Raw genomic sequence first — 72089 nt, 5'->3', positions numbered from 1 at the left:
ACTACCAACTGGCTCCTTAGTATATACCATACAGCTTTTCGTTTACATCAAAACACCATATATGCTAGCCATCTTGACTGGAGTTCAGAAGAAGTACTGCTCCACTAGAAAAGCTGTGATAAAGATTCTTTTAACTGTACATTGCATGTTTGGTCTGGTTCCCTATTGTAAGCTTCTCTGGGAGACACTGTTGTAGATCCTTCTTTTTTTTTTTTGTAAAATATAAAATATACCTTCAATTAACCAAGTAAATGCCTATGGTTAATAAAAGCATGCTTCAATTGCGAAAAATGCATTAACAGATATAAATAAAAGATCTATCTTTATTTGACCCAAGGGGTAAATTTTGCCTTTTACAGATGTTCAATAAATAAATACTAAAACAAACATCAAACAAACACAAGAATTACTAAAAGAAGAAAAATTTCAAACTTGGCTAAAGTTAAAAAAAAAAAAAAGAGAAACCACAGCTGCAGTTAGATGTTATACAGGCATATTGCTGCAGGTATAAAGGAGCCTCAGTAGCTCTAAATAATTTTAAGGTTTCAACAACCTTCAGAAAACTAAAACTGTCACAATGAGCTAATAAAATAAGTGTATGCTTGCATTTTTCTCAGCAATTGTATTAGCATTAAAATGGCAAAAATTGTGTATTTCTTAGAAAATCATGTAAAATCTATGAAGCAAGGGCAATCTGTATCATTTAAGAGTATGTCCCTCACAGGAGAAATGTAATGAAAACTGCAATACAACAAATACAATTCCACTAAATGGGCAAATCCTGTTAAAAAATTCCTGCCAGTAACACAGATGTCTACATAGAAACTTTATTAAAAAAAAAAAAAAAAAAAAGATTTTTAGGGATGCTTTTCACTAAAAATGATTCAAATCGGTGACTGATAAATTGGCTGATCACAAAACCTGAAACCTTTCAGCCCCTATTTTCCCAAGCTTTATGGTAATTTAGTTGCAGTGTTCTTTTACGAAAGGTTTCCTGCAGTGTAAACAAACAGCAGTAGTGAAGGCTTGTTTCATCAGAGAGCTTAGCCTTACATTAAAGAAAGTTGAGTAATAAACCGAGAAAAAGGAACCGGAGAAGCCATCCTGTGCAATTTGACAAATGGCAAGAAAACGTAATTGAATTCAGACCTTTTTGTCCTTTAATTAAAAAGGATGATGTTTCATTTTAGATAGCGAGCTTGTTTTAAGTTCAGCAGCTTGCATTTTTAACTGGGAAAAAAAAAAAAAAAGATAAAAATGAATTTGAAATTGATGCTTAGTAAACAATAGGCTTGTTTGCTTAACAGCAAAATTGTATATTTTACTTATAAACCTGATAAGCATGTTAGTCTTGTGTCTTGATAAACAACTTATGAACATTTGATACATTTGTACTTTATTATTTGTTACTGTGTGTCATACAGCTCAAGTGTTGGTAAGAAACAAATACTACATAATTAAAATGGTAATCCATATTTTTAATCATACCTCAAGAATAATGAATGATATACTGAAGAAGGAAAATATACACCTTTATAAATATAGTAAAAGTATATTTTAACAGCAACAAATCTGAAGTGTAATTAATGATTAAAAATGATTAAAACCTGTAAGCACATATTTATATTTAAGCAGTGCTTAATTGCCAATATTAATTAATTGATTGAGTAAATATAATTGGTTTTCTTTTTTGTTAAAATAAACGGCACGGTGGCGCAGTGGTAGCGCTGCTGCCTTGCAGTTAGGAGACCCGGGTTCGCTTCCCGGGTTCACCCTGCGTGGAGTTTGCATGTTCTCCCCGTGTCTGTGTGGGTTTCCTCCGGGCGCTCCGGTTTCCTCCCACAGTCCAAAGACATGCAGGTTAGGTGGATTGGTGATTCTAAATTGGCCCTAGTGTGTGCTTGGTGTGTGGGTGTGTTTGTGTGTGTCCTGTGGTGGGTTGGCACCCTGCCCGGGATTGGTTCCCTGCCTTGTGCCCTGTGTTGGCTGGGATTGGCTCCAGCAGACCCCCGTGACCCTGTGTTCGGATTCAGCGGGTTGGAAGATGGATGGATGGATGGATAAATGGTGAAAACTATTTTTTTTTTTAATTACCATTGGTCTTGTTTCAAATAGGTACATTTTAGAAATATGACAGCTTGTGATTATATTTTTTTTCCTTTTATGCTATATGTATTATACTGTGTTTATGTGCATATTTTACTAGTTAAAATATATTAAGGAAATTTTATTTAAGTATTTTTATGGTCACTGAACAATAAGCCTACAGAATTTCATTCTGCTAATAAAAAATAAGCAGTTAACACCTGTGTTCTATAGTTTAATTATAAAAATACCAAAAGGTTACATATTAATATAGAACACACAGCTTCTATGCTTAATGAAAATCCTCCATGAAGCACAAAATGGCAATCCAAGACAAACATAATCCAAAACAGTAATCTAAGGCAAGGTCAAAAAACAGAGCAGAAGGTCACAAATTTAGAAAACACAACAAACACAAGCTGAGACACAAAAAACACTCACTGACTCCCTAGTGCATCAGAATAAACTGCCAGGAACTGTTAAACTCTCACCTTTATAGGGCTGAGGGCAGTCCATGGTAGTGGGTATGATCCATTGAACACAAGGCATATGACAAAGTCTATATAGATACACATGAACTAAGTAAATTACAATATTAATATAAACAAATGAATCATAATTGAACAAAACAGCAATGATGATTCTAAATCAGTCTATTAGTTTGTGTTTATGCAGCAATGTTTTAGTTTCTCATCCAGGCTTGAATCCTGTATTTGCCCCCACTTTGCTGGACTAGGATATGTGTAGAATCCTTCAGTGGTTCATTTGTGTTTAAATATTTTAAGTTGTAGCTGTGATGTTATCACATATAAGATTTTATTTTAGGATGACTTATTGCAGAGTTTAGCTTTGAAGACTAAAATACTATGTGTCAATGACAACCATTACCAAAATTATCATAGTCAAGTACTAAGGGGCTCTGCCCCCGATTGCCCTACAGGCTAGTCATTTCCCGGATCTGCTGGCTGCAATGAATTGTGCTGTGCTTTTGGATAAACATGAATATCAACTCTGTCTTTGATATCAATGTCTTTCGAAACTCTTATCGCTAACAATTCATCACATGTTGGTTTATTACAGTATATATGCAAGCTTGATCTTTCAGATTCATATAGAAATCCAAGAAAACTTTTTTACGTGTTTTGCAGATAAATTTCATGTAAAGTGCAATACTTTTGGATGTATGGATTTGTATCCATTATTGGCTGTAGAATTTCTAATACTTCCAATCGTTTAACTCTTTCGATTCTATGTTGCATCGCTTCTTTGTGATCATAAATATAAACCTGACCAAATTGTGGTTTCTTTGAAATTAAACTTGTAGTACCTTTAATTGATGTGGGACCACAGATTCTAATAGGGTATGGTCCTAAATCCTGTAAATTTATGTTCTGAGCATTGAATGATGTGAACGCGAACAGATTATTGTTGATTCGGATATTTTGCCTGTAGCGTTTGTGGATTTCACTTTCACCAAATAACAAATCTTTTATTTCTCGCGGATATGCCTCTTCATTGGAAAGAAACACTACTTTTCCCTGATGGCAACACGATTAGACGATCTACAAGTCTCAGGCTTAAACTTTTAGGGCCGAACAATATCTACATACTTTAGTCGTATTACCTACTGTATGTCCATATACTCTATCTCTTTTCGCAGTTCCGTTATTTCATGGAGTAATAATTTCCGTTTGTTAGCGCTAATGCGATCTTTACTATTAGTTTTTTGTGACTTTTGAATTTTAGTACATTCATAATCTCTAACCTGCTCTGCACATGTATCACACCAACATTTTTGAACCTCTTTACGATGTTCTACTTTGTCTTCTACTCTTTGTCTTTTCTTCATCTACTGTTTATCTTTTATTTCCACACCCACTTGGACCGGTTAGGTTTCAATTAACCTCTTAACACAAAGCCTCGTCTCGCGGGACTTGAAATTATCTCTCTGAAAATGTCTTCTCCCAAGATTTTTTTTATATAATACAGAGATATAAACATAAGCTTGAAAAAGATCTTATATAAACTGACTGTCACATTTGCATTCATTCATTCCTTCATTCATTCATTCATTCATGAACTTGCTCACAAATTTCTTAAATTTAAAAACTCCTCATGTTTCACAAATGAGAAGTGACCATTCTGGTCATCAAGTTCAGTCAATGGCTAGCTTGTCATCACATATTATCCAGATACTTCTGAAAAGCTGTCAAGATTACACTTAAACAAAATTGCATGACTTTGTACCAATTTGTTCCATACCCCCAGGACCTTTTTGAGAAGAAATGTGTTCTACAATCAACATAATTGAATACATTTTCCCTTAACTTTGGCCAGCATCCACAATCACACAATTATCTATTTAACTTGAAGAATTCAAATAAATCAACCTTATCAATAAATATTTTTGAGAATTTAGAGGCCTAAATTAGCTCCCCAAGTAATCACTTTTGTTCAGTACTAAGAAAGTTCAATTTCCTTACAAGACAGTACAGGGTCTTTAGCTTTTAGACTAGAAAAGCACAAAAAAAATCTTCATATGCAGTTTCACTAATGCATAGTATATGTCTGAGAATAACCCATTTCATATACAACAGTCAGACAGTCATATCCAACCCACTATATCCTAACGCAGGGTCACAGGGGTCTGCTGGAGCCAATTCCAGCCAACACAGGGCACAAGGCAGGAACAAATCCCTGGGCAGGGCACAAGCTCACCGCAGGGAACATACACCCTCACACACCAAGCACACACTAGGGACAATTTAGGATCGCCAATACACCTAACCTGCATGTCTTTGGACTGTAGGAGGAAACTGGAGCACCCAGAAGAAACCCACGCAGACACGGGGAGAACATGCAAACTCCACACAGGGAGGACTCGGGAAGCGAACCCAGGTCTCCTTACCCTTACCCAGGCCACCCTCATATACAACAGTTTAAGAATAATATCTAACCTTTTCTAAACCTTACAATTGCTTCTGCTCATTTCATGAATCATAAGACTATTGCTTCAAAAAAAAAACTCATACATACACTTCCCATATCTTTCACTTATACCAAAAGTTAACTCTGCCTTCCTGTAACTCTGTTAAGTTGTCTACAATAAATTGCATAAATGGTGGAAAATATACCATGACTGATGAAATGCGACCTATTCTTTCAGACTCTTGTTTGTGTAATTAGTTTCTGGATCAACTAAGCTTTACTATTTAGAATGTGCAGTAATTCAATAATCTGAAAATATACAAGCTAGGCTGAAAACAAAGTAGCGCATATCCACTACAGTTTAGACTGCTCTAACCCAGCGCTAATCCAAATGCAATTGGCCAAGGAACAGTTCAAAAATAAATGATATAAAGAGTGCAATGAACAGAGTCCCACCACATCAAGTCAGTGGCTTTGATGCATTATCCTGCAATCCATGGAGGACACAAAATCTCTACATATGGTAAAAGTAATTGTCATAGGAGCTATGACAACCTGCTGTTACATGATCCACCATCCCTTCCTTGGTGTTGTTCCTCTGGCTTCCCCAAATCTTTCCTCCTGGTTGGAACAACATTCCTGCAACCAGCACATGATCTGTCTGTCATTCCGAACACAGTCTGAAAGTCATATCCAAGCAGCCAATATATTCTGTGCCAAACTGGGCTGAGCACCTGGCAATGATTCCTGTGCTTATAAAATATACTTAAATTACACTATTTCCACAGCTGAAAGAAAACATGTAATTGAGGAATTTTTACTATTCTACAGCAGCAGAATAAGCAGCCAGAGGTCACAATGACTTGACTCTTAATTTGTCTGGGCATCATTACCTTTTATTTTTAGCCTGATATTCTCAAGACTGCCACTAGAATGCTTCTATGAAATAAATACATAAAATAAAATTATTATAAACCTGACAATGCTGGCCTTCCATATTAGTTTTAGGCAAATCAGATTAATACATTGAAGATGGACCTTTTTGGCATGGACTACATATGCCTGAGACAACTACTTATTATTAAATGTTTGGGAATGCACTCACCTTGATATTATTCCCACCTAAATTAAGCCACTCCAAATGAACTAGATCCTTCAAACCTTCAATAAAGCCAATACTATTGTTAGGTAAATTCAGGACCCTGAGATTGGTTAATCTACATAATCCCATCAGTCGTACAATCCGATTGTTTGCCACAGACAACTATACAAAAAGGAGATGGAAAAGAAAAAGAACATCAACATGAAAAATGACTAAAATTATATTCACTTCAAATTATTATCAATGAAATACACATCAAAATTTTTTGATAATTTTTTTACTTGAGATTTGTAGAGGATATCACAATGTGTTTAATGCTGACAGATAAATTGTAATGCATTTAATTTTTAGTTACTGCATGTGTCAGAATATTCAACAGAAAATGCACAAAAACCACAAAAGGACAGAAAAACTTGGTAATAACAGAAAGAATGTAAATATAGTAAATATTTTCTTGCATAATACCTGCATTAAATCTTTGCATTTTTCCAGATGTTCTAGTTTTATTATCTGGTTTTTGTCGAGGATTAATGTGTGACAGCCAGAAGGACATGGAAATGACTCATCCAGTTTCTGGATTCCCTGACCCGACAGATCCACCACAGCATCTTAAAATAACAGACAATTGTTATACTGTACATCACCATAACATATCATCAGCTATAACATAAGTTTGTTTTGCTTACCTTTATTTCGTTTTCTTCACTTATTATGTTAAAGTTTACTGTACAGCTTAAAGCTGGTAAAATACATTATTACAATTTTGAGCTAACAGAAATATTAAAGTGATGTCCCTTAAACTATATGAGAATGAACAACAGCTCCCATGGACGACTGTATTTTCAATTAACTGTTTTTCTAACTATCACTTCAGTGATACAGTGAATTTAAAAGTGAAAATTTTGAAACGCTCAAAGTATTATGATTAGCTGTGTGAAACATAGTGCTTTATTGTTTATATTTTAATAACTCTTTAAAAGTTTACAAAACAAGTTTACTTGTACTCATGTCCATTTTTTCTCTGTTCTGATCTATGGTAAATTGTAAAACATTACTACCTTACAGATGATTATTTCAACCTATGCATCATCTTTGTTGGCTTAAGAGAATTAATCTGTTCTTGAGGTGTACCTCTCTAGAAGTTTTTGAAGTCTCCAGTTTCTACAAGACTTGTTAACAAGGCTAATGTCTATTTAATTGAGTAGAATTCTCAAAAGAAAAAAACAAGTAACACCAAGCACCTAAAATCAAGCTATTTGTTCCTTTTACAAATTTCCCAGTTTGCTCTTCTGCTTATTCAAAGTTGGTGATGTGATCATTTGAAATATGTATAATATTTCTATAGTATCTGTCTGCTGACTGTTTTCATTATATAGCTATGTAGCTTCAGGAAATTGAGAATTGTGTTGTTCCTTGTTATTTGTTTAACAGTAACAACCTATAACAAACTCCTTTCATTTGGCGTTATGACAACACCACCTTGTAGTAATGTTGTCAAAAGTGACGCAAATTATGAAAAAACTAAAGAATATCTAAAGATATACAATAATTCAATAAAACTCAATCCACTTTATGGCATTGTCGGTTATATTACAACGAAAGATATTTGTTCATATTCCCGTCGGTGCGAAATAAAATGAGGTGCCGACTTTAAAGCAGGGATACAGATATCAATTTGGTATAAAAAAAAAAAACTGGTGATATTTAGCTATTCTGCAACTTCAAAAATATATCCGAAAAGATTAAATTAAAATACCTACCGTTTTTGTCTTGTGGCAAGCTGGAGATTACCATTGTGGACGGTATTGAAAAAAAAAAACACCGAATGTACTCGCTAATTTTAAATAAGTTGTATCAAACTTTTAAAACTAAATGCATAGACAACTTTAATCAACGTCTACTTTATAACTTAGCCAGCATTCTTCGAACTTAAATGTTTGTCTATTTGCCTTTAGCAGGACTGTATTTTAGGGACAACTGCGGTGGACCGAAAAATACAGTAAAATCGCGTAAGAAACTAAGAAATAATACATATTTAATCTGAAATCTAAAATACAGCTGATCCAGCCTCAATCCTTAACGTGGACATGAAGAGTACTCCGTCGTGTACAAAAGCATCTTTGCTACTGTCATGTTCCAATCTGCCCGATGGCAAAAGATACGGAAAGTGGCGCAGAGAACAATGGGATTTGTAGTTCTCATCTGTTCAAAAGCAAATCTGTCCAAATATACACTCGTCCCGAAGAAATCTACATTGACCGTGATGCATTGCCTAGTCACCCTGTTTGCACTCAAAACAGAATTGGGTCACGCTTTCTTTTATATTTTGGCCCTAGAAATTTGTAATAGAACAAAACTTAAACTCATAACAACGCACAGTTATACTCCGTAGTATGGTGATACATGCGAGTCATATATTGCAACGATAACACTACGCACCTTTCCGGAATGCCATTTTCGGCTCTGTTGTGTCTTCAATAGCCGCCATACTTCCCGCTTGTCTAACGCCAGGCAACGGCTTTAGCTGCCGATTGGTCGTAATAATTCTACTTCAAAATAATATTATTAATAGTTTTCTGAAGATATAATGATGATAAATAACATATAATACAAGTTATTTAGATTTCTAATGGTTATTTGAGTAATTAATTCTTTACCGGAAGGTAGATCCGGAGATCCCATGATGCTCTCTTCCTCTTCGCCATCTTAGCCGTAGCCATGAAGTGAGTGATTCTTGTTATTATCAGCAACCATCCTCTTGAAAATCGAGTATACATTCATTCATGAGATATATATATCATATCTAATTCATTTTTTTTGTTTTCCTTCTTTATTCTTTTTTAAATGCAGGGTCGAACTCTGCAGCTTTAGCGGTTATAAAATCTACCCTGGCCATGGCAGGCGATACGCCAGGATTGACGGGAAGGTAAAACCAAAGTCGCTGCATATTTGATTTCAGCTAATTTAATAAATAGATATTTCATAAATGTATTGTTTTCTTTTTTGAGTTTTACTTAATGTGTTATGATTAAAGTTTGGTACAGTATGTTACTGTGTCTTTAAAGTTTTATTCTTCTGGCTCTGGTGTTCGGGGTATGCACGAGCAAGTATGATGCTCTGTTGCTTATATTTTGTGTTAAAGCGGTAGCTGATGGATGGTTTTGGCGAGTCCGTGTTACGAACGTCAAATGACAATCAATAAGTAGCCTGTCGTCAAAAGTGTAGAACAGGCCAGTGTTTGTAGTTGCTAGATATCTTCTCCCTTAACCCCCACCGCGGGGTTAAACCGCCCGGGTTCGATTAGTGAGCCACGTCTGTTTGACGTTTTGGGTTGTCGTCATATTTGCTCTAAATCTTGTTACAAATAAAGGATTCATCCTCTCCAAGTGGCATTTGAAAGTAAACAACTATTGTTTGCGAATATACTTAATAGTAAATAAGGTGAACCGGAAGTAGGTTAAAATTTGTATCAGGAATATATTGGAGAAGCAATATAGTTGCCTGCTTGATGACGTCTCTTTCTAAACGTGCCTGAAGGGAAATAAAGACTGTCAGCACATTACAATTTCTTGATTTTGCTATGTTCTGCTTAATTAACCTTTGTTCTTTTAAAGGTTTTCCAATTTTTGAATGCAAAATGCGAGTCGGCATTCCTTGCAAAGAGGAATCCTCGACAAATCAACTGGACTGTCTTGTATAGACGTAAACACAAGAAAGGCCAGTCTGTAAGTATATTTCTTGAGTCAACCAAGCTTGGAAAATATGGTTGTACTTTCACAAACATTTTTGGTGTGTGGAAATAATTTTTTACTCATTTTTTTCATCATCTAAAAGTATTTACATAAGATGGCGTACAAGACGCTATAATGTGGTTTGGGAGATTTGATGTATATATTATATACATGTGTAATATATAATATGTATATATTATATACCTTATATTATAATACATTATAAGCAATAACACACAGCTTTAAATATACAAGTAAAGAATTGTCACATATTGACATGGTGGTGATTCATAGTAAAACATGTGCAGATATGAATCTGTTTTCAAGTCTCATGTCACATGAAAATGTTTATAAACCCTCCTCACTCACACCAACCTACATTTGATTTGTCATGTTTGGTAGGAAGAGGTGCAGAAGAAACGTGCTCGTCGTGTTGTGAAGTTACAAAGGGCTATTACTGGTGCCTCACTGGCAGAAATTCTAGCCAAGAGAAATCAGAAGCCTGAAGTGCGCAAAGCCCAAAGGGAACAGGCAATCCGGTGAGTCTTGTTTGTGTCTACAGAAGATTAATTGTTTGAGCACCTTGAAATTATTTAAGTAGTTATGCCTAACTAATAGCAAAGTAGTCTTATTTGATTTCTGAACAGGTTGAATCTGTCAAGTCATAGACTCAGAAATTGGCACATTGATCTACATAGACAGTAGCTGTTGGCGAGTCTGTTCTCAAATCAGTTTACTGAGAAAGCCACAACATTATGTGAATTTCCCCTTGGGATTAATAAAGTATCTATCTATCTACATTAAGGTGAATTTTCTGGCCATTCCAAAAATGTATCTTCAAATTAGCGAATATTATCCTGCTAAAAAAGTATGTTTGCAGTTCAGTACATGGATGATGTGAAGGGATATGCCTGATCAGTAACTTTTTATTCAGATGTGTTATTGTGTTTAAATGTTACTTATATCAAGACTTTCGTTGTGTCATGTAAATATAGACTATAGCAGGTATGTGTAGCTTTATTAGCGTTACATTTTTTTCTCGAAGAAACGTGTAAAAATGTTGCATTTTTTTGCATGAAAAAGTTACATGTACTGTAAAATGTGCAATATACTAAAAAGTATAAAGTCAGAAGTGTAGAAAGTGTAACAATACAAATCTCTCTATTATAATAAAAAAAAAAATCCTGCAATGAGAAGGCTTTCTGGAAGATTTTTTTCAAGTCACGGGAGTTGAGACCTTGGCCATGAGATTTATTCAAGTCACGCCCTCCTGTCAACCATTTTCAGCCACGCACGCTGTAATCTCACCTCTCATTCATGTGAATGCTTTTGACAGACGTTTTCTGCTTTCTCAGCTCTTATAAATTTTAACGTTTTCCTCACTTTAAGTTCCCAATTAAAGATGACGTATTATCCAAATGTTGTTGAAGAATTTCATCAAGAAGGGTTATCAACAGAAGAATATGCAGAAAGATATTATGAGGGTAGGACAAGATGTGTCTGCACCTTTGCCTGGGTAACACACTCAGGCCTGTTGCTTACACCTACATAGTTTCCCAAGCAATGCTCAGCACTAACGCTGTTGACACATTTACAGTCCAGGTAACTTTCAGGTGTAACGTTTACACAAGCTGCGTCTGTACAGTTAGCCCATTGACGCTTAAGACTAACGGTTTTAGCACTATGTTTACAGCCTGAGTAATGCTCAACTCTTAATGCTTTAAGGAGATTAAACGGTTTACTGTGAGGACCCAAATTTGAAAATCAGCAGTGAAGATGATTAACTTTACGACAGCAGAATGATAAAGAGACAAATAACAATGGCCACACAATAAAAAAGTAAATGTTTTCTTTAAGTCATAATTTTTGAAGTGAATATTAAGAGAGCAATTTTCTGTTTATTCATATTCCAAATGTGTTTATTCAGAGCAGGGTGATGGGGCAGCTTACCCCTATCCCAGAAACCATGGTGTGCAAAGCAGGAACAACTCCTGAACAGCATGTCATTCCCATCACTGCAGGAACACACACAATATAGGGCCAGTTAAGCATTGCCAGTTCACCTACGCTGCATGTGTTTAGACTGTTGGTGGAAATCCACGTGCACACTGGAAAAATATGCAGACTCCATGCAGGGAGCACATGTAGCTTGAGCCTAAAACAACTATAATTCAAAATGAGAACAGATTTTAAATGTGTCCCTGCTTATGGAAGTGCTTAGCTTTTAGCTTGGTAAGGATATGAGGATTTTAGAAGGCATAGAATGAAAGGTCACTGTGTCATCTGACACCTGTTAAATTGTATAATTAAAAATTTTTAATTCAGCTACATTGATTTATTAACAGCATTAAAAAATAAAAATTTTCAAATGAATAGTTTCAAATAATACAGTTTCTGTTTAACAGTTTACTTAACCCAAAAAGATAAGTTATTCCTAAACAATTTGCGTATACTCAATTTGCGTACTACTTATGGGTGAAGGGATAAATCTTGCTGAATAATTTAGTGAACACTCCAATTTAAAATGTTTTCTACTGACTGATGTGCTGAATATTTATTGCATGTCTCACTATTTGATATTTTGAAGTGTTCTTGCAGTTCTCAGTTGGTCTTACATTTCACATTACCAGTAGATTAATATCTGTAGAACTACTTTAAAATAGTGTAAGAAGGAATTTTTCCTTATCAAGGCATGTTTGACATAAAACAAAGTACCTCATTTGCTGATTTAAATTCAGTGCCTGTTGTAAAAGCAAACACATAATGAGAAACCAACCAGTTGTCCATGACCACTGGAACATCATTTAGTATAAAAACACTGCCACGACACATTAAATATTCTCACTCTGTTGACTCACCTCTCACAAAACACTGAAAGTCAGCACATTCTTGAGTCACACCTGCTTTTTTCATTTCAACATTTCAGACTACTGTGGTGGTCTCTTCCTCTTATAAGCTCATCCGTCATTTCCTCCTCTCTCTCCCATTTTTATTCAAGTGTTTGCAGCCAGTCCTGTCTCACTGGTGAAATGCAAGGTGGGAATTTTTTTTTTTTTTTTTTTGGCCTCAGAAGCAAAAGCTGTCTGTGATGCATCAGCATCATTGTTTCACATACTACACTGACAATAATAGTATGATAATTAAGCGGGTTTATCACTTGTTACAGAATTTGCACTTGGACAACTTGCTTAATTTTACCACACAATTAGATGGAGACCCATAGTTTAAGAAACACTGGCCTACACCATTATACAGTTACTTGTGCCTGTATTGTTTAAACCTGGCAGAATAGATCCATACTTAAGATTTTTTTTCTTGTACTTTTTCTTTGAGTCAGCATGAATTGGCAAGAACTAGTTGAAATTCTCTAGCCTTTTGCCTCTGTGCTTTGGTTTTTGCCTTTTTACAGTGCAGAGTTTAGTTGTGTTGTCACCTGCAAAGTGAGTTTTACATTCAGATGTCTCTTTTAGAACTGCTGTTGTGTAGTGCTGATAGTTTACTGATTTTTGCCCATCTGTTGGCCCTTTTTAATTTTTTTTTTCCCCTGACAAAAGAAGTACTGTTGGATGGAAGATGTTGGTCTGTACATACTATAGTGTCACAAGTTTACTATCTGAAAGTTCTACCTAAGTTGTTCTAAGCTATACCCATAGTGGTATAACTGGCAGCCAATGCTATGCCATACAAAAAGTAGATTATATCTTAATATTTTTTTGTGCTCATGAATGTTGATTGTAACAGTCCACTGTTTACATTTTTGATGAAATTTTATTTACATAAATTTATATAAACTATTAGAAATGTATAAAGGATTGATCTATTTAACCAATAGCATTTCTGTGCAGGTTTTCAACTGTTTACATTCAAAACAGATTTTTAGTCACCAGTAAAGAAAATGTGGTTCCCCCCCCCCTTCTTCGTCAGGGAACATACTGTTTGTAGAGAAGTTAAATGAATAACTACTGTAACAAAATTAAGCATTATATAGGTTAAGTAGATTTAAAAATGTTTAATTACAATCTACAGTATTGCCAAGTGCAATGGTATGTTTTAGTCCAGTATCAAAACAGTGTATCTTGCATTTAAATTGTAAATTTTCACCTTCATGACTGGTTGCATAGTTCTTTGTCAAAATGTTTTAAATTGGCATGCATCATTTCAAACGCAGACACACTAAATTTTACGCATATGTAGTGCTCATAGAGGAAATAATTTAGGAAAGCAGCCAACTTTTGTTATTAGCATTTCCAGGGCTTTGAATGCTGACTAGTTTTCTAGAAGTTGCTATTTAAATAGACTGAAACAAATGTGTTTTGTAGTTATGTACGTTTTGTGAGTCCTAGAAAATTTTGGCTTTTGTAAAAACAATAACTTGTGCATTCCTCCAGGCATATATGGTGCTTGATACTTGGTGAATCAGTAAGTTGTGGTTTTATTGTTCATTTAAATGAAACCATTTAAAACAAACTTTCAGCAGATGCCTGACTTCTGGTTTAGATTAACTATTTTGTCAAGTAAGTGTTGATTGTGCCTGGTTGTTCATTGTGGAAATCTTTGTACATACCATTTTGGTATTCTCAGATGTATATAATTATAGTCACGTGGCACTGATGCCTATCCTTGCAGCATTGATTAAAAGTCAGATACCAACTCTAGATGCGGAGCTAGCTCATAATGCCTTCTGTCACACACACATCTTATCAGTGTGCCTAGTTAGAATTAATACCCTGATACACACATCTTCATGGTGTGAAAGGAAAGCCAGAGAAATTGCATGCAAACTAAGGAAAGTTGTGAAGACTTCACATAGGCAGTGGCTATTGATGGGATTCAAACCCATAGTCAATCTTTTCTTTCCCAACCTCAGAGTGGCATTTTTAATTTAAAGGCGCTAAAAAAATAAAATGTTGTTATTCTCACTACTAATGTTGAGTTTAATCAGCTGCTTAACTTGCTGAAACCAAGCCAGTCCTAAGTCCCCTTCCCCTGCACCCTAAGCAGTGTGGCTCATCTCCAAAAGAAATATGTATATCAAGAATGCTCAAGCAATGGTTCAATAAAATAGCATGCATATTTTATCCTTAGTCTGACTGATTTATTAAAATCTATGTGTAAAAGTAGTCAAAATGCCTCTTGAGTTTTATATTCTCGTTTAATAATGCTGCAGAAGAGAGAGTTGAATTTTTGAAATTGTTTTTCATAAGGTTTTCATCTATTTATGGTGGTTTAAGGGGTGGAACATTGTAGGAGCTAGTGTTTGATAATACATGTCCTGCAAAGATCTCTGTTGGAATGACACCTTTTGTAAAGCAGTGCTTCAGCTCATTGCCACAGGCTAGAAGACCACTTCCAGCTACGTGTCGGACATCACATGCAAAACGAATGGAAAAATGCTTATCTCTAGCGATTCAGTTCAGAAAACTTGTGATGTTCTCTGGGCAGCAGGGGTTCTTTTCTCACATGGCACATTAACACTTTTCAATAGTAAGTTATTTTAATGTATTTGATTTTAATCGAGTAATCTGTTTTTATAGGGCTGCTAAAGAGGCTAAGAAGGCTAAGCAAGTAACCAAGAAGGCTACGACCCAGAGTACTAAGGTAAATAATTGGGCATTATATTGAAATATACTCAAAACACTTCAAAAATAACTTTTTAAAAAATCCTACTATAAATACAGTTCTACTTTCATAAGGTATAATTGCGATTTTTGCTTTTCTATCATTCTAAATGTCAACATAATGTTTACATTCTGAAGAGATTTAGACGTGCAGTCTTGACAGTCAATCACCATTTTGCATTGCTTGTCTACATATAGCATCGAGTGCTTCAAAATGTTGGTCAGTAGAGTTTTGTTGTAGAGTCCTATGCCATTTCTACATTTAATCAATGTAGGTTAAAGATGTAAAAAACCATGTCTTCAAAGGCTTCAGTACATTTCCATTCTTTGCTGTCTGTTTTAACAGGATTGTGGCAGTGCAAACTGATAGTAGAGTTGGGTGATACAGCCAAAAATAATCACAATTTTCACTGTTAAATTTCTATCATGATAAATTCATATTACTGTAAGAGTGCATCTTAATACTGCAGACTGAGTAAAATGTTTTTTATAGTTTGAAATATTTATTGTCAACAAACGCATGCAAAAACTATATATACAAAATTTTCTAAACAAAAACAAATGCTTTAATTGAAATAATACCAGTTACTTAGCTCAACCTAACCAGCTATGGAACAAATCAAGTGTAACAGTTCAAATACATTTAAATGCAAACATCACAGTAATATAAGCTTAATACATCAACTGTATTATAAAACACAAGTCTGTGTGTCCAGTACCTCGGCAGTCTGATTGGTCATTGTGGCTTTGGCAGCACAAAGATAAAGTAAGTGCACGTGGGAGATGCATGAGGAGGAATAAAGGTGCACATTGAGAGAGTCACCTTCAAAGATGGACAGTATAAAACTGGACAGGAGGTGAGAAAAGTGCCTCAAAAATAATGAATCTTGGTGAATGTCAGCAACTACATTCATAATGTCCTGTTGCCTTTTTGGTCCTTTATATGCGGCGATTTGCAAACATTGCCACAACAGATGCTGTCTATGTATTGCTCGCCACATTAGTTGAGTGTTTCTTCTGACAAGCATCATATTCAGTTGGTATCTTTTGAGATGGAGGAGTAGATTTTTTTGAGTATCTGTTGGTGGCATATCTTGCATATTTGGTTTAGTTGTGTTTGGTCTGATTTATGTTAAACAAAACATTATCAAACTTTTGATGTTTGCCTTTTCTTTAGTGTTATCTGTCAGCTGCTAACACATTTTCCTTGTTAGCTTCACTTGCCAGGTAGTTGACTTTGCATAACATCTCTCCTCACATTATTTAGGACCATGCTGTTAACGGTCACGTTTCTAGTTTAATGGAACATGCAGTACTGCAAAGTGCAGAACTGGTTGCTGTTCTGGTGTTTCACTAAGACTATGTTTTGTGATAGGCCCCAAGCTTTGTCTATTTCTTTTTAAATAAGACAGGTGAAAAATGTTCAAATTTTATACATTAAGCTTGTCGTCACCGTTTTTCATGAGAAAAAATATTGATCAATTTATAGCCCATCGCTAATTGATAACATTAAGAATCTAATTCTGTTTTTGCTTCTTTAACAAGTAGCTGTGATTAGAATAATTAAGATCTCTGACATGTGGAGATTTTGGTATTATAGAGGTATTTAACTGATAAAAACAGTAGATTTAGGTAGCCTCAGTCAATGGTCTGACTCCACTCTATCATCTCTTACTTTATTTTTCTATTTATGCAGTTAGTATTTACACATTAATATTATCATACTTAATATTTTACCTTTCCTGCTTCTCTTTTCCTTTTTAGGCTACTTCTAAGGCTGCCCCTAAACAGAAGATTGCCAAGCCCATGAAAGCACAGGCTCCTCGTGTTGGTGGAAAACGCTAATGTGGAACCTCTGTTTAAAATAAATTTGATTTGTGTAAGAGTATTTGGTGGTGGTATTTTTAGAAAAGCAACCAGCCGATGCTTCAATTTAAATACAAGTGTACTAAGGCAGGAGACTCTTATTGGGTAAAGCAAGCTTCAGAATCATCAGCTAGTCAATTATACATCTCCACTTAACTGAAGTTGTTGTCAATATTCAGTAATTTGACATCAGTGTAAGAAAGGATAGTGTAAACAAAACCCTAATCTCACTTTTTTCCTCCCAAAAACGTATTTCATAAAAGACAAATAATATATATAGTCTTTAAATCAAAGCTTCTTTAAACCACAAAATGAATGTCTTTACAGTTGATAACCTGCTTGGAGATTTAATTTTGGATTAAGTAGATCATTGAACATGGCTGCCATGTGCTTGCCTGTTGGCTGTTTTTGTGCATTAGAAGTGCTATTTGCTATTCCATAACTATGGATTAGTATTGATGTAGGGTATTCCAAGAGAAATTAAATTTTAATTTTTACCATCCCCAAGAAGATGTCCTGAAGAGATCAGTTTAAGGAGAAGGCTTTGTCACCCATAGTTTATTAATCTGCACCCAGGTATGAAGGGAAAAAAGTTCTCTGGCATTTTTAGAAATTGCTGGGTGTTGGGTAGCGCTGTAGTCAAGTCTAGCTTTGTCAAGTCCAAGGCTGCATCTAGTCGAGATTGAGTCCAGACCAAGTCCCAGTAGAAGTGAGACAGTCAAAAACCAAGCATTAACTATAATTTTAACTAGTTCCAGCCCAAATTTACTAACTATGATGGTGCAATTAAGACTTGACTCTACAGAACCCCTGCAGATTTATTTTAGATAATGGATTAAAGCAAGGAAATGGATATAGATAGTCACTGAGTGGGCGTGTACACAGCAGGACACAGAAATGTGGTAGGGAACATGTAGCTCCAATCCCAAACTAAAAAATGATCATTCTTCAAATTATATAAATTAAACATATTCTTGAGAGTTGATGCGTTTTGAATATTTTTATAGCTTGGTGTATGAGAGTGAAATATATATATTTTAGGTGTTCATTTTACACTTTTATCAAAAGTGAAATAACAGGGTCAATTTAGGCCATTTTATTTCAAGTATGCTTTGTCACTTGGCATTACTCTTGACATTCTCTATGCATAATGTGTAATCTCCCAGTCTCATGAAAGATGTTCTGCATTGAAGTAAAAGTCACATGAAGTAAAATTCTCTCTGTTGGTAAATAACAAGTTAACAGGCTACAAAGGTAAGTGCAAAATACAGAAAGCAATGTATTAAGCAACTTAAGATACTGGAACTGCATAAACTCAACTTTAGCAAAAAACTGCTTTTCAAAGAGTTTGGTACCTGCTCTAAAGAATTAATTTAATAAGTAACTTTCTAATGTGTTATGAATTTCCCCTTGTGCACAAACACATTACTTACATCCGTTCTGAAATGCCAGTGCTCGTTAGTGTCGTATACAATTACTACAGAAGTCTGTGGTTGCATTTGAAATACAGTATATGGTTATTTTTATATTGTCATGCTTGGGTCACAGATTTGCGCAGAAACACAGGAGGTTGTAGAGAGACAGGAACGTTATTCAAACACTGCAAACAAACATTTGTCTCTTTTTCAAAAGTTTAAACTGTGCTCCATGACAAGACAGAGATGACAGTTCTGTCTCACAATTAAAAGAATGCAAACATATCTTCCTCTTCAAAGGAGTGCGTGTCAGGAGCACAGAATGTCACATAGATAGAGAAAACAATCTCTAGCAAACAAATCAATAGGGCTGTTTGGCTTTTAAGTATGCAAAGCACCGCGGCACAAAGCTGTTGAAGGCGGCAGCTCACACCCCCTCCATCAGGAGCAGGGGGAGAGAGAGACAGAGTTTGTTTTTCAGTCAAAAATCAATACGTGCCCTTCGAGCTTTTAAGTATGCGAAGCACTGTGCAGCATGTCGTTTCAGGAAGCAGCTGCACAAAAGATAGCAACGTGAAGATAATCTTTCAGCATTTTTAGACGAGCGTCCGTATCATCTAGGTCTGCGAACAGCCCCCCTGCTCAATCCCCATATGTCAGGATCAGAGAAAGTCAGCGCAAGAGAGAGAGAAGAGTAAGCAATCTAGTTTCTCAGCCATCTGCCAATAGCGTCCCTTGTATGAAATCAACTGGGCAAACCAACTGAGGAAGCATGTACCAGAAATTAAAAGACCCATTGTCCGCAGAAATCCGCGAACCAGCAAAAAATCCGCGATATATATTTAAATATGCTTACATATAAAATCCGCGATGGAGTGAAGCCGCGAAAGGCGAAGCGCGATATAGCGAGGGATCACTGTATAGGAATACAGGACTTCTTTAATTTTATATTTTGAATATTGAAAAACTGATATTTTTAGTCTGGACAAAAAAACAGATTTTGGACAAACAGCTTGACTTTTTTCTTTTAATCTGCAAAATTGTAAACAAGACGTTGACTTTACATAAACACATTTTTCAGCAGTTTCATAACACACACAAACCTGAAGTCTGCCTAGGTGATAGAAGTAATTGAAAGTTGTATTAAAATAAAACTAGCCGACGCCGGCGGTCTAAGGATAGGAACGGAAAACGGTGAGAGAGGAATTCAGAAATCAAGAAGAAATAAATACTTCTTGAAAGACGTAGTGTGCATGTAGAATTTCCAGCTAAGAAGGATTACATGTGAAAGTGATAAATAAATCGGGCTTTCCGAATTTACGTACTATGGCCATGGCATCCTGATAGTTTTGTTGCATGTATCTTGGACTTCCTGGAAATGTGGACGGTAGAGACTTGGTGATAAATTTGCCCGTGTATTTTAAAACAGTATGGTCCGTGGCCAGGAGGTTGCGTTATCTGTGCAACCATGGAAGCAAACGCTAGAGAAGAGTTGTATTATCGAATCTGTTCACGATAATTTTTAGCTTCTGATGTTTGCTGTGTAAGATTTTGTTGTAAAGACACAGGTGGCTCCCGCAAAGGTGGTAAAGCTACGTTTACCGTTGTGGCAGCACCTCGAGTACTTGTTGGATGTATTACGCTCAACAGGCCAATATAGTGCATGACATGGAAGAGGACGAATAGGAATCGAGAAATGCCGTGTGTGGGCGGGACTGGTTTTGAAGTGGAAGGAGGACGAACCAGAAGAGAAATATATAGGAGATTCATGACCAAATAATCTGCACAGTGATGGACGCTAGTGTAATTGATATTAACAAAAACAGTTATGAATCCATCTAACATTGTTTAATATGCAAAGCTAGGGAAGAAAATGAGTTTTCAATCAAACTAAACCGAGCCTGCACTCATGATGGACGAAACGTGACTTAAATCAATCAATACGTCTTTGGCATAAATACGTGAATTGGTGGTATAAATACATTCATGCTGTAAATTAGGTAGAATTTAATTTTATTTATCATGCTAATGATGTATTGATTTATTTTCAGATTTCTTTTTCTCTGTTAATGATGTGGGCAACCGCAACATTTTTCTAAAGCACTGTTGGTCATGGGGGCAAAATAAGCAGGATCAACAGTAACTACAGAATAGTTCTCACGGCTTGTTAGTTGTGCAATGGCTGCAACAAGGAAACCACTACTGATGGTGGTGGGCAACCTCCTATAGGCATCAGCCGTAACAGAGTATCCGAGCAAGGCCAAGGCAATGGAACTCAGCTGACTCCATGAATTCTTTTAAAAACAACTCAAACTCGGCTTTTAGCTCTACCTGACTTTATTACCCTTCTCTCAGTTTTCTTCTATGTCAAGATGCTTATGTAACCTGTGTGTGTGTGCGCCAGACCATCAAATATGCTGTCTGTTAAGCTTTTTTTTTCTCTGAATTTACTATCTTTACTCTTCTTTATTTATCTGGTTTAGTACAATGCTATACACTGTATACCCTGCTGTTCTTTCTTAAACTCTGTGAAGTGCCTTGAGCATGGGAAAGGTGCTATATAAATAAAATGTGGTAGTATTATTATTATTAACTCGCATCAGAACAATCCACCTGACCCATTGTGCTTTAGAAAAAGATCAGGGCTGCCCACTCCATTAACGTAGAGATGAAGAAAATAAATAAATCAATACATCTTTGGCGTGAATACGTTTTTGAAAAAATGTATTCCAAAGGTAAGTATTTATGTATGTTAATTTGTTTCCATCAACTATTTTTGTCAAGGATGTATTAAGATATTTAAAGACATGTTTCGTCCTCCATATGCAGTGGCTGCGTTTTGTTGAAATAAAAAATGTCGCAGTTGTTTCATGGATGAAGCTCAGTGCAGGATTTACGTATAAGCTACACAAGCTATAGCTTAGGGACCCCGCCTTCTTGGGGGCCCCCAAAACAAATTGTCCGAGTGAGCAATTGTCATATGTACTTAAATATACTACAGCATTATTTGTCCCAATCAGGCCCGGCCTTAGGCATAGGCGAAGTAGGCGACCGCCTAGGGCCCCAGATCAACTCCTTGGTCTAATTTTCACGCATTTCACAGAGCTTCCAGGGGGGCTCCCCCTCAGGGGGCCCTTGGACCCCCCTTTTGCCTAGGGCCCCATAATACCTAAGACCGGGCCTGATGAAGCTGATGTGCGCTTAGGGACACAACAAGAGAACAGCCTTCTAACGAGCAGGAGTCGGTACAGTTGAATTTCCTACAGTTTAATTAATCTGACCGAGACACTAACTAAAAATCAAAATCCCAAACACTTGCGAAGCCTTACCCCCTGTTATCACCCACGAGTCATTCTCTTGTTTTTAAATAACCAGTCTTCAGAGTTCCTGAAGACTAGTCTTTCTCTTGACAAAACGTATTTCATGTGACACAGGGAATCTTTCATTTACTTAAAACTAATCAGGTCTTTTAAATATGGTCAATTTTTTTATTTGCGAGAAATTGTTTTCCGCCATCTGAGAGTAAATAAGACAGAGTTGTGATCACTTGCGAATCCGTCCATTGGAACTGTGATATTGCACATAGAAAAACATAACCTTAGGTGACCTATTTTAATCCCTAAAGTAACCCCTTAAAGTAGTAGCAGACTGCATGAGCTGGACTCCTCAGTAATTGTAGGCTCGTTGAGGGGGAGGAGGGGCACACTAACGGGACAGACAGGTTTTACATGACTGAGTAAAGCATTGTGTCTGCGTAACCCTTTTGTTTTCTGGTTTAATATTGCAGTACCGAATGGGTGTAGCCGCTATGAATAAGGATATGAGGAAAAGTAGTCATTTACGATTGAAAATGTAGTGAAATAAAAATGGAAGTTGACAAGCGAATTTTATAATCAAGTAAAGCAGAAAAATTCTCCAATTTTAAGCCATATTCGGATTGGATTGCTTATACAAGGGGGAGGGGGTGGGAGTCATGTAATTTTTAAGATCTATTCCGACGGGATTGGTTTTTACAGGTGTAAAGTGAGAACTTGAAAAGGGGCAGTGACACAGTGCTAGTCCATATCGGAATTTCTGGGAGCAATTCAAAGGAGTGATATTTCATAGGAGTGACATAACAAAGGAGTGAAACTTCAGATATAAATTTCAAAGGGGTGACAACCATCCAACCAACCATCCAAGTGGTAGGTGAGGCGACAATGATTTTTTTGGCGAGCATACTTTCAGTTGTGTTCCTTCTCCCTGTTGAAGCAAGATACCAAATTATTGAATAAAATTTTAATCATAATTTGTCACTCCATCGTTATGTCATTCCAATAAAATGTCACTCCTTTAATAGGGTATTTATGTCACTCCTGTGAAGTGTCACTCCTTCGATACAGACCCATATTTCCCCTTAGTTAATGTACAACTCCAATTCCAAAAAAGTTGGGACGCTGTGTAAAATGTAAATAAAAACAGAATGCAAGGGTTTGAAAATCTCATAAACCTATATTTTATTCATAATAGAATATAGGGAACATTAGATGGTTGAACTTAGAAAACGTACAATGTTTAAAAAAAAAAAAAAGTAATTTAATTTTGAATTTGATGACAGCAACCCGTCTCAGAAAAGTTGTGACAGGGCCATGTTTACCACTGTGTAGCATCCCCTCTTCTTTTAACAACAGTCTGTATACGTCTGGGAAATGAGGAGACCAGTTGGTGGACTCTTGGGAGAGGAATGTTGTCCCATTCTCGTCTGATATAGTATTCTAGTCCTAGGTCGTCTTTGTTGTATTTTTTGTTTCATGATGTGCCAAATGTTTTCAATTGATGAAAGGTCTGGACTGCAGACTGGCCATTTCAGCACCCGGACTCTTCCACCACGAAGCCATGCTGTTGTAATAAATGCAGCATGCGGTTTAGCCTTGTCTTGCTGAAATATGAAAGACCTACCCTGAAAAACATCATGGGCATCCAATTTTTGATTTTTTATACCCAGTCATATTACTGACCTGAATTAGTTGCAAAATGTTCTTCCAGTTTTTTCTTTTTAGTACTACTTACTTTTCCAGCCTTTTGGCGTCCCCGTCCCAACTTTTTTGAGATGCATTGTTGCCCTCAAATTCTAAATGAGCTAATTTTCATGAAATAGTAGTCTCATGTTTTCTGTGTTCTATTGTGAATAAAATATGGGTTTATGAGATTTGCCAATAATTGCATTCTGTTTTTATTTACATTTTAAACAGTATTGCGACTTTTTTGAAATTGGGGTTGTATACCGATGGTTCGGACCACATTAGCAACCCTTATTTATAAGAACAATACATATGTTTGTACCTCCAAGGATGACAGGCCTCCCCCATAGTGTATGACAGCACATCTTCCAACCCCCGAGGGGACATTAAACCCCAACAATGGAAAGCCTTTTTAGCTCCTTTGTGCGCTTTGAAATTTGATAACGGCAAGATATAAGTGTTTTAAAAGTTATTTTTAAATTTGATATCGAAGTTTTGATTTCTGATATCAACATTTGAAATTTGATATCAACCTTTTCAAATTTGATATCGAGGTTTTGACTTTTGTTATCAACATTTTGAAATCTGATATCAAGCATAAACTTTACAGTTTACGCAATTGGCATAACAGGCACACATTTTAACCAATTATGGGAAGGAATGGCTTATGTGGTTCTCTAGTTCCTCCACTTGAGACACTGGGTAAAATGATTATTACCAGAGAACCATTTTAATTTTAGTCTCATTTGAAAGGCTCAAATGATAGAATTTCACTGACATGTCGATTTGCCTGGGACTCATTTTATCCAGGTTTATTTTTAATTGACTTTTTGTAGAAGGTAAAAGTCTCCATAATTTTTACAGCGACGTGATCGTGCAGTCTGTGAAAAGTTACTGACATGAGCCATTCAGATGGGACTGAAAACTAGAAAGGCTCTCCAGTAAAAAATAACTTTACCCCACCACCTTGTATAAAGCTAATCCCGTCTGAATTGGTTTTTAGTTAAGTAAAGTAACAAAGTAAATAAATACTGCTCCTGGCTAACATCTCTGATGAAAGACAGCAATAAGAATTTGTTACAAAGAAAATGAGAGAGCCAACAGGGATGTGTGATCAGGGAAGGCAGGTGAGGCAGATCATAAAATAAAATAAATTTGTCCACTGGTCTGTGCTATAAATTTGTTTTCTGTATGATTCCAATAATTTTTATAATTTTTATAGTCAAAATCATAGAATTTGCGCATTGCCTGTTCAAGTACAGGGGAGAAATGTGAGGTGTGGCAGCGACGAGCCTCACCTCACCTCGGACTGCGCTATCCCTCGCACACTGGGTTTATGCATGCTGTTGTCACGTTCCTGTTGCTGTCTATCTCTGTATGTTGCCAAAATAATGTTTGCAGACACGTTTATTATATCTCCCTGACTTTCCACAGTCTGGCTAATATTTTTAATGAATGTGTTTGACCTATTTAGTCTTGCTGATCGGACATAAAACTGCAGTGAAAAGGCACAAGGCGAGGCAGACAGTACCGTGCCACGTCGAAGGGGGCGCATGTGAGCCCAACAGGTGCTTGTTGCTGCGGTTTTTCTACGTAGATGCTCAAGGCACCAATAAGTTAGCGATATCAGAAAGTCAAGGGCACTGCAGCGGTCCGTTCATTTTTATTTTTTGTTCTGACTGACTGCCAAAATGGAGATTAAGACTTCTAAAACTAAAGGAAAATAAGGAGGGCTGATACAAGAAAGTGATGGAGATTTTCATGGAGAAGGATAAGGGGCATGGACTTCATTTACAAATAAAGGTAAGACAACAGACGGTTTTCAATTTTATAAAAAATGGGATCAGACTAAGAAAAAAACAATACAATATTTATTTAAAAACTAAATTTTGATCTTAAATAAATATTCTTTTGTTTTTCTTGTTCTCCTTTTGTTGAACAGTCTGTATTAAAGTTGATTAAAGAATCAGAATTAAAAGCTTTTAAAAACAACTAAATATTTCAATTAAGGTCGAAATTGAAATCCGTTTTTTTGTACACCACTCTATACTTTAATTTGTATTGAATGAATATGAATTGTGAAGTTGCAACAACAAATTTATAATACATAGATGGTGCGGAAGAAATGCGCTCTCTTTCTCGTCACTCTGAATGTAACGTTCTTTCTTAGCCATATATGCATCTTACCGATGTGTGTGTAAAGAATTCTGATGAGATATGAAACATAACCAGTAGTCAAAGTGCAGACTGACAATTAAATACTGAATAAGCTACTTCTTTGGGTTCATATATTTGTAAACCAGGCTCTGAAGGAATCAGTGCCTCACCAGCCATTAACTTCACCGCACGTCACTGAGCGTCAATGATGACAGACAATAAAAACAACTAATCAGGATATTCCAAAAGGTGATTCCAAGCAGTAACAAAAACATATGCAGTGAACGTACACAAGAATATTGCACAGTAAACGACCTGGGCTAATGAAAAGTTCGCAAAATCAAAAGAAAAAAGCTGGACTCGATCCATACCAAAAGCCAAGAACCAAGTCTGAGACAACTGAAAAAATGTCTCAAGTCCGGACTTGGGTGGGGTCCCTACTTTACTCCTTGTACACCAATGACTGCAGGTCCACTGATCCTTCAGTTTAAATCATTAATTTCGCTGATGACACCACCATTATTGGTCTAATTACTAATGGCAATGAAACAGCATATAGAAAAGAGGTGTTTCATCTTGTGTCTTGATCTGCTACTAATAACTTAGGACCTCATGCATGACGCAGTGTGTAGAATTCACACTAAAACATGGCTTAAGGACAAAAGCGGAAATATGCATACGCACAAAAAAATCCAGATGCATAAATCTGTGCGTTTGCCAACTTCCGCGTTCTTCCACTCCATAAATCCCGGTCAGCATGAAAAGTAATGCACGTGCACGCACCTGCTGTCACACCCAAACTTCTCCTAGAATTATGCCTCTTTGAATATGCAAATCAATATAAATAGCCCTTAAGTTCAGCGTTCTGTGAAAAGGCAATGACAAAAGCATGGGGGAAATAGAAGAATTTCAGTGAATACCAAGTGGAGGCAAGGAAAAACCTACTATTTGTTGGTTTAAACAGTGGTATAAATAACAAAAGGAAGCTGATCGAGTAACATAGAGTGTCTGAGAAACTTGATAGCTTAAGTTCACAAAGTCGCACAGTGCCCAAAATAAAAAAGAAGTAGTCAGATATTAAAGTTGCTGTGAACAGGCAAGTTGTAGCCCACCGTCTGAGTGTCATATGAACGCTTATTAAGGTACAGAGAAAAGAAAAAAAAAAATAGGGACACAGTGGGGAAAAAAGCTGGAAATGTCAACTTTAATCTCGAAATTTCCACTTTAATCACGTAGTTTATTTTGTCATTAAAGTAGAACTCCTTAAATTTCATCTTAAAATCGTTTAATTTACTAGTTTCTCAAATCCCATCGTAACTAAAGTAGCACGTTAAATTCTTTGTTTTGTATGTGTTCTTATATGTGCTCTATGTGTGTGAATCACTATGTGCTTCTTAAACGGGCCATTACATTTGTGATATTAGAGCTCTCTGAATAATTAAAATACTGAGATGTATAATTGATATCATTTTCACGATGATAGGAATTAAAGCATGTATTAAACATGGGAACACGGTGGCGCAGTGATAGTGACGAGCCCTGTCCAGAGATTGTTCCTGCCCTCCAGCAAGATGCTTGCTGTGCCGTGCGCGACCTTCGATGAAATAATTTATTGCAGCAGTACTGTCTCTTTCAAACGTACTAACCCCTAATTCCTGTCTTTCCATTTCTTTCTCCAAATACCCAATCGCCACACAATCAGCTCAGTAATAGACGTTAAGCCATCTGTAAGCTGAGAACGCCGATTCTTCAAAACTTTTAAGGAACATTGAAATATCTTCGTAGAACATGTTTAATTATTCTATCCATCTATCCTTCCAGTGTCACGCCAGCCCCAGCAAGAATACAGCGCAAGACAGGAACAATCCGTGAACAGGGCGCCAGCTCCTTGCTAGCGCTGCGACACAGTGTCCTCACATGTTTAATTATTAACAATATAGATTATTTAAATGAAGTTAAAGTTTTATTATCTACAGTATATAATATAATAAACATACTTTGCTGCATTTCATCTTAAAAATGATATCATCATCATATGTAAATATGCGCTTTATTAAGTGGCTCAAGTTGTGCAATATTATAACTATCTCAAGTTTACAGTGAGGTAATTGTACTTATAGGTACAAAGAGTTCTACAAGGAGTACTTGATGGACTGATTGATTGCTTTTATAGTTCTTAGGATGAAACTGTTTTTGAACCGCAAGGTCAGTACAGGAAAGGCTCTGAAGCTTTGCCGTATGAGAGCAATTCAATAGGCAGCATGGCTGAGGCAGTGTGTGCTACATGCTGTGCTGTATACCGATAATTCTCTTTCTGCTCAGCTGCTGTAGTGATATAAATACTCCAAGTGGTGCAGTGAGAGTAATATGGAAAAAGATGATCTGCTGTGCTCCTAACGGGAGCAGCTGAAAGAAGAAGAGAAGGTGCAGTGAGAGTAACAACGCTAAAGCAGCTATGATATTTGGAATAGTTTGGCCATTCTGTGGACCATTATATTGTTACAGGTTAATTACAATCTTAAACTAATTGTGATATACGACCGGCTACAGACTCCGGTCGCCACCCCCCAGGCCGCTAGGAGGAGCCCTCCGGACAGCATGATGGTGCCCTGAGTTCCAGCAGGGCCTCATGGACTTTGTAGTTTATATACACAGCCCTGCTGGATACCTTGGGGACCGCCGGGAGTCGCTGTAGGGGGGCTAGTGGGCTCTTGCGTGCCCTATAACCCGGGAGTGCGTCGCAGTCACGTGACCGGAAGAAACAACGTACTCCCGGGGTGAAGAAGAGGACTGTTTACCCTGACCCGGAAGGAAACGGACTTGTGGGTTTTGCCAGGAACCATTTCCGGGTCAGGGGATATAAAAGGACTATGGGAAACCCCAGACACTGAGCTGAGCTGGGAGGTAGGGTGGCGAAGTGTCTGGGCGAGGAGGATTGTGTTTATTATTGAGAGAGAATATTGTTTATGAATAGTGTGGTGGAAAGGGTGCTTTGTGCACGTGAAGACAAGAAAATAAATAAGTCTTGTGATTTTACAACGTGTCTGGAGTGGTACCTGAGGGTTCAAGAGGTGGACAAAGGGCTTATCTACTACACTGGCGTAGTCGGCAGGATTCTCTGGCCGTCCGTTGGCAGAGGATCTGCGTTAAATATAAATTTTGTAGTAGCAGAGAACCCTACGAAGGTCCCTCTTGAAACCGCGGAGGTGAAAATCCCACCCGCGACCAAGAGCGCTGCAGCTGTGAGCCGTCCTTTACAGCAGACCACAATGGGGAAAAAATCAGGGAAGAAGAAGGGCAGTCCCGACTGGGTAAAGACCATGACGGACGCCGAATTAACCTGGACTTACCTGACTGGGTGTGAGGAGGACCGAGAGCCGATAAAGGCTGAACAAGCCCGAAGGGCACAACAGCAGGGTTGCTGTCAGCCGTCGGCCGCGCCGGAATCCCTACACGGATTAGAGACACCGCTACCACGGTTGGAGGTATGTACTGGGAAAACGCCCGAAGTTTCGGGTGCTTTTTACTCGTGTTTTGCAGAGGCATGCCTCCAGAAAACAGACGGTGCGTCGGATGCCTTCCTCATACCTTGGCAAGATGGCCGCGTTACCCAGAAGGCAGGCCAGGCTAGGAGTCGTCCATCTACAAGCCCATTCGAGGACAAAGTCCACGTGACCTCGCGCGACAGCGACCAGGAAGAAGGTCAGTTTCAAGCCTTCGGTGAGGTCAGTGCTTTCCCAACGAGTCGGAGCTCCCTGAAGGGGAAGGGGGCGGCGAGCGATGCAGCGCCAGCTTTAAACCAAGGTAAAGAGGGGCGGGAAGTGACTGTACGGTCTGCCGACAAAGTTAAAAAGGCAGACCGCAGCCAGCTGCAGGAGGCTACCCGTTCCTCTTCGGACTCCAAGTCCCAGAAGCCCATGCGCGAACCAGCAGAGCACGTGCCAGGAGTGGACGTGCTCATTGGCTCCCGGCCGGTGAATGAAGGAAACAAGAAAGTAACCTTGCCTCCGGCTGAGACAAATAACTTTATAAACTTGTGGGAGCTCGAGAAATATCTCGAGCCCCTATACACTTTCTTTCAGGGGATGGAAGAGGTGAAGAAGCGTGTGGAGGAGCTGGGAGCTACAGCCGAAGCTCCGTTGAAAGGACTGCAAGACTACCTTCGGCGATTAGGCCGTGAAGCCCCGACCTCGATTAATGCGGCGGTGCAGGTGAGTGATTTCTGTACCGTATATGATAAGGGGACGCAGTGTGAGCCGGCACCGCGTTTAATAAGTAGCGGCTGCCAAAGCACTGTGAACCCGACAGTGGAGCATGGTGTGATGACTGAGTGGTCGGGCAATGGTCCGATTGAACCGGGGCAGCGGTATCAGACGCCTCTCCAGAACGATGCGGACCTCAAGACCCCGACCCGCGTGAAGAGGGAGTTGTCAATAGTTACTGGAGGGGCGGAGGAAGTGCCAATCAAACCGGGGCAGCTAGAAAGTGCTGTTACCCGGAGCGATATGGTGCTAATGACGCCGCCTCCTACATTACATAGGACAACGGGTGTGCAAACAGCAAAGAGGCTCTCTCTTTTCCATAGAGAGCCTCACGCTGTGCACAAGCCCCAGAGAAAGCAGGAGATCCCCGAAATAAAACGTGGGTCTCCTGACAGGGTAAAGAAAAGGGCAGAGAGCAGCAAAGCGGCCGTTAACCCCTCCTTGGCAGAGGAGAAGGTGGAGCTGACCGAATTCCCGAGATGTTTCAGGTCTCGGGAAGAGAGGTCACTAGGAGGACGTCGGCGGTGCTACAACTGTCGGCAACCGGGCCACTTGTGGCGAAGTTGTCCCCGGAGGACAGGGGAGCGGTGGGAAAGAAGATACACCGTTCCCCCAAGGTTCGCCGGGGGATCTAGACAACGTAGCCAAGGTCCGGATGACACGTTCTCCTGGAGGAGGACGTCCCTCTCGGGGATCGACGCTCCGCCCCGGTTGTCGTCGCTAAGGGGGGGGAACTGTGATGGACGACCGGCTACAGACTCCGGTCGCCACCCCCAGGCCGCTAGGAGGAGACCTCCGGACAGCATGATGGTGCCCCGAGTTCCAGCAGGGCCTCATGGACTTTGTAGTTTATATACACAGCCCTGCTGGATACCTTGGGGACCACCGGGAGTCGCTGTAGGGGGGCTAGTGGGCTCTTGCGTGTCCTATAACCCGGGAGTCACGTGACCGGAAGAAACGACGTACTCCTGGGGTGAAGAAGAGGACTGTTTACCCTGACCCGGAAGGAAACGGACTTGTGGGTTTTGCCAGGAACCATTTCCGGGTCAGGGGATATAAAAGGACTATGGGAAAGCCCAGACACTGAGCTGAGCTGGGAGGTAGGGTGGCAAAGTGTCTGGGCGAGGAGGATTGTGTTTATTATTGAGAGAGAATATTGTTTATGAATAGTGTGGTGGAAAGGGTGCTTTGTGCACGTGAAGACAAGAAAATAAATAAGTCTTGTGATTTTACAACGTGTCTGGAATGGTACCTGAGGGTTCAAGAGGTGGACAAAGGGCTTATCTGCTACATAATAAACAATATGCGGTTAATTTCAGTGTACAGTATATGATAAAGCCACATCAGGGATGTGGATCTAAAAAAGAAAGGGAAAACACACTGGAACAAAAGCACTGCTTTGACGCTGGGTGCCGCCAGTTTGCAAAACCAAGCGGTGAACTTGTGTACGCCAAGCATTTAGCTACTGTGAAAATGTGCGTGGCTTTACGCCAAGTTTAGGTTTTATACATCGCAATTTGAACGTGGAAATGGGAGTATGCAACATTTTTGTGCATATGCACCATTTATACATGAAGCCCCTGGTCTTTAATACCACCAAGACAGTAGAAATGGTTGTTGACTTTCGCAAACAGCATTTGCAATGTCTCCCACTAGAAATGAATGATTCTGCAGTCAATATAGCGGAATCCTTCAAATGTCTGGGCACAACTATCACAAAAACTCTCAGCTGGGACATTAACACCACTTCCATCACTAAAAAGGCACTGCAGTGATTGTACTTCTTACGCCAAGTAAAAAAATTAAATATTTCCCAGCTAATCCTAGTTCAATTTTACAAAGCCATGATTGAAAGTGTAATTATATTCTCCATTGTTTGCTGGTTTGGTTCAGCAGTGGCACACTCCAAATCTAAATTACAGCATGTTGTGAGGTCTGCTGAGAAATGGACTGTGCTCTTCCATCTGTGGCAGACCTGTATACATCTAATGTCACTAACCATGTCAAAAGGATCACCACAGACTCCTCTCACCCTGCTCATCACTTATTCCAAAAACTCCCCTCTGGTTAACGCTTTGGCTGAATTAAGACTAAAACTAACAAATACCTCAATAGTTTTTTCCCAGAGGCATTGTCCTCTCAAACCAGTAACTTAGCTTGTCTTCTTTGTATATGCATGAGCTCTGTCATATACTGTATAAAGGTGTGTGTGTATAGTGTATGCACATGTATGTATGTGCATGTGCATACACACTGTACACTCACACTTTCATTTGCACATCATCATTCGCATATCTCCTTTATAACTGTACTATTCTGCAACTTTCTTTGAAGTTTTTCTTTTTTACTTATGCTATTTGATAGATAGATAGATAGATAGATAGATAGATAGATAGATAGATAGATAGATAGATAGATAGATAGATAGATAGATAGATAGATACTTTATTAATCCCAAGGGGAAATTCACATATTCCAGCAGCACCTTACTGATACAAAAGACAATATTAAATTAAAGATTGATAATAATGCAGGTAAAAACTGACAATAACTTTATATAATGTTAATGTTTACACCCCCGGGTGGAATTGAAGAGTCGCATAGTTTGGGGGAGGAACGATCTTCTCAGTCTGTCAGTGGAGCAGGACAATGACAGCAGTCTGTCGCTGAAGCTGCTCTTCTGTCTAGAGATGACACTGTTTAGTGGATGCAGTGGATTTTCCATAATTGATAGGAGCCTGCTGAGCGCCCGTCGCACTGCCACAGATGTCAAACTGTGTAGCTCCATGCCAAACAGATTTGTGTTATTTGTATGTGATGTCGTGTTCTGTTATAAGCAGCTCCGAATCTAATCAAATTCCTGTACATTAAGTGCTGGCAAATAAAAGTGATTCTGATTCTGATTTTGCCTTGAAACATTCATCTCCACTGCTGTTAGGATTTGTAGTCTTTTTTCTTAGCCAGATAGCAATTTTCATTGAGGATACAGAAAATTTCAAGGTATCCAAAATTGGAGCAGATAATTTGATATGTGTTTAAAATAACTGACTATGATATTTCCCAAAATAAGGAGAATGGAGGGGACTAATCCACTAAAACCTATATGTGGAAGAATTCCTGGATTGCGCCCATTACTAAATTGCATTACTGGACTTTGTGTTTAGTAGCATCTAGATTTCTCACATACAGTGGTGTGAAAAACTATTTGCCCCCTTCCTGATTTCTTATTCTTTTGCATGTTTGTCACACAAAATGTTTCTGATCATCAAACACATTTAACCATTAGTCAAATATAACACAAGTAAACACAAAATGCAGTTTGTAAATGGTGGTTTTTATTATTTAGGGAGAAAAAAAAATCCAAACCTACATGGCCCTGTGTGAAAAAGTAATTGCCCCCTGAACCTAATAACTGGTTTGGTCACCCTTAGCAGCAATAACTGCAATCAAGCGTTTGCGATAACTTGCAATGAGTCTTTTACAGTGCTCTGGAGGAATTTTGGCCCACTCATCTTTGCAAAATTGTTGTAATTCAGCTTTATTTGAGGGTTTTCTAGCATGAACCGCCTTTTTAAGGTCATGCCATAGCATCTCAATTGGATTCTGGTCAGGACTTTGACTAGGCCACTCCAAAGTCTTCATTTTGTTTTTCTTCAGCCATTCAGAGGTGGATTTGCTGGTGTGTTTTTGGGTCATTGTCCTGTTGCAGCACCCAAGATCGCTTCAGCTTGAGTTGACGAACAGATGGCCGGACATTCTCCTTCAGGATTTTTTGGTAGACAGTAGAATTCATGGTTCCATCTATCACAGCAAGCCTTCCAGGTCCTGAAGCAGCAAAACAACCCCAGACCATCACACTACCACCACCATATTTTACTGTTGGTATGATGTTCTTTTTCTGAAATGCTGTGTTCCTTTTACGCCAGATGTAACGGGACATTTGCCTTCCAAAAAGTTCAACTTTTGACTCATCAGTCCACAAGGTATTTTCCCAAAAGTCTTGGCAATCATTGAGATGTTTCTTAGCAAAATTGAGACGAGCCCTAATGTTCTTTTTGCTTAACAGTGGTTTGCGTCTTGGAAATCTGCCATGCAGGCCGTTTTTGCCCAGTCTCTTTCTTATGGTGGAGTCGTGAACACTGACCTTAATTGAGGCAAGTGAGGCCTGCAGTTCTTTAGACGTTGTCCTGGGGTCTTTTGTGACCTCTCGGATGAGTCGTCTCTGCGCTCTTGGGGTAATTTTGGTCGGCCAGCCACTCCTGGGAAGGTTCACCACTGTTCCATGTTTTTGCCATTTGTGGATAATGGCTCTCACTGTGGTTCGCTGGAGTCCCAAAGCTTTAGAAATGGCTTTATAACCTTTACCAGACTGATAGATCTCAATTACTTCTGTTCTCATTTGTTCCTGAATTTCTTTGGATCTTGGCATGATGTCTAGCTTTTGAGGTGCTTTTGGTCTACTTCTCTGTGTCAGGCAGCTCCTATTTAAGCGATTTCTTGATTGAAACAGGTGTGGCAGTAATCAGGCCTGGGGGTGGCTACGGAAATTGAACTCAGGTGTGATACACCACAGTTAGGTTATTTTTTAACAAGGGGGCAATTACTTTTTCACACAGGGCCATGTAGGTTTGGATTTTTTTTCTCCCTAAATAATAAACACCATCATTTAAAAACTGCATTTTGTGTTTACTTGTGTTATATTTGACTAATGGTTAAATGTGTTTGATGATCAGAAACATTTTGTGTGACAAACATGCAAAAGAATAAGAAATCAGGAAGGGGGGCAAATAGTTTTTCACACCACTGATATTAAGCCTTGTCACCAAGAATGATATATATATATATATATATATATATATATATATATATATATATATATATATATATATATATACATTCATATATATATATATATATATATACATTCATATACAGTATATTTATATATGCATTTCTAGTCAAATTTCTCTCTGGCTGCAAACAAGCAATTCCTGTAGCTCCCAATGAGACCCCTACATCTATCAGCGGGTAATTTGGCTCAGTCTTCCTGAGCACACAGTACCAGCTGTATCAGGTTTGAAGGGTGCCTTCTCCAGATTGCATACTTTGGTTATTTCCATAGATGTTTGATAGGATTCAAATAAGGGCTCATAGAAGGCCACTTCAGAAAAGTCTGATGTTTTGTTTTTAGCCATTATCCAGTGCTTTTAGCTGTGTGTTTTGGGTATTTATCTTGTTTGGAGATCTATGACTTGTGACTGAGACAGAGCTTTCTGACACTGAACAGTACATTTTGCTTTTGAATGTTTTGATAGCCTTGAGATTTCGTTGTTCCCTGTACAGACTCCTTGTGTCAGATGCAGCAAAGCAGCCCCAAAACATAACAGAGCCTCCTCCATGTTTCACAGTAGATATGGTGTTGTTTTCTTTGAACATTTGATTTTTTTTTTTCATCTGTGGTCAAAGAACTTGTGTAATTTGTCAAAAAGCTCCAGTGGTGTCTCATCTGTCCAAAGGACATTCTCCCAGAAGCATCGTGGTTTGTCAATATCCATTTTAGCAAATTCAAGTCTGCCTTTTCTATTTTTTTCTTTCAATAGTGGAGTCCTCCTAGGTCTTCTTCCATTTAGCCCACTGTCACTAAAAAAGCAACGGATGGTCTGCTCAGACACTGATGGACCATGACCTTGTAGCTCAGCATGTATCTCTTTGGAAGTTGTCCTTGGCTTTTTGTCTACCATTCTCATGATCCTTCCACTCATTCTGAGGTCAATTTTCCTCCTTGCTGGCATGTCCAGAGAGGTTTGGCTACAGTCCCATGGACTTTAAATTTCTTCATAATATGTGTAACTGTTGTCACAACAACATCAAGCTGCTTGGAGATGGTTGTATAGCCTTTGGCATTAATATACTTGCCAATAATTTTCTATTTGTTCTCCTCAGACAACTATCTCCTTTGCTTTCTCTGGTCCTTCTTCAGTGTGGGATACACTTGGGACGTGCCATACAGCAGTGTGATTACTTTTCTTCATTTAAATAAGACTGGACAATTGATTGCATGATTGAAGATGAGTATACTAACTAAGGTTTGAAAAAAAAACACATTTGAATCCAATTATTTATAATCTTTTCTATGGGTACCAACAAATGTGTTCAGGCCATTTTAGAATATCTTTGTAGAAAAAGCAATACACTTGCTTTGCTTTAATTGATGACATATCAAAGGCGTGCAGGTATACATGGGCCAACTCCTTTTCATGTAATCACTTTTCAGGAGATGTACTGTGCTTTTTCAATGAATAGTAAGGGTACCAACAAATCTGTCCACATCTGAAATCAAAACATCTTTTTTTTTTTTGTCTTGTCAAATAGATGAGACAGTAGGCATTTCATAGTGGGCATAGTTGTCCATCATAAAAAGTTATGTGGATATTGCTGGGAGTGTTTCACTCAGGAGGGTGAGATGCAAAAACTAATAAAAACTCTTTGTATGGTGTGGACGAAAAAGGCACACTGAAAGCAGGCAGATAATATTTCTCAATTCTCTTTTTTATTCATTCAGATTCACAGTAAGTAGAGATTCAAAAGAGCATAACTTATTGCCGCAAAGCTCAATTGAACACCGAGAAAAAATTAGGAGGGGTTTTTATAATTCAGCATTTCATGATTAATAAGACAGAAAGAACATCCTTATCAAAACAGTAAAGTTAAACAATATGTCTGTTGAGCTAAGCATTATCCGTGTTCTCAAAGCTAAGCACAGGAGAGACGCCTTTGCATAAACTACATGTACTTTCTGCAGCCTTGTGACCTTGTCCCTGAAACATTCACTCTGAGAGAGGAAAAAAAAACAAGAAACAGCTTAGATTTTATTCATGTGGACACTATTTCTCCTGAACCCTGGAATAACATATTTTTGTTAGTTCATAAGCCAAAGCATCTCTCACTGGCAAGTTACAAAATAGTTATTATAAAAATTCTAATTTACTAAACACACAAAATACATGGTGCTGAGGAGAACATTCTTCTTCTACAATGGTGACAAGATTATACAAGTAGTTGTTAATATTAAGCAGTAAAGTACATACATTTTCCTTACATTTGGGACCTTATTAGATTTAAGAGAGGCTAATTGGACACAGTTAAGGGGTAGTATAAGACGAGCAGATAGTAGTAAAGAGGCAGAGTTTGTTTATTGCCTGATCATTTGATAAGGTGCAATTTTGACGGTTGGTATCTGAGAGATAGAACTTGGAAGACATCTTAAAAGTTTTTTTTATTATTTCGTTATGCAGTTCACATACAAGTTGTTTTTCTTCCTTTTGTTTGTCAACTGCTGCTTTTATGCTATTACTGTTATATTGTTTGTCTCAGCTTTCAAATATTGTTTTGTGCTCATCATTTGGTATTTTTTTGCCATGATAATTACGGTATATTCTAATCCTGTATGATGAAAAAAAAGCATGATAGTGCTAGGGGAACTGGTAATGTTTTGTTCATTTTTCTATTTTGTATATCTTTATATTTTGTTTTATTTTGATATCGCTTGTATTCATTCTTATCACTAGCATATAACTTGATTGATATGGGTTTTTTTGTATTGTTTTCGCTCTATTAATGTTGTTTGTTTTCAGGTTCCCCCATAGCAATCATTATGATTTAGGTTTATATCCGGAAGTAATAAATAATTGTATTTTATCCCTTGGTGTTCCTTTTGTTCTTTCATTCTTTTGAAAGGGACCTGCTCTGGGTAGATTAATTAGTTAATCCTGCACCCACCTCATTACATTATTACTTATGCATTTTCTTTCCATTAATGACAGCCACATACTTGGTGTGTGATAATGGACAAAGTAATTGATGTACTTGTTAAAGTTCATAGAAACAGAAGAATCATCTAGCATAATTGTATAATTTTCTGAAATAAGGCACTTCTGAGGTTTTGTGAAGTAAACAGCAAGTGTGGCAACATAAAATCATGTTCCATCCATCCATTTTCCAACCCGCTGAATCCAAACACAGGGTCACGGGGGTCTGCTGGAGCCAAGCTCAGCCAACACAGGGCACAAGGCAGGAACCAATCCCAGGCAGGGTGCCAAGCCACCGCAGGACACACACAAACACACCAAGCACACACTAGGGCCAATTTAGAATCGCCAATCCACCTAATCTGCATGTCTTTGGACTGTGGGAGGAAACCGGAGCGCCCGGAGGAAACCCACGCAGACACGGGGAGAACATGCAAACTCCACGCAGGGAGGACCCAGGAAGCGAACCCAGGCCCCCAGGTCTCCCAACTGCGAGGCAACAGCGCTACCCACTGCACCACTGTGCCGCCCTAAAATGATGTTCCTTCTGTTAAATCATAGAACAATGCTGTTCCATAACATTGCCTTCATTCTGCTTTTAAAGTAAAAATCCTGCAGCATAAAATGAACATATTTAGGCAAAGCTTTTAAGTTATAGTGTTAGGCTATGATGTGAAGTCTTGCTCTTAAGGTGCATTTGGTATGTCATGTAACTAGATGGGAATTCCATTATTTGCTATTTTGTGTTTTTAAAATGTGTTATAGAAAATAAAGGGGGTTTAGAGTAATTTCTGATAATTTGACACGATCAGCAGTCATGGACAGATAGATAGATAGATAGATAGATAGATAGATAGATAGATAGATAGATAGATAGATAGATAGGTACTTTATTAATCCCAATGGGAAATTCACATTATCCAGCAGCAGTATACTGATAGAATAAATAATATTAAATTAAAGATTGATAATAATAATAATGCAGGTGAAAAACAGACAATAACTTTGTATAATGTTAAATGTTAACGTTTACCCCCCAAATGTTTTGCCAATGCATTCAAATTTCCAGTTAAATTAAAAATATAGAAGTAAAGGAAGGCACTAATTGTGTACAAGATTAAAATGTAAAAAATCATGTCTTGCAAAGATTCCCTTCTCCCCTTTGTAAGCCACTGCCTACCTAAAGGTCTGTGCACATCACTGAGCAGAACACAACTGTCAGTAAAAGAAAGCCAGAGTGCACACACAGACAACACATGGTGCCTTGATTCTGAGGTTTACGCACATTTCACATTAACACAGGATGGACAGCTTCTCTTTAGGCCCGCTAGTTGTTTCCATTTATATGAAAGTGTACCAAATGTTGGGGGGGGAAATCTTTACTTACATACTGCATTGTGTTTCTAACGGAAAAAAAATATTGGTAAAACGATCATTATATCAAACGACGCACTGGAGTTTCTGAGCTTTGTGGTAGACAAACAGTTGTACTGTATACAAAATTCTCGCTGGCATTTAAAAAAAAACTACATATCCCGAAAATCACGTATTATCTGATCACGTGATTCGTAGTGCCTCGCGGTAAACGAGTCCGTCCTAACTGAAGGCGTATAGTTCGTACAGTAATTCTCTTTTGCCTTTCTGTTTGTGAATAGACCCAAATATCACAGATCAGTAAACCATTTAGTTTGGCAAAAATAATTTGAGAAGAAAAGACTCGATCCAGTCCCACTAATTGACTCTTGTTTCCCATTCTTGAGTGGCGGCGTTACGGCCAATCAGAGTGCACACAGAATTTCAGGTCCCACCCTAAACAGTTTCCAATCCCATCGATCCCGGTGTCACGCCCATGAAGCGCAACATCCGCTTGTGCAGCAGCCATTTTGTCTGTTCATGCAAGCTAGTCCCATTCGGCTAGAATTTGCAGTTCCCCTTTGACAAATTATCTTCAGATCTCGAATAGTTAGAACAGTTAGAAATATTCTATGGAAGCTGACAGGAAACTGACAGGGAAGATGTTATAAACAACGCCTTTTGGTTGTCTCAAATTTCTGTGTCTCCACAGGCCAAATATCGGGCATGTCGTGTGAGGAGAGTTACCTCGCCATCCAGCGCTATCTCACAGATGAACGGGAGCCGTACGCCCCGGGAACAGAGGGTAATGCCAAACGTAAAATTCGCAAGGCAGCCGCTTGCTATGTGGTACGCAATGGAACGCTGTATTACCAGCGGCGACAGAAGGGCAGAGAGAAGTTCGCCGAATTGGAGGTTGTGCTGCAGGCCGAGAGGCGCCGGGAACTGATCGAGGCCGCACACATCATGGCCGGTGGCGAGCACCTGAATCAGCACCAGACCTGGCACCTCATTTCACAGAAGTACTGGTGGAGAGGTGAGCTGCATATGGCAATGCGTATCGTACTTGGCAAGCGCTTCGAAAGGGTGGCAGGCGAAGCAAGGTGTGCGTCGAATGTTTGCTCCTCTAAATAGGCTTGGACTGTTTGTAAGCCTCACGTAAAGTGTGAAGAGATCAATTGTGGTGGGCTGACTACAGCCTTGAAGTGGCCAATCGGTGTTGGGCATCAGTGATTATAATTAAAATGTCGAAAGCGTATGCAGTTTTGCATTTTTTTCCGCATTCTTGCAGACAGCTCAGGATCCACTTTTACATGCAGATATTTTCATGCGTGTATAAATCCGTTCGCCGATTTACGTATGATATGGTAGCCTGTTGAGAGCCTTTCAACAGCATCTTCCATTCCAGCTGTCTCCCTACGGCTCGTTCCCATCGGGGCACACCGGAAGTTAGCGTGTAGCTTGTTGTAATTCGTGATCCCTGTTATGTTTACTTGTAAAGTGGTGCAAAATGTCATAAGTCTCAATTTTGTTGAAATCCTAACATAGAGTCCTGTTGTCAAATTGCCATGGATAATAACATTGCATGGGCGACTTGTTTACGGCAAGGATCGCTTCTGATGAGTAGTTAGAGATGGATCATTTATTTTGACATAGAGTGCATTTTTTGCGAATAATTGTCGAGTTTAAATGTTTTAAAACACATCACTTGAAAGCAATTATTTGTTTTTTTAGTTGGCGATTGATTTGAAATGGTTGGACAGAAATGGTGAAACATTTTTTTAAAATAGCGCCACTTCCATGCTCGAACAGCTTAATGAAATTCAAAGTGAACAACGGGACATGCACAATATTGGATACAAATAGTACCTACAGAAATCATTACATAATGTTATATACTGGTAACGCAAAGGTTAAAACTAGAATAAGATACAATAAGCCAGAATAAAAGTGCAAAAAATAAATAAGTAAACTACAACATGAAGACACTGAGCAAATAACATACTTTTTTTTATGATGCTCGGGATGACTTGTGTCTGTATCTGGACAAAGAGGGTAAAGTGAAAAAATGGTCAGGATGTAAGGATAAGTTAAATGCCTTCCTGAACAAATTAATTTTAAGGTGTTATTTAAAAGAATGAATCAAGTCACTTGATTTAATTTACATAAGGAGGTCGTTTCAAGATCTGGGTACAGTGGAGGAAGGTTCTGTCACCCACAGAGCACAATTGTATTTTTGGGGAACAATGAGGTTTCCATAATCGGTTTACCTTAGTGTGTGGACAGGAGCACAGTGATGGAGGAGTCTGTACTGATGTAGTCTGATGCAAGGCCATTTAAAGCTTTACACCAAGGTTGTCCAACTCTGATTCAAGAAGGCTACGGTAGCTGCATGATTTCCTTCTTATCACTTTCTAAATCTGACCAATTTCTGCTGTTAATTGTTTTGTTTTTTTAGCACTCAGTGTTCTGAATTGCTTTTATTCATTAAATGGGTAATTTCACATCTCATTTTTATCTGACTGCCAACAGATGACCAGCTAAGTTGGAACCTTGAACTCCAAACAGTTTTTAATTTAGAAGCTATTTTTCGTTATTAATTAATCCTGTTGATTTTTTTCCCAAAGCATTCTCAAAATACTTTACTGACTTGAGCAAATCAATATTACTGAGATCTTCACATTTCTTCATTTTCAAACACTTGCAGTCATGGCCGAAATTATCGGCACCCCTGGAATTTTCCCAGAAAATGCACCATTTCTCCCAGAAAATTATTGCAATTACAAATGTTTTTGTATATACATGTTTATTTCCTTTATGTGCATTGGAACAACACAACAAAACAGAGAAAAAAAGCCAAATCTGACATCATGTCACACAGAACTCCAAAAATGGGCTGGACAAAATTATTGGCACCCTTTCGTAATTGTGGGTAAATTGTTTTATTTCAAGCATATGATGCTCGTTTGAACTCACCTGTGACAAGAAACACGTGCTGGCAATATAGCAATCACACCTGAAGCCAGTTAAAATGGAGAAAAGTTGACTCAACCTTTCTGTTGTGTGTCTGAGTGTGCCACACTAAGCATGGAGAACAGAAAGAAGAGCAGAGAATTGTCTGAAGACTTGAGAACAAAAATTGTCAAAAAATATCAACAATCTCAAGGCTACAAGTCCATCTCCAGAGATCTTCATGTCCCTTTGTCCACTGTGCGCAACATAATCAAGAAGTTCACAACACATGGCACTGTAGCTAATCTCCCTGGACGTGGACAGAAGAGAAAAATTGATAAAAGTCTGCAACGAAGAATAGTCCGAATGGTGGATAAACAACCCCAATGAACTTCAAAACATATTCAAGCTGTTCTGCAGACTCAGGGTGCAACAGTGTCAGCTCGAACTATCCGTCGACATCTGAACGAAATGAAACGCTGTGACAGGAGAGCCAGGAGGATCCCACTGCTGACACAGAAACATAAAAAAGCCAGACTGGAGTTTGCCAAAATGAACTCGAGGAAGCCAAAATCCTTCTGGGCGAATGTCTTGTGGACAGATGAGACCAAGGTAGAGCTTTTTGGTAAAGCTCATCATTCTACTGTTTACAGAAACCGGAATGAGGCCTACAAAGAAAAGAACACAGTACCTACAGTCAAACATGGTGGAGGTTCTAAGATGTTTTGGGGATGTTTTGCTGCCTCTAGCACTGGATGCCTTGACTGTGCAAGGCATTATGAAATCTGAAGACTACCAAAAGATATTGGGGCGCAATGTAGGGCCCAGTGTCAGAAAGCTGGGTCTGCATCAGAGGTCATGGGTGTTCCAGCAGGACAATGACCCCAAACATACCTCTAAAAGCACTCAGAAATGGTTGAAGACAAAGCGCTGGAGAGTTCTGAAGTGGCCAGCAATGAGTCCGGATATAAATCTGATTGAACACTTATGGAGAGATGTCAGAGTTGCTGTTGGGAGAAGGCGCCCTTCAAATCTGAGAAACCTTGAGCAGTTTGCAAAAGAAGAGTGGTCAGAAATTCCAGTTGAGAGGTGTAACAAGCTTGTTGATGGTTATAGGAAGCGCTTGATTTCATTTTTGAAAGGGCGTGCAATCAAATATTAAGTAGAGGGTGCCAATAATTTTGTCTAGCCTGGTTTTTGAGTTTTGTGTGAAATTATGTCAGATTTGTCTTTTTTTCTCTGTTTTTTTTGTGTTGTTCCAATGCACATAAAGGAAATAAACGTGTATACCAAAACATTTGTAATTGCAACAATTTTCTGGGAGAAATGGTGCATTTTCAAGGAAAATTCCAGGGGTGCCAATAATTTCGGCCATGACTGTATATCATGGACATAGGTTAGTTGGTCATTTGATGGCTCATTTTGTATATCATTATTGTTTGGCTACTAATTAAAAAAAAAAAAAAAAAATAGCGGCCAGAGTTTTAAATAGCCAATCAATTAAAATTAAGGCAAAAGTTGATTAGCTGTAAAAACTGGGCACTAAGAAAATGATTAGAATGAAATCCTGCAGCCACTGCAGCTCTTCTTGATTGAACTTGGACACCCCTGCTTTAATGGTTAGTAATAGAGTTTTTTATTCACTCCTGTAAAATGCAGTGAGCCAGTAAAGGCAGAGTAGGTTGGGTGTTAAATGCTCACTGTTACATGTCTGTGTAAGGACTCTTGCAGCAGAAATTTGAACCAACATCATCTGTGATAACAGAAGGAATGGACTCCTGCCAGTAGAGAATTAGAGTATTTGATGTGGGATGTAATAAAAGCATGGACATTCAACTTCCGGAAAAAAGAAGTAATGAGCAGTATGTTACGGAGGTGGAAGTAAGAAAGTTTCTTTGTTTTATGTGGGTAAAATAAGAGAGTGGAATCAAAAATGACACCAAGATTGCTACCCAAAGAAGAAAGTCTGACATAAACTCATTTTTATTCACTCTTGTTGATTATCAGTTTTGTTGCAGCTTAATTTTAAAGAGTTGTATTCCATCCAGGTTTTAATTTTACTGAGGCAACTTGTGAGCTGAGATAACTCTAGTGAACTTTCAGATTTAACACTGATATTGATTTTATTTTTTACTGATTTTATTTAAAGAAAACATCTCATAAGGACAAGTCAAACTTAACAAACGATACTGTGCTGTTATCAAAACATTATATTTTGATTTCTCAATCTCAGCACTTTGTCTCACACTTTTTCGTGCTTATTGTAGTGCTGTTTTATATTCTTCAGGCATTTACTTTTATGACAGTCAAAGGAAAGGAATGTTTTGACAGTGTCTCCACGCAGATCCTTTTTTTTAAGCAGTACTCTGCTTTTGACATGTGGACCCCCACTCTAGTGTCAGCTTGGACATCCTTTCGAGTGACATGTGGACTTCAATTTTCATATCTTAAAACTTTGCCACTAGTTAAATCCAAGATTTTTCCGGATCTTCTAAATATTGCCTTGATTCAAGACTTCCTTTTAACACCCATTTCTTAATGATGTTTTGGAAAGTGGAATTTCAAATGTGGAAGTGTTTAGATTTGTTTTTGTAGTCTTCCCCAGTATTGTAAAAGGTAACTTGTTCAGTTAAGCAGAACGGCAGGTAAAATTAACACTTTTTTTTTTTTTTTTCTTTTTTTCCAAGGCCTTTAAGAATTTGAACCTCTATATCAGGTGGTCACACTGGGCTCACCCAGTTTTAGACAACTTTTTTGGTTATGTATTATTTTTTTCACTGCAGGTTTCTTTCTGTTGAAATGCTTCTCTTTTTGACATTTTCAGGTATTTTAAAGCAAGTAAAAGACTATATTAAGCAGTGTAGCTGCTGCCAAGAAAAACAGGACAGATCTTTGCTCTGGATTGACCCAGTCCATGCAGATGAGACTGGATCAGAAAGTAGGGCAACCCGTGAAAGTGAAGAGGAGGAAGAAGAAACAGAAAACACTGATTCACAGGGCACCCCAGCTAAAGGACCCAAGTTTTCTAGGACAGGAAAACCCATCACCAAACATGAGCTTGTGTTTGTAAGTAAAATCTGTTTATATGTACCTGAGATGCACAAATACAAAAATTAGTATTATTGTTTCTCTTTTCAATATCTGTAGTTTCGGGGTTCATGCTGACAATAATTTTTTTAAATACTTGTGTACAATCATACAGTTAAATTTTTGTTTATGGCTTTGGTGGATTATATATGATTAAGACTTCAGTTTATGATTCAGTAAAATCTCCATCTCACAAAGGAGGTTAAGAGATTTCCTACTGATATGTCACACTTCGTCTTAGCACTGGTTGGTTTACATACTTACTGCAAATTAAAATGCATTAACAATAAATTACTAAATTATATAAAGTTCATATACATAAACACACAAAGTTAAATACAGTACACAATATAAGTTGCAAAAACTTTCCACACATCATTTTTGTTTGTGTGTAAGTAGATAATACTGTGTTTTGATATTTTACATGATAGAAGCATTTGGTGTGTTTTTTTTTATTAATTCTATATGTTTGTGATATTTGATACTTAATTATCATTGGTAAGCATCCAGTTTGATTAGTGTTTATGAAATCAAGTTAGTATTTTGTTTATTTCATCATTTGCCCATTCATCTTTCAACCTGCTTATCTAGTTCAGGGACTTTATGCAATGGGCACAAGCTGGAAACCAACCCAGAAAATGAAATCATTTCTTTAAAGGACATGCTCAGGGCCATGTTTGAATTTCCAGTGAGGCTAATCTGTATATGATTTTGTAATTTGTTAACAAAACCTAGTTCTAAATTAAGAACATGGTCATCAAAAATATTTATTTCAAGCAAACTGACATTTTAGAGATCCTTGGCCTTTGCCCTACAGTGAGTAAAAGTTTAAATGTGGGTAAATGTTTACAAAATGTTTATGAAAAACAGTTTCCATTTGCATCAGTTAACTGTGATGCTCATTCGGTTATATTTCTGGTGTACTGTATATTAATATAACATGTTCTACTACTATTACTACCAATTCTACTAGTAACTTGTGCTGAATATTTATAGCCTAAAAAAAGTTGGCATCTGTGTTGACCTGTGCTGTCTGTACTATGAAATTTTGCTTAAATACAAGCCTTGGTCAGACTGGTGTCCAGAATTTTTCTTGATTGTAGTATTAACACAATAGCTTTTTTGCTGTTTTATCTTTACTTTTTTTTATGCAGGTTGTCATACGTTTCCTCCTTTCTTTTAGGTGGATAGCAAAGGTGTCGTCAAACAACATTCCTCCACACATGGAGAGGCAATGCTGGAGAAGCTTAACATGCAGAGGCTCAATAATCAGTTCTGTGACATCACATTGCTTATTGAGGGAGAAGAGTACAGAGCCCACAAATCTGTGCTAGCTGCTTGCAGTGCTTACTTCTATGAGCTGTTTATAGAGAAGGGGGCAGTTTCCAGCCATGAGGCTGTGGTAGATCTCTCAGGTATGCTATATACTTCGTTTCTATTGAATATCATTTTGATTTTTTTTTTGGAAAATAAAGCACATTGAGAGAGAATTTTTAACTTCTTCCAGATCTTCTTTAAAGCAGTTATAGTTTGTGTCTTAGTTTGAAATGTACAGATGCAGAATTTGGGTGTTCTGAGTAATTCAGCAAGCTAGAATGTTCTCATGTTAAGGGAAATGTGAGTCAGGAGCTTATTCCATAAGTGTTCGTTACAACACACCAGTCCATAGCCTGATCATAGCCACTGAGGGTCGATTTGGAATCTCTAATGCCACAATACCACTAACTCATACATCTTTAGGCTTTGGTGGGTATAGTGCCAAGTGTAAATTGCAAGAAGACATGGGCAGGACGTACAAACACAGACAACAACCGAGTTTGAGATTCAGAATGCTGGATCCGTGAGAAAAGGCAAATTTTGTCCTGTTTTTGGTAGAGATTAAATAGTACAGTGGATACAGCAATCGGAACTACCGTCATCACAAAAAAAAAAAAAAGCTGTTGCAGTACCCATGAAGAAATGGGTAGTCTTCAAACTTTTTTTATTTAAGTACATTAATGTTGTCACTAGCATAACTTTTCTTAATTTTATATTTGTAAACAACTATGTTTTGAAATGCGCTGCATTGGACTTCATTATTTTATTAAAAGCATGCATTTTGTAGAAGCTGACCAAGACTGTAAATAATTGAAAAACACACATTCTGTGAAATTTTCATTTATAATAAGGTCTGACTGAATAAAACTAAAAAGTTCCTTAACAAAATAATATAAATAGTTGGAGTTGAAAGGGTGACATTTCCATAAAATAGATTGTTTCACTAATCTTTTATGTTTTACGAAATAATGTTATCTCTTATATTCTTCCTCTTTTATTTTTTAGGCTTTAGTAAATCTAGCTTCCTTCCACTTTTGGAATTTGCCTATACCTCCAGTTTGTCTTTCAATTTTTGCAGTATGGCTGAAATAGCTACTTTAGCTCGGCATCTGGTAATGCTAGAGGTACTGGAAATATGTGAGTATGTACATAAACAAGTAGAGGAGAAGAAGCTCACAGTGTACAAAAAGAAAGATGTTCATACTGTTGTGGCTTCTGAAATGCTGTCAGATGAGCAGAACATGCAACCTGGCACAGGAGAAACCACCATGGAGCTTCAACAAGAAATGGTTCAGCAGCAAGAGGAAAGGTCTATAGAAGTAGCTGTGAGCAGTGAAGAGACGTCTTTACTTGGAGCCGCTTTAAACCCCCCAGACAATCTTGTTGTAAATGGTGAGGCTTCAGTACCCTTTGTGCATGAGAGTTTGATTCAGGCTGCAGTACTTTCAACTTCTGAAACTGAAAACAATGAGGCTACAGTGCAACTTATAGGAATCCAAGTTGATAATTCAGTAGAAAAAAGCCAGGAACCAGATGCTGTGGTGATCAGCATTGAGACAGATGGAAGTAACCCTAAGAATGTTGTGCATTTGGAAGCAACAGCACCCCCAGCTATAGTCAATGAAGAAGTTACAGAAGCAGAGATTCAGCAGCCTACTTTGATACCTAAGCGTCGACGTGGTCGACCTGCGAAAGTAAAACAAGAGGTTGTCATTGTGAAAGATGAGCATTATGAAGAAAATCCTCCAGCTGTAGAGATACTTGAAGATGATTTTGCCAGTGCAGCCACAGAAAATTCTGCTGATGATACATATAAGAGCAAGCTAAGGCAACGCTCCCTGGAGGAGGGTGGCTATATCCGGCTCCACATGGGCATGGAGAAGAAGCTCCAGAACAAGAAAATTAATCCTCGCTCTGCTATTCAGAAGGCATGTAATTTCTTGTTTAGTTGCTTATTTTTTTCAAGCTGTCCACTTACATTGATTACATATTATGAAACAAAATCAAGAAATATTCAAGAAGTTGAATACTTTGTATACATATTATATATTTGTGGACTCCATGATCTTCTACTTTCATGTTTTGGAATTTAACTATGTTTTCATTTACTTGTAAGAAAGCAACAGGTCAAGCATGCAGATAGATTTTATTTCCTTTGGTCAGCAATAAATTAATTTATAATGAAAACTTAAATACACTGAAAATTCAATTCAGGGACTGAACAACATTTACTGATTGATTTTTATCATAGCCCATTTTTATATTACTGCTTTGTAATTCTTTTAATGATACATCTTGATATCTTCTCACCAATGAGAAAAGAAAAATATTAAATTGATGAAAAGGCAGCTTATATAAAGCTAGGATTTTCTTAACGTAAATCACACACTAAATTATAAAGATAATAAATTCATAAGATATGTTTAAATTGAAGTTCACTAATTTCTAATTAACACTTTTCTCAAAGAATAATTAAGAAGTAGTAATAAAAACAACTTGGTGTAATGCATTCCTTACATCAAAACAATGTTTTTATATACATTATATTGCAGTTTTAAGTATTTTAAATATCATTTAGTTATGCAGACATTGCTATATAAACATGTATATGAACTTAAGCCATGTTTGCTTTAGTCTTGTAAAATGTAGAATTTTTCTTGTATTTAACACCATCTAAGAGCATTTCATATTTTCTGCATATGTTCTGGATGTGTGATATTTACGTTTTATGGTATTATTGCACAAAAGGCTTGAACAATTTTGTTACTTCAGATGTTAACATTTTATTCATCTAATTAACTTTTATTATGACCTCAGGTGGCCCAGCGACTTGTGAAAAGGGGTCGTTTGATGCCACCTCCCAAAAAACAAGCTGGTGATGCACAAGAATCCTCTGAATGTGAACATGTCTGTTCAGAGTGTGGCATGGTTTTCCAGCGCCGCTATGCCCTTATTATGCACACACTGAAGCATGAAAAGTCTAGAGGTTATAAATGCACAGTAAGTATGAGCTTGAGATTCAGTCATTTTTGTATCAAATGTTATCAAGAACATTTTACCTGAATCAGAATTTATTCTCTAAATTTTACTGTTTTCAATTGTTTAATAAATTTTTCTTTTTCTATACTTGTGGTGACTTTTGAATTCATGCATTCTGCTTTATCTATCAAGTATGAAAAAGATGGATTGATAGGGGACACACTAGTTTAGCCTGCAATGAATAGTCTTAATTCCTAGTTCTTACGTTTGATATTAAATTTACAAGCAGATTTTATAATGTGTTCTTTTGGGCGGAAAAAAAAACAAAATTCAATATGCCAGTCAGTGATAGCAATCGTATACAATAATAATATTTAAGTTTCTTTTCCAGTCTGAGGAATATGACTATTTCCTGTCTTGCTGCTGGGAGGAATTAAGACATGATGTGTATTTCCAAGTTTTATGAGCATTATGACTTATTTTATTGCATAGGTCAAGAGGTTATCCCAGCAATAGTTTTAAGTTCTTCAAAATTAACAAGCTATTTGTGGCATTTGCTTGTCTGCACTAAGTAAATTGCATGGTGTGCAGTATTTTACTAGATGACATAATGTTGGGATTTTTTTTTCCCCTCGCACAATGGTGTGCGTACTCCGCATCAATTACTGCAAGCAAAAAACATTTAAAAGATAAAACCTGTAGTGAAAGACAGGCATTTTTTGATCAGTCTTTGGCTTTAAAGAATTTCGGGATAATGACTAGTCTGTTTGACTACTATAGGGTATCTCACAGTCCAAACCCCTTACACAACTTCACAGACATAGTTCCAAGTGGAAATAAATGGTTTTATTGTCATCAATCCCTTGTATGGATCTCTTTCCTCCTTTACTTCTCCCAGGTGAGCTTTGCCTGTCTCCTCCAAAGGCGGAGGTGAAGCAGTTCCTTTTCATCCTAAACTTGGGAGTATGTCCAGTGCAACAAGATCACCACCTGGCAGAACGTCCAGGCCAGCCAGAACCTCTCTATGAGAGGGGAGCCTGCCCCCAGTGCCCTGGTAACCACAACAGGGCTACCCACATTAGCTACAAATCCCATGCAGCCCTGTGGGTGTCTAAAAAAAGAGCCGTACCAAAGGGATGCTGCTACACAGTGTACTGGAACACATGGCCCTGGAAGGCAGTCGCCCACTGCCCTTCTGCAATGATGGCTTCCCAGCCAAGATGTTGTCCATCCGCATCCTCCTTTACAACTGTCTTTCAGCTTTTAAGTTTGTTTGCCTTTTTAGGTTAAAGGAAAGGTATTTAAGTCTAGTTTGCTGTTCCCTGCTCACTGTTATGCTTTGCATGTTTCCTATTTCAGTGACTATAACAAAGAACCTTTTTTAAATGCGTTGTGTTAAAAGATAGGCAGTCTGTCATGAGACCTAGCCAGTAAAAAAAAATGACAAAGATCAACAGGTCAACAAAACTACTTGGTTTTCCAGCAACAAGTGCTTCTTCAGACAAGGCATTCAGAACTGGTGAAAATATAGTCATATGGCAAAGATCACTCTTTAAGTCGGACATTGTGGACCAACTGATCCTTGCTGACTAAAAGACAGATGGAAGTTACCAGCTTATAGAGATTAGTTGGGCACAATACTGTTTTATTTACATATAGATAAATAGATATATATGTTGAATAAAAACTACATTTTTGTAATCCATAGTCACTTTTGTAAGCCTTTTAGTAGTCGTTTACTAAAGGACCATTTCTGCTTTTTGTTAAAAGCAAAATTTTAAAATATCAAGACAAATAATGTGTATTGTGGTAATAATGCTATGAAATGTTATTTTTGCCCTATTGTACACCCTATAGCATTTTAATATTTATATTACACATAGAGCTAGAACTTATTAGTATAGGTGTTTAGCATGAGTTCATGTAGCAAAATATGTTCATGACAAATTTATATTTTAGGCACCAATTACTATTAACTTTTTTTTTTTTTTTTACTCCAGTCTAAAAAGGAAATATTTCTTAAAATGTTAAAAAGTAGAACTTGGCTAATATAGTTTTCTGTTTACTTAGAAGAAATGTTAAATGTAGAAATAGTAAATGTAGTAGTATGTAGTTATTAAATGCCTATTTTTTGATTTCTTTCAGCTATGTAACAAAGACTTCCAGTATGCAGCCTCATTGCGTGCACACTTGGCAAGGCACAAACGAAAAAGTATATCTGCTATATCCAGCAGCAAGAGTCACTCTGCTGAGGATGTAGAGGGAACAACAACCACTGATGGAAAATCTAAGGGAAGAACTAAGAGGGAGTTTGTTTGTGATATTTGTGGGAAGACTCTTCCTAAGTTGTATTCTCTTCGATTACATATGTTGAATCATACAGGAGTCCGACCTCATACCTGTAAGGTATAAGTGATTCATTTTCCTTATTGTTTCTTGCTTTCATGTTGCCATTTTTATATATACAAAATTATGTATTTTTGTTCATCTATCCCAAGAATTTTTATTCTTGTAAGTGCTGGGGTGTCATTGTGCTGCAGTGGTAGTATTGCTACCTACAGTAATAGCCTGGAGCTCCAGCCTCTGGTGTTGTATGTGTGGAGTTTGCATGGACTTACCAAATACCAAATTAGCCCTTGATCATTTCAGCAAACATTATTGTTTATATAGTTAACAAGTACGTACCTTTTTTAAAAATGTTAAAATTCAGGACAGATCAAGATCTTGGCTTTTAGCTGAACTTTAATATCTCTTTAAGACAATAAGTAAAGATGGGACTGTTGCTAAACGGGCTAGGGATCAAGCTCATTGGCTTGCATGTAGTAGTTCAGTGTGAAAAGCTACATTTGATTATTATTATTAACATTTAATTTATAGCTCTTACTCAAATCTACTCATTAAAGGTTTACACGGGGCCTTCTTTTTCTCCTTGTGTTGTTCCTGAGGCATGAAAAGTTTTTAATTCTAGCAAATCAGCCAGTGTGGAGTAAGTAGATCCTTTTCATTTATGACTTGTAGGTCCAATTAATTATTTAATACATAACACATTTTTAATCTTTTTTTTTTTTTTTTTTGTTTCATCTGGTATAGTTCCCAATGTTTGAAAGTTTCTTCATGTAACTCTTGTACATTGAGGAGGAGAAAATTTGAATCTCAATTTTAGAGTGGTTACCAAATTATGTCTAGCGTAAATTCTAGAATATTCTCACCATAAATTTCTTTCATTGTGCTGTTCTGAGCACTCGTCATTCTGGTTTTCAGGGAAAAGTGTTTTACTATTGCTGCAGTTTCAGTAGTTTTACCTATTGACCTAGATGGATCGCCCTGTTTTTTTACTAAATGGATAATACTGTTTTAATTGATGAGTGAGTGATTCAATCAGCTTCACATTTTATATATAGATTTTACTTGCATGATGCAGATTTCCTGCAATACACTGTAAACAAACTGCTATATTCCTTGTTTTACCTTTAAAAGAAATAATAAAAACATTTTTTAACCAGTTCCACATTATGCAATTGCAATATCTCAAGTAAAACACATTTTAGCATCAATATTGCAAAATTGTATGTTAAAAAAAATTGGCAGTTTTGCTCAACCTTAATGGCAGAGTTCATAATAGGAAGCAGATAGTTATCTTGATTGATTTTTATCAAATAGTAGTGCTCTGTAAACCGTAATGGTGAATAATAAAATATAGTGCAATACAACCACACAGTAGGTTGCTTTTTGCAACTAACAATGTGTTTTGAAGTCCAAGCTGTTACGATGACAGTCACACTTTCACTATACTTGATTTTGAAATATTTTATGTACAACTCTGGGTAGGGGAAATACTGGTTTAAAACTTTTTCCAAGCTGTTTAAAGGCACAGTTAACAAACTTTATGTAAACTTGTGACCCACTGGAATAGTGATATAGTCAATAAAAAGATAAAAACTCTGTCTGTAAACATTGTTGGGTGTGGATGGGGTTGGGGGATTGTGTCTTTGGGTTAGGGGCTTGATTGGGAATCCCTTTTGCCCTGCACAAATTAGAAGTGAAATAAAGTAAGTATTATACAATATATCCAGAGTGTATGTAAAAGCCTGACTTCAACTGTATAATCAAATAGGTGACTGGTGCTATTTTGTTTTCAGGTGTGTGGCAAGTCATTTGCACATAAACATAGCCTGAAGATGCACAAGACCCTCCATGACTCTTTGAAGCAGTTTCAGTGCACTTTGTGTGAAAAGTCGTTTGCTACTAAACGTAGCCTTCAGGAGCACATGAGTATCCACACAGGTTAGTAGACAAATGAAAAAATTACAAAGTTGTCTTTTAGAAAAGGCATGTAGATACTGGTGTGACTATATTTGTTCATAATTTCAGGTGATGGTGATTCTGGAAGTGCAACTTTTTTATGTGTGACATGTACATTTAGTCAGTGTACAGAATGGAATACTTAGTTTTAACTTATATGTTAATTAGTTTCTCATATTTGTTAATTTACATTAAATATATTTTGTACAAACATATTTGATGACTGTTTACTGTTTGTTTTTTGATAGTGTATGACACTGAAGGATAGGCATCTTCTTGGTATTACATATTTTAACAGCAGCTGTTTATTGACCAAAACATTAGTAACTAATAGCATGATTTGGAATAAAATGCTGCTATAATGATGTGGTGTGTTGTTTTATGCTGTAGTCTCAAGGCTCCAAGAGATGGGAGTGTCACTGCTTCACTGGAGTTTGCATGATCTCCTTATGTCAGTTGAATTATTTCATCATTTCAGGAGCATTAGGCTGTATACACCTGTTCCAGACTACATGCCAGCCTTTCATAGGATATACTAATACATACACTAGAGTTTTGGGATCTAATATTGATCTTGCCACTGTTTGTATTGAATTGTCATATTCTTGGGGTACTCCAGTTTCCTCCCGCAATGCAAGTATGGAATTGGTGATTCCAAGTTGGCCTGATGCTGTTAAAAGTTGTTGTGTAAGTGTGCCATCTAACAGGCTGGTGTCACATCCAAGATTGTTTTCTGTCTTCCACCCAGTGCTTGGTAGGCAAGTAAAATGGGACTGGGCACAAGGCAGTGCTTCCGTTCAACAGTACAGTACCTCAGTCTCATGTCTGTGCTTTGTCTGGATGAGACACTATTAACATTTACCACCCATTCACAGATGATGAGCATTAATGTTTCATTTTCCATTTATGATTTAACAATAGGCAGCAAGTATAGATTCAATCAGCAGGTGCTCCTGTACATTTCATATGGGTTATTACAACAAGATATTTAAATATTCAGCCAGGCATCTGGCAAGTGAGAGGAAATTGTCTAAACATCCAAAGAAAGGGGTTAAAAGGAGCCGTAATTCAACATGTTCTCATTTTATAGTTTGCCTAATTATGTTAGGTGAAGAATTACAAGAGTTCTGTAAAATGGGACAAAATGAATGTGATTCACTATGTCAATCAGACATTTCATTGTGGATACTATCCAAAGCTTGCAATGCTAAATCTTACCTTACAATTCAGAATTTTACTATGCCAAAATTTGTTAGGAAGGTCTTGAGGCTTTGTCCAAATAATCTTTGCAAGTTGGGCTTGACTGATAATTGTGAAGAAAATTCAGATCACCCAGGTTGGGTTTAATACCTTCCATCCTTATATAGGCCATAAAAATCCCAGTTGGTTCATCTTTAATCCTATACTATAGCTGTAAAATTAAATAAACTCAAACCACCTTTAAGAATCATGTCTTAAGAGCTAAGCTTTGTGTGTTCTTCCCACTTTGTTTGATATGAAGATGGCTAGTGATAGTCACTAAGTTGACTTTGTCCTTGTTATTTGGGACAGGTGAATCAAAGTATCTCTGTGCCGCATGTGGAAAGTCATTTCATCGAGCTTCGGGACTAAGTAAGCACTTAAAAAGACACCAGCCAAAACCTGAAGTACGTGGTTTCCCCTGCAGTGAGTAAGTATCTTGTATAGTATATAATGTATAACTCCAAGTTGAAATCCTTTTTGTATGTTTTGTTGCTATGCCTAATTAATTCATTGTTTTTTTGTGTTTAAGTGTTGACTAGTGGCTGAATAAATAAATGGTAATATTTCATCTTTAAAAGATACGAAACATATGAGTTTCCAAATTGGGCTAATTTGAGCATCTAAGCACATAACTCTTTTACAAACACTGCATCTAGTCAAGGCCCTAGCATGCATAAAGTTTGCCATTGTAGAGTCATATATTGCAGAGGAAGCAGTTTATACAAACAAATTACCCAGAGAAGGGGACATGGACACAAAGTAGTGGGGGTGTTATTTTGGAGAAACTGTTGCTTCTTCTAGGATTTATTGTTTTGGTATGATTGCTGCTGACTTAGGGCAGGTTTATACTTCATGCTCAGAACGCATATGCGCACACATCATGGCTGCCATGTGTTCCAAGCATTCATTTGACGCGTCCACTGAGCACATCCTCAGAAATTAACATGACACATGTTTGAGTTGCAGTACCAGCAAAAAGCCGGGGGGCACAGTGTAATTGACATCAGATTCTCTGTTAACTATCAACATGTGACAGAAAGCTGCATTGTAGATTGTACAGGATCGATGTGCATGCTTTGATGTTTGATGAATGGTTCAATATGGTGAAGTAAAATGCCGACCTACAAATGCATTCATGGTGCTATTATATTCAGGCATCACATATTCCCCATCGTAATGACACGATACATTTTAAAGGTCTCACATATCATCTTCTGTGCCATCTTTTTTGTACCAGCATCAGAATGTACAGTGGCGTGTTTGAGCCATGGAAAAAAAAAAAAAGTAAGGGACACAGTGAAAAAGTGTATTTTGTGATTAAAGTGTAAATTTTGGCTTAAATCTTGAAATGTCCACTTTAATCTCGTTGTTTATTTTATCATTGAAGTAGACCATTGTAAATGTCATCTTAAAACCGACCCAGTTGTTAATCTCTATGTGCTTTTCCTGCATTGACAGCAGCAGCAATCGCCACACAAGACACATTAAATTTATTATATTCCAGTTCTCTGCACATTTAGAATCCTTAGATTTATACTTAATATCACTTTCATGATGAAATGCATTAAACTATGTACTTTACATTTTACAGATAAATCGTTAACTTCATTTAAATAATGAATACTTTTAACAATTACACATGGGGGGGGGGGGGGCTTGCAGCACGGTGGGAGAGCGGTAGCACTGCTGTCTCGCTGGGAGACGCGTCCCTGGTCTAATGTGTCCTGGAGTTTGCATGTTTTCCTGGTGGGTTTCCACAGTGTGGTCTGGTTTCCTTCCAAAGATATGCAGGTTTGGTGATGCTAAAATGAAGCTAGTGTATGTGAGTGCTTGTATTCATCTTGCGATGAGCTGATGCACCGTCCAGGGATTGTTTCTGCCTTGTGCCCAATGCTAGCTGGAATGGGCGCATTCCTGGATTGATGGATTTAATCATTAAATATCCATCCTTTTCAGAAATATTGTGGCATGGTGTCCTGGGAATTTAATACGCGTTTCAGGCAATTCAAAAACTCAGCGAAGCCAAACGTTTTCTCACCCTGATGCGATCTTGCACTGCCACCTGGTGGAATCTTCCAGATGTACGTAAAGTGCACACGCAAGTATAAACAGTTCAACGCTTGCATAGTAGCGTCCACAGGCGCACACATTGTGTCGCATTAAGTATAAACCCGGCCTTAATGTTATGAGCTACACTCATTGATGGCAGTAGCCAAGTTGACTAAATGCAAATGAATTTTCCTGCGCTGAAGTTCACTTAAGTGCACACACATGTATAATGTATTTGTTCAGAGGAATATACAAGGAATGAAGCCAGATGCATCATGAATAATGCACCCCAAGCAGTAGCAAGCTAGTATTTAGAACATACAGTACGTAGTATGTGATTGATACAGAAATACCAAACATATATACATATTGACCCAGAGAAACTCCTGTAAAGGAGTGGATTTTCCTTTTTAAGTAGAACTCTGGTTATCCTGAGGTTCTGCATTATGTGAAGCAAACCTGTAAGTGTAATACAGTGATCCCTCGCTATATCGCGCTTCGCCTTTCGCGGCTTCACTCTATCACGGATTTTATATGTAAGCATATTTAAATATATATCGTGGATTTTTTGCTGGTTCGCGATTTCTGAGGACAATGGGTCTTTTAATTTCTGGTACATGCTTCCTCAGTTGGTTTGCCCAGTTGATTTCATACAAGGGACGCTATTGGCAGATGGCTGAGAAGCTACCCAACCAGAGCACATATTACGTATTAAATAAAACTCCTCAATGATATAAGATATGCTTCCCACACGGTGCTTCGCATACTTGAAAGACCGAGCAGCTGACTTTCTCTGATCCTGACGTAGGGGGTGTGAGCAGGGGGGCTGTTCGCACATCTAGACGATACGGACGCTCGTCTAAAAATGCTGAAAGATTATCTTCACGTTGCTACCTTCTGTGTGCAGCTGCTTCGTGAAGCAATATGCTGCACGGTGCTTCGCATACTTAAAAGCTCAAAGGGCACGTATTGATTTTTGACTTTGTTTTTCTCTGTCTCTCTCTCTCTCCCTGCTCCTGACGGAGGGGGTGTGAGCTGCCGCCTTCAACAGCTTTGTACCGGCGGTGCTTCGCATACTTAAAAGCCAAACAGCCCTAGTGATTTGTTTGCTTTCCTCTGTCTTTCTGACAGACTCTGCTCCTGACGCGCACTCCTTTGAAGAGGAAGATATGTTTGCATTCTTTTAATTGTGAGACAGAACTGTCATCTCTGTCTTGTCATGGAGCACAGTTTAAACTTTTGAAAAAGAGACAAATGTTTGTTTGCAGTGTTTGAATAACGTTCCTGTCTCTCTACAACCTCCTGTGTTTCTGCGCAAATCTGTGACCCAAGCATGACAATATAAAAATAACCATATAAACATATGGTTTCTACTTCGCGGATTTTCTTATTTCGCGGGTGGCTCTGGAACGCAACCCCCGCGATGGAGGAGGGATTACTGTACACTAATCTTCTTAATACATAAAAGCTTTGCCATGAATACCATTTTGAGCATGTAAATACTATAGTTTTGATTTTGACTATACAGTGCACTTGGAATTTTTGTACTTGTATATTTCAAAGCACAGTGGTGAACTGCAAACCCATACTCTCCAGCTCAATGGCAAGCACTATGCAGCATATACTAAATAGAGAGGTCCATCTGTTAGCTCTGGCCTAGGGATGGTTGCTTTGTGGCGAGAGCTGAAACGAACACTCCATCAGTCAGGGGAGCAGAGCCCGATTCTGATCACTGTGAGTGGTATGCTTTCATTGTGATATGCGCTGATTTCTCACTGAGTCAGTCTCCACCTTCACTTTGCAGTGTCGCCACTGCAGGGGCCATCCGTTTTCTCCATATTTACTGCGATCCGAGGTATCATCAGTCCTCATTATTTTGGATAATCAGGGTTTTACAGTAGATAAAAAGTATCTAAAGTAGATAAAAATCGATAATCTCTTTTTTCTGGTTGGTTTGCACCTCAACACATACAGACAGTTATAACTAAAGCAGGCCTCACACTACATGATTCAACACGACTTCTAGTTGGGGAACAAGTCACACGTAACGACTAAAGTTGAAGAATCTTGATGCTCCTTAAAATATAAAACAATACATCTATGAATTGCAAGGGGTAACTGATTGAGTCCCTTATAACTTTTTCTCTCCTATTACCATACAAAAGTATATTAAGATCACCTTACTTTGGAATACAGTAATTGGGAACTTCTGTAGATAACCAAGTGACCGAGTAAGCGTTTACCGGGTAAGTTTAATCAGGTCAAAAACCTATTTCTCAATTAACACATTAGTTACTATACATATTGTCCGTTTTGTTGTTTGTAGCTCATCAGCATCTCCTGTTTTGCTCATATTTGGCTTTTGTTGTCTCATTGGTACATAACGCTAATGTTAGTATAACCGTCACCTATGTGAACTCCTTACATAAACTGGCATATTTTTATTGAAAACTCCTTCAGCAAACAAAATTAAATTGCTCCTTGCTTGGATTATGTTGACAAGTGTTTTGCGCTTGCTTCCATTTCATGTTCCATTTCATATTTGCTAGTAGAAAAAAAACATGTCACAACTTAAAACACAATTATGTACATAATTTTATTTATACATCTTTTGAAATATTTATACCTGTAGACATTTTATTTGAACCTCCCATGTTAAAATTGTCCCTGGCCTAACATCCAAGCTCTCCAATTCATGAATTACCTCAGTCAACAAAGGTGACTATAACCAGATGCTAAAATAATTTGGTACTGTGCTAAACAATCCAGAAAACAATAACGTAAATTGAGAGATTCTTTTTTTTTAAATTAAGGCAATCTGGCTGGCTTTGTCTTGACCCCAGGACAATTTAACACACCATGAGACAGCCTGAACACCACTTACAACACCCTTTCCAAGTTCTAACCTGTCTAGACAGGTTTATATGACTTATTCAGACCACTACAAAAAATATTTAATTAAAAAAATACATAAATTTAAAACTATAGTGACTTTACGTTTTTGTTGGCATCTTTCAAAATTATCTCAAAGCAACAAGATATGAATGGTATGTTTGATGAATCCAAGGATCTCCAAACCTTTCTTGCTACAAAACCAGCTGAAATTAAGTTAATAAAAACTGGAAATGGTTATTACTTCTAAGGAATTGTTGGTATGTGTTAAATTTGCATGAGGATCTGTTCAAAACTTTTTTAAGACAGACCCTAGTCAATAATAATTTAGGATACGCATTTATATTGTGGGAAAAGATTCCTTTCTCTCTTTACTACTCTCAGTTGTTTTACTCTGGCTGCTGGCCTTCCTCTCTTTCTCATGGATGGGGGTTGATTTGAATTTAGTTTTGTTAAGTTTTGACTTGATTGTATGGAATGTTATACATTTTTAATAAATTCAATAAAAGGTTAAAAAAAAAAAAAATACTTGAGACAACCTAGATAATCAATTACTAGGTCGCTGGTGGGTCGCATGTTGCTAATTGTTTATAATGGTAGTGGGTTGTGAAGTGTGTTGCTCCAACAATCATGCTCCCCCAACCCCCTGCTCTGATGATCACGCTCTTATTCACCAAGGGTGACACACAGACACACACAAACCCCAACCACACAGTAGGGCCAATTTAGCAAACACCAGTCCACATAACCAGCATGTCATTGGACTGTGGGAGGTAACCCACACAGACATTGGGAGAACATGCAGACTACACGCAGGGAAGACCCAGGATGCAAACCCTCATTTCCTTACTGTGAGGCAGTAGCATTACCACTGAGGCATCATGCTGGCCTACTGGTATTTGTTTTTAATATAATTTTTTTTTAAATTTATTAGATGATTTAGTTAAAGCCAACTGTTTTGTTGGTTATTTGTTTAATATATGAAAAATTAATGGCTCATATTTTATATGTGTATGTCTTTTTTATTAAAGTAGTAGATAGTCTTGCAGATTATGTTAATACATTTTTCTTGTTCTACTGTATAAGGATCTAATCTTTTTGATAATTGTACAGTAGCTGAATATTTTCTAATTGTATTTTTAAATATTGGTGTGTGTTGACATGATTATGACCATAAAATGCTGAACTATTTTTTTATTGCAGATGTGACAAAAGTTTCTATGAAGCAAGGGATCTCCAGCAGCATATGAACAAGCACTTGGGCCTGAAACCATTTCAGTGTCAGATATGTGGCAAATGCTACAGCTGGAAAAAAGACTGGTACTCACATGTAAAGTCACATTCAGTCACCGAGCCTTACAAGTGGGTATAATTATATATCACTGTTTTAATTCATAGTAATGTCTTTGTCGAATTATTTGTATTATTTCTGACTATCATTCCATACCTTATTCTCAATGGAGAGATTAAATGTTAACCATTTTGCCTTGCCTGCTGATTTAGTCTGTTTCTTTTCTTGTGTTTGAGTCTTCATGTTAAACCAAAAGATAAGTTTATTTTCACTCCTATTGGACGGCTACAGACCCACACTACTTTGCTTGTCTTATTAAGCTCCCTTCTGTTATTTATAGGGTATGTTTTCTATGTTTTACAGGTTGTGCATTCCTAATTCAAAATCAAAATATCCAAGATGCTCCAAAATCTGAAACTTCTTAAGCACTGACATAAGGCCACATGTGGAAAGTCCCACACGTGACCTCACTTGCTTGCCCATGTGAGCCTCTGAGCAATGTTTGCAGATTTTATTTATTTATTTATTTATTTATTTATTTATTTTAATGATGAGTGGATGTGAATAACACAGGAGTTGCTGCTTATTACTTACAACTGATTTCTTTAATCCCCCTTTGAATTTTGAGTTGTATGCAAAGCACCACTACCGAACAATGATGTGGGTATAAGGCCTTTGGTGAATTTTTGGGAGCTCCAGGTGCATTACCAAACCATGAAGTGGGGAGTGAGTGTCATGATAACACCTGCACAGTATGTCAAAAGTGCTTTGAAGCGCACAGAAAAAAAGGTGTGCAGCAATGAGCCCATTAAATTTAGAGGGGACATAAACTAGCAGCAACAGAGCATCACAGCCTATCAGCTATCATCACCACCAGATCTGTGTGTTAGTTATTGAGTTTTTTTGCTTACTCTGTGTACAATAACCTTTTAATCAAAGTACAGTATCATAGGTGGGCACTGAACACCAACCATTGTTTGTTACTGTTGTTTTAACAGCTAATACATGTATTCTGCTGATGCTACTGTGCAAAAACTTTGTTTCATGCACACAATCATTAAAAATACTATAGAAAATTATCCCCAGGCAATGTGTTTAAGGTGTACATGAAGCAAATTTTGTATTTAGATTTGGGTCTCATTCCCAAGATATCTCATTATGTATATGCAATTACAGTAAACCCTCATTTATCACGGTTAATCCGTTCCAGACTCTACCGCGATAAATGAATTTCCGCAAAGTAGGATTCTTTATTTATAAATCGAATATTTTTGCAGTTAGAGCATAGAAATCCTGTTTACTGCCTTCTAAATACGTTTTTTAACATTATTATAGCCCTCTAGACATGAAATAACACCCTTTAGTCAAAAGTTTAAACTGTGCTCCATGACAAGACAGAGATGACAGTTCCGTCTCACAATTTAAGCAAACAGTCAAAAATCAATAGGACTGTTTGGCTTTTAAGTATGCGAAGCACCGCCGGACAAAGCAGCTGCAAGGAAGGGAGAAATGTGAAGGTAGTCTTTCAGCATTTTTTAGAGGAGCGTCCGTATCTCCAGGCCAGTGTGCGAACAGCCCCCCTGCTCACACCCCCTCCGTCAGGAGCAGAGAATGTCAGAGAGAGTGAGAGAGACAGAGAAAAGCAAACAATCAAAAATCAATACGTGCCATTTCGAGCTTTTAAGTATGTGAATCACCATGCGGGAAGCATGTCGCTTAACAAAGTAGCTGCAAGGAAGGGAGCAATGTGAAGATAATCTTTCAGCATTTTTAGACGAGCGTCCGTATCATCTAGGGGTGCGAACAGCCCCCCTGCTCACACCCCCTCCGTCAGGAGCAGAGAATGTCAGAGAGAGTGAGAGACAGAGAAAACCAAACAATCAAAAATCCAATACGTGCTGCTCGGTCTTTCAAGTATGCGAAGCACCGTGTGGGAAGCATATCTTATATCATTGAGGAGTTTTATTTAATACGTAATATGTGCTCTGGTTGGGTAGCTTCTCAGCCATCTGCCAATAGCGTCCCTTGTATGAAATCAACTGAGGAAGCATGTACCAGAAATTAAAAGACCCATTGTCCGCAGAAATCCACGAACCAGCAAAAAATCCGTGATATATATTTAGATATGCATACATTTAAAATCCGCGATGGAATAAAGCCGCGAAAGTCGAAGCGCGATATAGCGAGGGATCACTGTATTCAAAAATCTTAAAAAATCAAAAATACTTCTGAACCCAGGCATTTCGGATTAGGAATGCTCAACATGTATTCAGAGTGCGCTTAAGAATATGTGTCTAACAGATAAACTTCCTCTTGTAAAACAACAGTTTGTGGAGATTATAATGGAATGAAAAAGTGAACATTTGCATTAACCCTTTTGGTATTTATTTGGTACTGTAGATGCAAAGTATGTGGAAAAGAGTTTTTTGAGAAGGCCCTCTTCAGGAGACATGTAAAAAAGGCCACACATGGAAAGAAAGGACGAGTAAAACAGAACTTGGAGCGTGAATGTGAGCATTGCGGCAGAAAGTTTATGCAGCTCCGTGAATACAGGAGGCATATGAATAATCATGAAGGTGAGAAACTTGGCATTGTGAATTTCCCCTTGGGATTAATAAAGTATCTATCCATCCATCCATCCATCCTAGGGATAAATCTTTTGTTTAAAACAACACCTACCTATTCTGGAAGTCTATTGTTCCATATGTTTTCTTTTATTATTTTAATATTCAGATAGTCTGGTATAATGATGGGAATTCCCAGGGAGACCCCCATTCAATATAGTGATTCTTGGATCACTATACAATAAAATCACTTTTGCAGTTCAAGTTTTCTGTAATTTGCAATTTTTTGTACACTTTTATTTGGTTAAAGTTCAATTTGAAATAATGTACTTTTCTGCAAAAATCTATTAAATTATCTAGAAAAACCATTAAGAAAGTCATCTCACTTAAATCTTTTTTTGCATTATAGAAATGAATTTCAGGTATTCTGTGACTCTCCACAGTAAGCCAGGGAGTATTTACAGTACTAACCTTAGATTTTGGTGGTCCCTTGTGAAATATGTCCTTCTAATAAGTATAACTGTCAATCCATAATTGAGATTAGAATGTATTGTATTAAACTACAGTGAAAATATGTGTTCACATTTTGTCATACAATGTTACATCAAAGTGGATTTAATTTGGCTTTTTTGACATTGATCAACAGAAAAAGATTATTTTTAATATAAAAATGAAAACTGATTCCCACAGAGTGGTTTAAATGAATATATATATATATTACAAGTATAAAAATAGAAAATAATCACACAAGTATTCACCCCCTTTAAGATGATACACCAAAGTAATCACTGGTGCAGCCAGTTGGTTTTAGAAGTTACATAATTAGTTCAGTGGAGATCACCTGTCTGTAGTCCAAGAGTTTCAATTGAGTCTAGCCCAAATGAGGAAGGTCCAATTTCTGGTGAGTTTTTGTCATTGTCTAACCAACATAATTAAGAAAAAAGAACACTCCAGGTAACTCAATGAAAAGGTGATTTAAAAAGTACAAGTCATTGAGAAATGGAAAGAATATGGCAGGGTTGTAAATGTGCCACAAGACCTGAGTGATTGCCAGGGCTGTGGAGTCGGTACACAAAATCTTCAACTTTGACTCCTCCATTTGTAACGGAAGCCAATATATAATACCCATCAAAAAGTTAGACTCATCCAACCTTTCACCCAGCCTTATCAAGGAACATTACCAATGCCTTGGTTATATTTTTAAATCAATTTAATGGTATCTAGATTAAAAAAAGTTATGAACCTCTGTGAAAAATTTGGAAATCTCTGGATGACCACAAACTTTTTAACAGTAATATATTTAGTATGTTGACTGAAAGCATACAAGATACAAAGCATTCATTGCCACCATGAATCATCAGGCTGCTTTTTAGCACCCTAACCTGTTTGGGTTTAAAGACTGTACTGGTGCTTTTGAGGTTTTTTATGTTATTTATTAAAGAAGTTACAAGCACTGAGTGACTTTAAATAAGAGACAAAATTTTCATCATTTGCTCAAAGAGAAAATTTATTTCAGTTAGTATATGTAAAATTGGAAACTTTAACACATTGTATTACAATTTACATTTAGTCAGACTAGGTACATTTTTATCAACTCTGACTCCAGTTACCCAATAATTGCTTCCAGCTCTGACTCCGGCACCACAGCCTTGATGATCACTCAAAAAGAAGGCTACTGAGGGAGGCCTCAGCACAGAGGAAGATGTTAGGGTTGCTGGAATAGTAAATGGGATTTCAGAAATAGTTCTGGCTAGTTTCAGTAAAACTGTTACTTTACGAGATGTTTACTGTTGGCATAACAGCAGGAAGGTTGATTAATGTGAAAGTATGGATATGAATCGACCGTCCATCCGTCCATTTTCTAAACCTGCCTTATCCTGAGCAGGGTCGTAGAGAAACTGGAGCCTATTTAAGCAAGCATAGGGCACAAGGCTGGAAAAAAAATCCATGGAGCATTTGTTGTTAAATCAACGTATTCAGTATCTGGCTTTATTCTCATTTGTTGTGTGTAGTTGTTGGTCTTTGCATCTCGGTGTTCTGTGCAGTATTATTATGCAAAGTGACAACAATTAAGTCCATCTTAGCACAATATCCTATCCATTTTTTGTTTTCCTCCTTCTCTTCTTTGAATACTATTGTTATTATTAATTGTATTATGTTTGTGGTGAAGCCTTAGTGCAACTATCAGAAGAGTACAAAATGTTACCTGACCAGTTTGCGGTTTAGGGTGTCATTCATGACATTCACTGTCAGATGTGGGTTCCTACTCCTCCCTGGAACTAGGACTATAATGGATGTAAATACTTCTTATGTCCTACTCTGATTTAGAACATTTTCTTATCTTAGTGTGACTTTTAGTGAAATTCATAGGAATAATCCTGAGACACTTGATAAATATTGGCCCAGATCTCAGTGCAGTTTCACTCATGATTACCAGCAACCAGATAGAGCCTGGGCAGTTTTGCAGTGATGGGGGGTGGGGAAGTCGGGGAGAGAGAAACTTGCAGCATACAGATATGCTAAGCTGGCAGAGACCTTTCCATACAGACTCCAGGATGTCATGGCTGCCAAAGGTACATCTATTAAATACTGACTTGAATACATAGGTGATCAATACTTGTGTGTTATATGTTTTTAGTTAACTTGAATCACTTTCCTGTATTCACTTTGACAGTTAGGAGTCATTTTTCCTTTGATCAGTGTTGGAAAGTCAAATTCACTGTACTTGAATTTTGTATACAAATAAAATGTGAAAACTTTCAAAGGGTGGTTACTTTTTATAGGCGCTGTTTATTGCTTGAATATACAAAATGTATGTTAAAAGTTCTCTGAGCTTTGTACCTAACATACTCTGGTCTCAGTTATTGATGAGAGTTACAGGAGAATAACTCATGAAAAAATAACTCTGTGATAATCAACAGCTTTTTTTTAATATAAAGGATTTTGCCTTTTGCTGGCAAAACTTAATGATTTTGCATGAAAAGCTTTTCAGCTCTGACCAATTGAAAGCAAGGCCCCCATGGAGATAAATATATCTCAATGTTTTAATTGCAGGAGTGAAGCCATTTGAGTGCCTAACCTGTGGTGTTGCCTGGGCTGATGCTCGTTCCCTAAAACGCCATGTCCGCACCCATACAGGCGAGAGACCGTATGTGTGTCCTGTGTGTCAAGATGCCTACATAGATGCTCGCACACTACGCAAGCACATGACAAAGTTCCATAATGACTACATCCCAGGAAAGATCATGTTGGAGAAAGACACTTTGCAGTTTCATAATCAGGGGACACAGGTGGAACATGCCATTAGCATCATTGCTTCAAACTTACCCAGCGATCAGGGAGAACCTAATGAAGAAATGATCAGTGAAGAGATAGAGACTGTCTTGGTTACTGAAGAGACTATCGAGGCTGTAGAGGCTGTGGCGGCCACAGAGGAGTGTGGAACTGTCTCCACCTTGTCTGATCAGAGCATCATGCAGGTGGTCAACTATGTTTTGTCACAGCAGCAGTCTGCCAAGTTGGCAGAGATTACCCCAGAAGCCATCGAGACGGTGGAGGTTGAGGTGGCCCATGTAACTGAAGCAGAATAAAGGTTTGCCATCCACACCATCCCCCAGAATATGGAGAGTATCTTCTGTTTTCTTATTTTTCTGGCAATTGGCATCAACAATGTGTGCTTTCCTTTTTTTTTTTTTTTTTTTTTTCCCTTCTCCCTTCTTGCCTTATGGTTAAGAAAATGGAATTATTTTGAGAAAGCAACAAAAGCAGCTAGTTAAAATAGATGTGTTTTTGTTCTCTCGTCAATCTGCTTTATAAACTACAGTTGAGTGCTAAATGTGCTGCTGTGTTATCATAAGGAAGCACATCAACCCTGCCCGTTTCTTAATTTTGTAAACCTGGCTGTACGTCTGCATATGGCTGTGTCAGCAATATTGTACATCAAATCTTTGCATTCATATTGTGAAATAAATGTATATGTATATAAGAGAACATGCACCTGTTAATACTTTTTTTGTGATGAAGCTGTACGTAAGAGACATACAAGGAGGGGACCTAAAAATTCCCTGAATCCGTCAGTAGCAGGGGAGTAGGATGTAGTCATCAATGATGCCTCTAGGTGTCGTATGCTTAGAGGCTTGTTAATTATTCTGATGAGTGACATTGTGTTGAATTAATTTCAAATATCAAGACAAGAGTGATTGCTTTTTTCAACAAACTGACTGACTTGTTAAATGTTTCCATGAACGGACTGTTAATCAGCAAAACTACACTGAACTGCTGAGTTATCTGTGAGAAAGCATCAGGGGGAAAAAACATCAGGAGCGATGATTACCTGCACACACTGCATTGTCAGTCACCACCAAAAACAATGTGGTTGTTGCCTTACAGTCCCCAAATTGGACAGATCTTGCTCCTTTGCCTTTTTCTCACACCAGCCCCCATGATGAAATTAAAATTGGGAGTTGAATGGAGGATTTCCTAATGTGAAAAAAACACCCAGAGGCTCTAGACACTGTAAAAACAGATGGACAAAGGAAGTATTTTCAGGAATTGAAGTGCTGGGACAAGTGTGTGACATCTCAAAATAGAATTGTAAATTGTATATTTTTTTAAAGAATGTCACCCATATTATAGAAAAGGTTTGTAATAAATAGCCATGATGCTGCTTAACTCAGTAAAGATAATTTTACATTTTTTGTTTTGTCAGAAATGTAAATCCTTTTTGATAATTTGGAAAGTTTCTTTTCTGTTCATGAAATCACACTTTTCATATTGCAAAAAGCAACAACCTGAGTTTAATCTTGCATGATTACTAGAGACTATGTTGACAGGCCTGTGAGGTTTTATTTTTAAATGGTATAGAGCAGTGTTTCTCAACCACTGGGTTGCCACCCACTTTTGAGTCATGGGCTGTTGCTGCTGGTGGGTCACTAAATACTATTTTTTTTTTTTTGTATCGGTTGTGGGTCCAACGATCACACTCATATCACCAAGGGAGACTCGGTGTGATGGTTGCACCCAGTTCATCAAAGAGGATCCAAATCCTCCTTCCCCCATGCTAGTGACAGTCATGCTTGATTCATCAGGGGTTTGACACCTCCATCCTTGGTAGGTCACTAGGTCATGTTTTTATGGGGAATCATAACACCAAAAAGCTTGAGAAAAACCAGTATAGAGTATATTGAATTACTAAATTCAAATGGCAATGTAGCATTGTGTGTCTGTGAACTAATTTTTTCACAACTGTGGCACTGTCATTTGTCCCATGCACTTGTTATTTGAAGGTGTATAAGAAAAAAGGGCAAAATATGTCTCCATAAATTGCTTACAGTAGCAGTCAGTAACTCTCTGAATATGGAAATCTTGAAGAGTCCAACGTTCTGGGTTACCTAAACATTTTTTTTTTTTTTTTGGAGTTATGTTCATGACAACAGAAGAAGTTACAGATAACTTTATGAAAGATTTTTGGCTCTGTGTTTTCCAAGGGAAGTTTGTTCACAGTGACTTGCTTCCCCATGGTAAGTTTCATATTTTTCAAGTTGTTATTTCTCCACAGTCATGATTTGCATTAATTTTGCTACTTTAAAGATGTTTTTTGAAGTGAAGCATTTTTCATACATATATAAATTAAAAATATAGCCTGTTCTTGCATGCTAAATGGAGCTCAAGGGACACTGGTCCAAACTTGAAAACAAAAGCAGGCAAAGTTTTCTATTTAAGAAAACATGTCTTCTGGGTTTCTGAGGCATACTTGTAGAAGTAATATATTTTATCACAGTCTTGGTACTATTTTCTTGACGTAAGGATGTTTCCTGTTCACTTGTAAAGCCAATATATATATAACTTTTACATTGACTTGAAGTAGCTTCAGGCTACACATTTTTCTCCTTTTGTCTCTCCAGTTCTATCAATGGTTATATTCTCTCTGCCATGGCATGTAACGAATGGCGCTCTGCACAAAACTGTGGCAAATACCTGATACAGCAGCAAAGTCATTAGCATTTTATGAAATCATTTGATTTTAGTACACATCTGCCATCAAGCCATTGTGACTCTTTGTGATTCAGTATAAGTTCTAGTAATGGTGGCACATTCATACTTAAATTACATTTTTTATATGCAATGCTAACACTCGTACTGAATCACTTGCAAACACAATGGTTTGATGGCAGGTGCACATTTAAATTTCATGTTTTTTTATTTTTTTCCCCTGAAAATTTACTTCATATACTGTCAAGTTCCACATTGCATTGGTCCATGCAGATACAGCCACATTGCAATCTCAGATGCATGTGTGTGCATCAAGCAAAAAAAAATACATTGGCGGGTCTGCTATCTTCAAGCAAGTTGCTGTTCACATGGGCTTACCTCATCTATTCACAAGTTTAAGTTGTTTTATAGATGGTTTTGCCTACCTGAAATCATGAAGGGTAGTTGCAATGATGGCTACTTTTTATCTATTACTTTCTGTGTTGCTGTATTTTACATAATTCATGGAGTGGCAGTGTGGTGCGTGTTGGCCAAAGGTGCATTACATTGTACTTTTGTACACATGACAGTAAATATGAAATTAATATTTTTAAAATATTTTAATATGTTTTAAAAATATTTTTCAATTTTCTTTTTTATCAAATCCTTGAAAGAACCAGTGTCACCTGCTAGTCGATTCTAAAGTCACAATACCAATCAACATTCTGTGTTATGCACTTACTGTTGTATACACTTATGATTTAAAAAAAAAAAATACTGGGGAAATGAAAAAGACAGATTATGCAGTAGAGATACAGTATACCTCAATGAAACAGACTGTGGCACCCACCATAAACTATTGAAGCTTGTAGCATATGTTGTGTTGCTCTTGCTGAGGATATGGTTGTGACTGAGGATGTTTTTAAAGTAATAAAAGTAATTAGTAACTTTCACTCTTTCTTCTTGGTAGACATTTGTTCAAGCCCTTAATATGATGAGTTAGTCCTGAGCTGTGATTCGCAGAAGTTTTAAAACAACTTTGAATTTTTTTAACCCCCTTAGCATTATGTTTACCCCCAAAATACAAGCCAAGCACATGAAATTATTGCATGTAACATCCATCCATCCATTTTCCAACCCGCTGAATCCGAACACAGGGTCACGGGGGTCTGCTGGAGCCAATCCCAGCCAACACAGGGCACAAGGCAGGGAACCAATCCTGGGCAGGGTGCCAACCCACCGCAGGACACACACAAACACACCCACACACCAAGCACACACTAGGGCCAATTTAGAATCGCCAATCCACCTAACCTGCATGTCTTTGGACTGTGGGAGGAAACCGGAGCGCCCGGAGGAAACCCACGCAGACACGGGGAGAACATGCAAACTCCACGCAGGGTGGACCCGGGAAGCGAACCCAGGTCCCCGAATCTCCCAACTGCGAGGCAGCAGCGCTACCCACTGCGCCACCGTGCCGCCCTGCATGTAGCATAAACATGTAAATACCAGAATGTCAACAAAAATACAGTAGGAGATCTAAGTCTAGTGTAAACTGCTGTACTGATTCAGATTTTAATACATGTCCTTTGTGTGACATGTTTTCAGTCAATAACTCGGAGCCCAACATCACAACAAAAGCCGATTTCATTGTCCACTTTATAATAAGTTTCTGGTTGGGCAAACACTGGTGTAGTTTGTCTGCCACTGCCTTTTTTGTTTTTGTTGTGGAATCTTGTTATTGTGTTTGTTGCGGGATCTTTCTTCATGTTCCTAATTGGGACCTTCTGAGTTTATTTCTCCTGAACGTTTTGGAGACCTACAATTGTTTGGAGGTCTAACTGCAGTTGTTCCGTTGCCTTTGTTAAGATCTTGCTGGCAGTCTTAGGGTTTGTATGAGCCCTCGCTTCCTCATGACACTTCGGTCTGAGCTGGCATACCATGAGTAAGACGCAATTTTCTTTCGGGTTTTGTTTGTTTGTCTGTCCGTTCTGCCGTGGGGCTGGCTGGCTAACATGTTTTTGAACGTTTGTGCCAGGGTGGCATGTTCACTGAAAAAAACGTCACGTCAGATTAAAATACAAAAATATGTACATCGGTTGCACATAATAAAATTGTT

At 37.7% G+C, this 72089-nt stretch overlaps 3 protein-coding genes across 5 annotated transcripts in view; 2 read left to right on the top strand and 1 right to left on the bottom strand.

The window, feature by feature from the left end:
* cep97 (centrosomal protein 97) overlaps positions 1–8627 on the bottom strand; it is an 80411-nt gene extending 71784 nt beyond the window's left edge. Inside the window, exons 1-3 of one of the 2 annotated variants that reach the window (XM_051926070.1) lie at positions 8555–8627; positions 6581–6723; positions 6119–6277 (exon numbers count right to left, since the gene is read on the bottom strand). In XM_051926070.1, coding sequence (XP_051782030.1) covers positions 6119–6277; positions 6581–6723; positions 8555–8603 — 351 coding nt within the window. In that variant the 5' untranslated portion in view covers positions 8604–8627. The other variant, XM_051926071.1, reaches the window with a different exon arrangement.
* rpl24 (ribosomal protein L24) overlaps positions 1–17352 on the top strand; it is a 730678-nt gene extending 713326 nt beyond the window's left edge. Inside the window, exons 1-6 of one of the 2 annotated variants that reach the window (XM_028799946.2) lie at positions 8809–8838; positions 8966–9041; positions 9730–9840; positions 10249–10385; positions 15381–15444; positions 17229–17352. In XM_028799946.2, the coding sequence (XP_028655779.1) occupies positions 8834–8838; positions 8966–9041; positions 9730–9840; positions 10249–10385; positions 15381–15444; positions 17229–17309 (474 nt within the window). In that variant the 5' untranslated portion in view covers positions 8809–8833 and the 3' untranslated portion in view covers positions 17310–17352. Of the gene's footprint in view, positions 1–8808; positions 8839–8965; positions 9042–9729; positions 9841–10248; positions 10386–15380; positions 15445–17228 lie in introns of those variants that run through there. The other variant, XM_051926095.1, reaches the window with a different exon arrangement.
* A 22470-nt stretch (positions 17353–39822) lies between these two features.
* Positions 39823–67990, top strand: zbtb11 (zinc finger and BTB domain containing 11). The gene is made up of 11 exons (XM_028799945.2): positions 39823–40361; positions 45102–45343; positions 46548–46779; positions 47687–48609; positions 49499–49681; positions 51806–52066; positions 53800–53944; positions 55514–55631; positions 61349–61507; positions 63837–64012; positions 67055–67990. The coding sequence occupies exons 1-11, from the start codon at positions 40052–40054 to the stop codon at positions 67588–67590; spliced, it is 3285 nt and encodes a 1094-aa protein (XP_028655778.1). The 5' UTR covers positions 39823–40051; the 3' UTR covers positions 67591–67990.
* The last annotated feature ends 4099 nt before the right edge of the window (positions 67991–72089 follow it).

The sequence above is a fragment of the Erpetoichthys calabaricus genome, chromosome 4 (assembly GCF_900747795.2).
Source record: "Erpetoichthys calabaricus chromosome 4, fErpCal1.3, whole genome shotgun sequence".
Taxonomy (NCBI): domain Eukaryota; kingdom Metazoa; phylum Chordata; class Cladistia; order Polypteriformes; family Polypteridae; genus Erpetoichthys; species Erpetoichthys calabaricus.
This window is presented reverse-complemented; position numbering and strand designations above follow the sequence as displayed.

Bases quoted from the DNA above. Each gene is read 5' to 3' on its own strand.
- zbtb11 (XM_028799945.2), top strand. From the start codon at position 40,052: ATGTCGTGTGAGGAGAGTTACCTCGCCATCCAGCGCTATCTCACAGAT. The intron at 53,945-55,513 runs GTTAGTAGACAA...TATTTGGGACAG, and splicing joins GCACATGAGTATCCACACAG to GTGAATCAAAGTATCTCTGT. The intron at 55,632-61,348 runs GTAAGTATCTTG...TTTTTATTGCAG, and splicing joins CGTGGTTTCCCCTGCAGTGA to ATGTGACAAAAGTTTCTATG.